The sequence below is a fragment of the Peromyscus eremicus genome, chromosome 19 (genome assembly GCF_949786415.1).
Source record: "Peromyscus eremicus chromosome 19, PerEre_H2_v1, whole genome shotgun sequence".
Taxonomy (NCBI): domain Eukaryota; kingdom Metazoa; phylum Chordata; class Mammalia; order Rodentia; family Cricetidae; genus Peromyscus; species Peromyscus eremicus.
Window position 1 is genome coordinate 10,803,151 of NC_081435.1, and position 71,715 is coordinate 10,874,865.

General features: G+C 42.7%; 2 protein-coding genes across 8 annotated transcripts in view; both read left to right on the forward strand.

Annotated features, from left to right (window-relative positions):
* Positions 1 to 5,543, forward strand: part of Rnf125 (ring finger protein 125) — a 77,624-nt gene extending 72,081 nt beyond the window's left edge. For all 3 annotated transcript variants that reach the window (XM_059245958.1, XM_059245959.1, XM_059245957.1), the window contains 3 exons: positions 1,306 to 1,396; positions 3,074 to 3,181; positions 4,778 to 5,543. In XM_059245958.1, coding sequence (XP_059101941.1) covers positions 1,306 to 1,396; positions 3,074 to 3,181; positions 4,778 to 4,864 — 286 coding nt within the window. In that variant the 3' untranslated portion in view covers positions 4,865 to 5,543. The remainder of the gene's footprint in view (positions 1 to 1,305; positions 1,397 to 3,073; positions 3,182 to 4,777) is intronic.
* A 13,877-nt stretch (positions 5,544 to 19,420) lies between these two features.
* Rnf138 (ring finger protein 138) lies at positions 19,421 to 44,620 on the forward strand. Of its 5 annotated transcripts, XM_059245861.1 has the most exons (8): positions 19,421 to 19,646; positions 20,091 to 20,285; positions 28,839 to 29,004; positions 30,402 to 30,517; positions 38,172 to 38,228; positions 40,150 to 40,261; positions 42,755 to 42,862; positions 44,433 to 44,620. In XM_059245861.1, exons 2-8 carry the CDS (start codon positions 20,176 to 20,178, stop codon positions 44,499 to 44,501), a joined length of 738 nt encoding a protein of 245 aa, XP_059101844.1. In that variant the 5' UTR covers positions 19,421 to 19,646; positions 20,091 to 20,175; the 3' UTR covers positions 44,502 to 44,620. The 5 variants fall into 5 exon arrangements, with proteins under 5 accessions (XP_059101844.1, XP_059101842.1, XP_059101843.1 ...); XM_059245859.1 differs by lacking the exon at positions 19,421 to 19,646 and having other exon boundaries at positions 20,028 to 20,285; positions 38,178 to 38,228; XM_059245858.1 differs by lacking the exon at positions 19,421 to 19,646 and having other exon boundaries at positions 20,034 to 20,285.
* The last annotated feature ends 27,095 nt before the right edge of the window (positions 44,621 to 71,715 follow it).

Sequence of the window (71,715 nt, forward strand, 5' to 3'; positions counted from 1 at the left end):
AATACAGTGTAATGTCATGCTAAATTCAGTATGTCTATGAAGAATTGAAGCTTAGCACTCGGGAAGCTGAGGCAGGAGGATACTTATAAGTCCAAGGCCATCCTAGGCTACACATGAAAGTACACTCAAAATTGAATTTGAACATCTCTTTTTGAAAAAGACTTTTAATTTTTATTTTACGTGTCTTGCATTGTCTGTGCACCGTGTGTATGCAGTGCCCACAGAGGTCAGAAAGTGTCAGATAACCACCGTGTGGGTATTAGAATTCGAACGCAGGTCCTCTGTAAGAACAACCAGTGCTCTTAAGTGCTGAGCTATCTCTCCAACCCCAAACATCTCTTTTTTTTTAATGGTGAGTGTATGTATGTGTGCCCAAGTGTATGTCTGCACCAAGTGGATGTAGGAGCCTGTGGAGGTGGGAAATTGTCCGTGTTGGTGTTGAGAACTAGACCTGAGTCCTCTGCAAGAGCAGCAAGTACTTTTAACCACCAAGCCATCTCTCCAGCCTAAAAGTCTAAGGCTCAGTCTGTTCTTTTTATTTTACTTGAAATTGCCTTGCTAATGTACCTGTTATTGCAGGATTTGTTTTATAAATGATGCCATAAATTTTAAATGAATATTTTTGCTACAAGTAAGCAGAGTGCAGATTCTGCTAGATTGACCAATAGGGAGGAAGGAAGACTAAAAAATAGAGGGAGAAAATATGGCTTTGACTGAAAGTTGATGGAGTTTATGAAATATTTAAAATATATAGAAACTAACTTAACCTCTAATTTCTTTTGCTGGTTAAAATTATAGTGAAGACTCTTGCAGCTAAGCTTGGTGGCACAGACCTTGGTCTCCAGTACTCAGAAGACCAAGGCAGAAGGATCACCAATGCAGAGCTAGCCTATGCTACCTAGTAACTTTGAGGACAGCTTGAACATGCCATGAGAGTAAAACAAACAAACACCCAGTCCTGTTTGTTGACAAATGCCTATACTCACAGCATTCGAGGAAGCTGAGGCAGGTGGATTGCTGTGAGCTTGCCGAAAGCCTGAGCTACATAGCAAGACTCTTGTCTCTAAACAAACCAACCAGAAAAGCAAGCCAGGTGTGGTGGTGCATACCTGTAACCCCAGAACTTAGGGGCTAGAAGTAGGAGGACCAAGGTAAGCCTGAGTTACCTAGTGAGACCCTATCCCCCTCACAAAAGAGACACTAACCTAGCTATATCTGTACAATCTATTTTTTTAAGTTTCTAATTAGGTGGCTACTTTCTAGCTGACCACTATTTTAGTGATTGTAATTCTGTGCTATTTCCAGATGTGTATGTCCATTTTGTCAGAGGGAACTGGATGAAGACTGCTTGCTGGATCATTGTATTACCCACCACAGATCAGAAAGGAGGCCTGTGGTAATTATTCTAACCTACTAGCTGTCTGTCAGTCTTTCTGTCTGTATATAGTGTCTGAATTTAAGGTCTATTAGACTCTGGGCCTAGTGGCTTGTGCCTGTAATCTCAGCACTTGGGAGGTAAGGAAGGACAGATGCTGCAGGTTTGAGGCTAACCTGGGCTACACAGGGAGTTCCATGCCAGCACTTACTTATTTTCTGACTTCAAAGTTACTACAGTTATTTATCTATGTGTTCACACAAAGTTCACATGTAGAGATGGGAGAACTTTAGGGAGTCTTTTGGGAGAGAACTTTCAGCACACTGAGCATTTCACCAACCCCCAAGAAACTCTACTTAATGTTGTGTTTCTGGGCATGATGATACATACCTTTGGTGGGCAGAAACAGGTGGATCTTTGTGAGTTCAAGACAAGCCTGGTCTACGTAGTGAGTTCTAGGCTAGGCAGGTTTACAAGAGTGAAATCCTGTAAAAAAAAATTTTTACTTATTTATTTAGTGTGCATTGGTGTTTTGCCCATATGTGTATCTATGTGAGGATGTCAGATCTTGGAGTTGTAGACAGTTATGAGCTGCCATGAGGGTGCTGGGAATTGAACCCGGGTCCTTCGGAAGAACAGCCAGTGCTCTTAACCACTGAGCCATCTTTCTAGCCCCCCTCTTTTTACGTCTCAAGAAAAAGATATTCAGCTGAAAAGATAAACACACAGGATCTCACCATGCAGCCCTAGCTGACCTGGAACTTTCTGTGTTGACCTGACTGGCCTTGAACTCACAGAGATCTTCCTAGCTATAAGTATAATTTTTACTATTGAGATATATGAAGCCAAGTGTAGTAGTAGACAGGTGTTTAAGGCCAGCCTTGGCCACAGTGGGTTTGAAGCTAGCCTGAGCTACATGAGAAACAAAACAAAACAGCGCTAGGGAGATGGCTTCATCAATGAAGTGCCTACACACAAGCAGGAGGACCTGAGTTCTGATCCCCAGCGCTCCCCTAAGACCTGAGTGGGACGGTGCAGTGCCCATCTGGAAGCCCAGGACTAGGAGTACAGAGGTGAATCCTGGAGCTTGCTGGCCAGCCAGCTCGCCTAGCCTAATCACTTAGCTCCAGATTCAATGAGAAGCTGTCTCAAAAAATAAAGTAGGAGGGGGCTGAAGAGATTGCTCAGTGTTTAAGATTGCTGCTCTTGCAGAGGACCCGGGTTCAGGTCTCAGCAATCTATAACTTCAGTTGCAGGATATCTGATGCTCTCTTCTGGGTTCTATGGGCACCAGGCATGGATGTGGTACATATATCATATGCAGGCAAACACTCACACATGTAAAATTTAATAAATCATTTGTTCAAATCCTTAAAAACTATACAGCAACTTAAATACATAAAGTAGAAATGAAAAATAAAAGTAAATTAAGAACATGAGGTGGAGAACAATTGAGGAAAACACCTGACATGGACCTCTGACCTTCACATAAACATGCACAGACATGACCCTGTACATACACATGCAAACACATACATACATCACACATGAAACTAGACAAACAAAATACAATGTTGAGGTGTAGCCAATGGATTCATAGTTAAAATTCACATTCAATGGTGACTTCTTTTTAAAAATTCTGGGATTAATAGTTATTTAAAATTCCTTTTTTAACTATTTTTTGGTCTTTCTTTCTAGTTCTGCCCACTTTGCCATTTACTACCTAATGAGAGCCCAAGCACCTTCAATGGCAGTCTAATTAGACACTTGCAAGTCAGCCACACTTTGTTCTATGATGATTTCTTAGTAAGTATATTTCTAACTTTTACATTGTGTGTTTGTGCTATCTGTGTTAAGCGTCCTTTTAAAAATCCCTGTGAATAAAATTAAAAATAAAATAAAATTATGGAGCATGTGGGTAAAGTGTTCAGTGTTAGCATTAGCATTAAGGAGAACGTCAAGACAGTCGAGTGCTTTATAGCATTCACTACTAATACTGAAGTGGTCTTCTTTAACCAGCTGTGGTGGTGCATACCTTTGTTCCCAGCACTGGGAAGGCAGAGGTGGGCAGAACTCTGTGAGTTCAAGACCAGCCTGGTCTACATAGTAAGTTCCAGGCCAGCCATAGTAAGACACTGTCTCAACGAACAAACTAAAATGATAGAATGGACTTCCAATAGCGATTTCACCTTTTGTTTTAGAAGCAAGAGGGACTAGAGAGGGATAGAGTTCTTACTGCCTCTTGTTTTTACTTATAGAAGTGCTGATAAGAAGCTTAAATTTTACTTTGACACATAAAGAAGCAAGAAGAGCATTTTGTTTGCATTTTCCTGTTCATAAATCAATAATTAATAGAACTGTTAGCATTCTGAGGCCTAGGAGTGGCCTGATTTTTTTCCCCAGTGCTAGAGATCGACCCTGGAGTCTTGCCCACTCTAGGAAAATGCTGTCATTCAACTCTGACCCTTCCCCAAACTAGCAGGAATGTGTAAACATTATTCCAGTTGTGAAATAGAGAGACCATCCTGACCCGACAAGGCTTTCTTTTACTTTTCTAAACCTTCAGATTTTAATTTGCTTTTTACTTATATGTCTAGGTGTATGTTGGGCGGGGGGATGTTTGTCCAATGAAGTCAGAAAACGACATCAGAGTCTTTAGTGGTTATGAGCCACCTGATGTGGTGGTGTAGCGTTTGAGACTACCGAGAAAAGACCCCAGAGTCAATTCAGAGTATAATTAAATAAATTTATCAAGGCTACTAGCAGGGACACAGTCTTAACCCGAATCAGAGATGTGCCTCGCAGAAGCCGGTGAAGGAGGGGCTTTTAAAGCCTTTCATCCACAAGAACTATTCTGCTGTGCGGGGATTAGACAGTGGAGGTGACCTCAAAATAGTCCTTGAATGTCTGTACAAGTTAAGTCACAGAAGCCAAAATCGGCAGTTAGTCATCATAACAAGCAGATGGTCACAGCTGTGCATTTCTGGGTGGGGGTCAAGGAGTCAGGGTTGCCGGGAACTAATCTTCCAGTAACTTGAGTCAGAGACAAACGGCCATTAGGTACCAAGGTGGATGCCTAATACAAAATGGAGTTTCTTTAGCCAGGTCCTCTGGAAGAGCAGTTTGTGTTCTTAACACTGAGCCATTTTTCCAACCCAGATGTCTACTATTCTCTTTAAACTATTAATTAAGACTTGATGGCAATTCCTGAAAGGCCAGTGTAGTCAAACAGGAAACGGTAACCTCCAATAAGTTCTAGGTCTGACAGGCTTCCTGCAATGATGGACAGGCCATGGAACTCAGGGAGCTTGTTTCCTGAAAAGGGAGCATTGCGTTGAGCCTGGTGCCACCCCCTCCCATTTCTGAACCACTACTATTTCTAATCATTCTTTTCTGTTGTAGGACTTTGATATAATCGAGGAAGCCCTTATCCGAAGAGTGTTAGACCGCTCACTTCTTGAATATGTGAACCACTCAAACACCACATAATTTTATAAATAGCAAGGGACCATTCACTTATACCATTTAAGATGCTGCTTGAAGGACTGGAGGGAAATTGTCGATGTTTGATGGAGAAAACTGTACTACAGTGTTACACACTTGTCTTTGCTATGTTGCATTCAAAAACTGCTTTCATTCCAGTTTAGAACTGCCTTTACATTCTTGAGTTTCGTAGACATTTAACCACAGGCAATAGTCTCCATAAGCTATTAACAGATGGAAGAGACAGAGGCTGAGTATGTGGTGAAGGAGCTCCATGTGCACATTGGTGATGCTGTGCATAATGCTACATGTTCATGACTATCATCATGGTTAGGCAAGATAACCAATCTCTGTTCTGCACAAAAAGATGGAGAAAGGAACAAAATATGGACATTAAAGGAAATCTGAAATTTATTCAAATCTTCATGCTCTAATCTCCAATAAAGGAATGTAAATAACCTCATGTGAAAGGAGGAAAGGAAAGAACTTGAAATCAACAAAATCCATTTTAACCAAATTACAGTACCTAATACGCTAATGGATTTTGTGTTTGGAATGTATGCTTAGTTGGGCATGGTGGTGAATGCCTGTAACCCAAGTATTTGGGAGGTGGAAGGATCAGAAATGTAAGGCCAGCCTTGGCTAATGAGACCATAAAAAACATTAAAAAACTGAAAAAAGATTATGTGGACTTAACTATTGGCATACTATATATGCACATATAAAAATTTGATGGAATATTTTTCAAATATTTGTAGCTTATTATTTAGAGGTGTTTTATAATATAAGTGATTTCTTAAGACCAATCTGTGGTCAACATTTTCACATTAGTAATTTTGAGTGGAACTCCTAAGCTTTGTTTTTAATTTTAACATCTTAAAAAGTATAAAATAAAGCACACATACTAAAAACCAGATCCAAAATGTACAGCTTAATGTGTTATTATAAGAAACATTAGTACTCATGGATGGTGACATGCGTATGCCTGGGAGGCAGAGCAGGATTGCTTCAAGTCCAAAGCCAACCTGGGCTACAAGTTGCAAGCCTGCTTGGGCTATAGTGCAAGACCTTGTCTCAAAACCAAAGAAACAAAAGCATTATGAACTCATGTATTTAGACATCTATGAATGGACTTCCATCCATTACAAATGTCACTTTATTGAGGTCCGACTCCTTTTTTCTTTGGCCATTCCTTGAAGGTTGGCTGAGTCCTTTGAACACTTTATTACTTTCCTTGCTGTTTCCTATGGCAAGATCCTCCATGCGGAATTTGTGTTTGCTATTATGTACCTAAAATCACCAACTCCTCAGAAGCCTGATTTCTTTCTGTGCAGAATGACATTTCAAACCACAGTCAGAAGCTGGGGATGGTAGCACATGCCTGGTAAGAGGATCTGTTGTTCAAGATCTTCCTCAGTTACATAGCAAGGCAAGTACAGCCTAGGCTACAAGAGACCCTGTCTCAATCCACCCCCCTCCCATTTTTATTCCAGAAAAAGTCTCTTCGGATAATTGCTGTTATTAAGGTGGCCATTGTTTCAGGGGAAGAGCTAGGGAACAGCTGTTTGTTTGTTTAAAGATAGAATACTTTATGACCAGGCATGGTGGTCATGGTAGTCAGGGTAGTTCAGGATGGTTGCTAACTCGAGACCCTCTTGCTTCAGCCTCCTGTGTGTGAGGATACAGGTCTATGTTACCATGCCTGGCAGTTATTCCCCATTTTCAAAAATAGTTTTTTTGTGCCAATATTTTTTGTTATGCTCTACTCTCTCCCTTTTTATCCCCCAGTTCTTCAGGTGTATTTATTATTACTGGAGTTTTTCACATTTGATTCTTTAATGACACATTCAGGACACTGATTAGAATTTCCATCTTGAAATGAAAAGTAACAGAGACTATGGCCATCAACTCCTGGGGGTGAAATGCTATTTGACTTAAAATTAACTTCTTTAAATGGCTGGTGAGAGGGCTCAATAGGTAAAGGCACTTGCTGCCAAGCCTAACAATCTGAGTTTGATCCCTGGGACCCACGTTTGTGAAGGAGAACTGACTCCCACAAGTGCCGATGTAATGGGTACCCCCACACACACCCCACACCCACAAATGAACATAAAACAACTTAAACTGTAATCACTTATAAGCATCATTTGTTACACTTCAACATTGCCATAATCATGGTGCCATGATTTCTTCCCCCTTTTTTGAGACAGGTTCTCTATATGTATACCTGGCTGATCTGGAACTCACTGTGTAGAGCACACTGGCCTCAAACTTTGGGTGATCTTCCTGCTTCTAGCTCCTAGTGCTGGGATTTAGATGTGGCCACTGCTTTCTAAAATTTCTCTAATGAATTTTCCATGACTACTTTGATATTGCTACTGTTTTCTCACCAGGACAAGGTCACTTGGGAGATATAAAGCAGGGGAAGAAAAAGACTTCAGGACATCCCTTTCTTTCCTTCATTTCTCTTTTGGTGTTAGATTAAAATCAGGAACTGATGTGCATCAGGCCAGTGCGTCAGTCAGTCTGTGTTAATTTAGAGCCATAAAATCATTACATGTGTAAGTAAGTTTAAAACTCCATTCTGGAGGCTGGAGGGATGGCTCAGTGGTTAAGAGCACTGGCTGCTCTTCCAGCAGATCCCAGTTCAATTCCAGAACCCGCATGGCAGCTCACAACTGTCTGTAATTCCAGCTCCAGGGCATCCGACACACTCACACAAACATATATTTAGGCAAAATGCCAATGCACATAAAATAAAAATAAACATTGAAAAATTTAAAAGAAAAATAAAAACCTATTCTGGATAACCATGATGGCTCAGCAGGTAGACTGCTCTCTGTGCAAGTCTGCCACCCAAGTTTGTCTGATCCCCAGCAGCTCATGGCGGGAGGAAAACTGACTCCGGAAAGTTGTCTTTTCACCTCTGCACGTGCTCCATGGCATGCTCATGTCAGAACTCACATCAGCACACATAAAAATAAATAAATAAACGGGGGTGGGGCTGAGGAGATGATGACTCAGCAGCTAGGGTACTTGCCGCCCCATCGTGAGGTCCAAGGTCCCAGCACCCATGTGGGATAGCTCACTCTAGCAGCTCTTCTGGCTTCCACTGGTACTTGAGAACACAGGTGCCTGAGCATACACACTCACACAAAATACTTAAAAATAACAAAAAATTAAGAAACTCAACAACCGAATTCTAAATTGAGCATGGTGACTAAAGTCTGTAATCCAGCACTTGGGAGGTAGAAGCAAAAAGATCAGAAGCTTGAGGCCAGCCTCAGCTACCTAGCAAGTTTAGGCTAGCCTGGGGTTACACGTGACTCTGCCTCAAAACCAAAGCCCTGTGTTCTAAGTCCTAAGTTGAAGTCATGCTTTGCTAACAGTGCAGGGACACACTCAGAAGTCTACCTGAGGTTGGTGTGTTTGTCTTTAATTTTGTCACCTACAGGATAAATTAGGTGCTGGCCGCCTGAGGTATTTTGTGTTCTGAATTGCTGCAGTTTGAAAATGATATGCAGATATCCTTCCACTGTGCTTTGACCTTTTTATAAAAAGGAGTTTGTAATTCATTGCTTTAAAAAGTAAAAACCAGTATTCAAAGTTGTTGATTACCAATAAAAATCTTTCATGTGCTTTTTTGTAAATACTGCCTCATGCTACAACTTTATCAAGGGGGAAAAAAATTCCAATGATATTTTAAACGAGGTTCTGCTAAACTTTGGTTGGAAAATGAACTGATTGTGGACGCTCCTAAGAACCCCTGAGGATGGTAATGTTGCTTCCCTACTGTTACTGAGCATTCTGTGTGCTTCATTTTAAAGTGAGCTTACTCCAGTTTTTGAATGGTTATCAGATGATAATTTGTATGCTCACACATCGAAAGTATTTTTTAAGTACTAAGAGATTCATTCTTTTATTGTTCAAATGTAAAAAGAACTTCTGATCAGAATTTAAAATGTGTAATTCTTTTTCTTTTGAAAACTATTATTATGAGAAATAAAGAATGGCAGGACCATTGCTTTCATTAAAATATCCACTGTGTCTACTTGGTTTTCTTATTTTTATGGTACTGGGTATTGAACCTAGGATCTCAAGCATGCTGGTCAAGCATTATAGTGCCAACCTACATCTCTAGTCCTCTTCCTTTTTAAGACAGAATCTAAATTAGTTGCCTAGGCTGCCCTTGAACTTGTAATCTTCTGTCTTAGCCTCTTAAGTAGCTGGGATTACAAGCATGTGTCACCATACACAGTTTTTGTTGTTTTGAGACAAGGTTTCACCATGTAGCCCTGCTGGCCTGGAATTTGCTTACATAGCCCAAGCTGGTCTTGAACTTGTGATCATTCTGTCTCTATACACCCCCCTCCCCAAGTGCTGGGATTGTAGCTATGCACTGCTATTTCTGGCCAAGTAGGTTAGGAAAGCCTTTGCCCCTCTTCTTTTCAGTACTAGGGCAGAAACCCAGGACACGGGCACAGTTCCAGCTAACAGTGGCGCTAACAGCCAACAGTAACACCGCGGTGCTCAGAATACCAGGTTTTCTAAACTGCTGTTACGGGTATTTGGAGTGTTAGTGATGAGGGGCTAACTTTTGCACTTTAGAATATTGAATATCCTTAGTCTCTGCCTAGATCACAAGCCAACAGCATACTGTTCCCAGTTAGGACAACCAGACATGTCTCTAGACAATGATAACGGCTATTGAGAATAGAATCTTTAGTTGAGAACCACTGAACTAAATGAAAATTACTTTTGTGGTTGATGTTACTTAGCAACCGTTAAAAACAAAGAAGTGGGGGTGTACCTCAATAAGAAAGCTTGCTTAGCATTGTTGACGGCCACCTTCAGTTAAGAAGGAGCTGTGGTCAAGCCTGAGATACATGGGACTCTGTCTCAAAAAAAAAAAAAAAAAAGTGCTTCTACATTGCCTTTGGGCTGGGGATGTGTCTTAGAGTACTTGTCTCTCACACACATCTATAGGTTCAATCCTTAGCACCAAATAAAATAGGTGTGGTTACACTTGCCTGTAATATCAGCCCTGAGGAGGTATAGGCAGGAAGAACAGGTGTTCAGAGTTATCCTTGGCTTTATATTGAGTTTGAGGTCAGCTTGGCCCACAAAATATACAGTCTTATATTTCAGGAAATACACATTTAAAAAAGTTTTAATATAAATAAATATATATGTGTGTGTGTGTGTGTGTGTGTGTGTGTGTGTGTGTGTCTGAGTGTATACACCACGTGCATGCAGGAATCCTTAGGTTAGAAGCATCAGATCCCCTGAAACTGGAGTTACAGTTGTGAGCTGCCATGTGGGTGCTGAGAATGGAACCCATGTTCTCTGCAAGAGAACTGATTTTAACCACTGAGCCATCTCTCCAGCCAGAAAAGAACACATCCTAGTTTTTGGTTTTGTTTTTTGAGACAGGATCTTAATATATAGCTTGGGCTGAGCCTAGAAGTCAGAAATCTGCCTGCCTCTACCTCCTGAGAACAGAGATTAAAGATGTGTTCCACCTTTCCTGAATCAAAACAAAACAAAACAAAAACCGAACACATCTTTCATTTGTTAATGATTCCCAAGTTTGAATAAAATTAACTAAAAGTTACCATGGCAAAAATATATATGAGAGCCAGGTGTGGGGGCACATACCTATAACCTTGGCGTTTAGAGGCTGAAGCAGGAAGACAGTTTAGTTCTAACCTGAGCTGCATAAGGAGTTCAAGACTAGACTTCAAAACTTAGTGAAAATTTGTTTTGTTCTGTTGTTGTTGTTGTTTTGAAACAGGATCTCATGTAGCCCAGACTGACTTCAAATTCAACATATAGCGGAAAATCAACCTTGAACTCTGTTACTCGAATGTTAGGATTACCAGTACCTACCATCTCATCTTCTTTTGTTTTGTTTTTGAGACAGGATCTCACTATGTAGCCCTGGCTCTCTTGGAACTCACTATGTAGACTAGGATGGCTTCAAACTCACAGACATTCACGTCTTTTTTTTTTTTTTAACAGAGGGCCTAAAATGCAACATTATACTATCCTTTTATAAGATTTCAAGTTTGTGTTCTGCAGAAATTTGGGCCTTGGGGCCTGCTGATTTGAAACCCTTTACAGGGGTGTTGTAGAATATTATTCTAACTAAGCAAAGATGTGTTATATTTGTTCATGCTGCAGAATGTTGCTTGAATTGTGTAAAGGTGTGTTTCTTTTGTTTATGCTGCATTTGTTTAATTATGAAAAAGATTGTTGCATTTGTTTCACCTTGCCTGCCTAAGGCACCTGATTGGTCTAATAAAGAACTGAATGCCCAATAGCTAGGCAGAGAAAGGATAGGCTGGCAGGAAGAGAGAATAAATAGGAAGAGAAATCTAGGCTCGAAAGGAGAGAGAGGAAGAACGAGAGAAGATGGAGGAGAGAATGAAGGACATGTCTGGGGCGAGAAGCCAGGCAGCCGCCAGACAGACAGACAGACAGAAGCAGTGAGAGTAAGACGTACAGAAGTGAGAAAGGTAACAAGCCCCGAGACAAAAGGTAGATAAAGAGAAGCAGGTTAATTTAAGTCAAAAGAGCAAGCCAGAAACGTGCCTAAGCTAGGCCGAGCGATTCAAAACTAGTAAGTCTCTGTGTCGTGATTTGGGAGCTGGTTGGTAGCCAAAAGAAAAAGGCTGGTACAGAGAGAGAATAGCTTTTCCCCCCAGTATTGGGCATTGAACCTAGGGCCTTGCACGTGCTACTCAGGTTCTCTACCACTTAACACCCCAACCTTCCCAGTTAAAAACAGGAAGTAAAATAATACAATTCATAGAAACAGGAAGCGGAATGGTTTCCAGGGGTTGGAAGAAGAAATGGGGGGTTACTGTTTAATGGGTATAGACTTTCAGTTCAGCAATAGGCAAAAGTGCTCAAACCTGTTGTACAAACCAGGTGTATAGCTGATACTATGATACTGTGCATTTGAAAGTGATCAAAATGGGTAAGGGCTCAGTGGTTAAGAGCACTGGCTACTCTAGGTCCAATTCCCAACACTCACAGGACAGCCCTCTTCTGGCTTTTGCCAGAATTGCATGCACACGGTGCATAGACATGCAGACTGGCAAAACACTTAAACACAGAGAAAGGAAGAAATCTTAAAAATATTTATATCAGCCAGGCAGTGGTAGTGCACACCTTTAATCCCAGCACTCAGAAGGCAGAGCCAGGCAGATCTCTGTGAGTTCGAGGCCAGCCTGGTCTACAGAGTGAGATCCAGGGCAGGGACCAAAACTACACAGAGAAACCCTGTCTCAAAAGACCAAATATACATATATTTGTATTAGGGGCTGGAGAGATGGCTCAGAGGTTAAGAGCACTGGATGCTCTTCCAGAGGTCCTGGGTTCAATTCCCATCGCTCATATGGCAGCTCACAACTGTCTGTAAATCCAGTTCCAGTGCACATAAATGCACATAAAATAAAAATAAATCTTAAAATATTTGTATTAGATTTACTTTTTTTATAAGTATTTTGCCTGAATGTGTGTATTGCACCATGTCCATGATTGTTGCCCATGGAGGTCAGAAGGGGGCGTCAGATACCCAGGAACTGGAGTTACAACTCCTCTCTATATGTGCTGAGCCATCTCTCTGCTACCACCCCCAAACAGATCTTTAAAAAATTGTGTAGATGGGTTTTCTTTTGTGTGTGTGCTTTTGTGCGTGTGAAGATTGCATGGAGGCTACAGATTGGTGTCATCAATCACTCTCCACCTTGTTTTTTTTTATTTTTTTTTATTTTTGAGGCACAGGTCTCATTATGCAGCTCTGGCCAGCCTGGAACTTGCTATGTAGACCAGGCTGGTCTCAAACTCACCTGCCTCTGCATCAAAAGATATATACCACTATACCCAGCAGCTTATTTTTGGAGACAAGGTCCTCACTAAACTTGGATTTTGCTGATTTGGCTAGAGTGGCTGGCCAGTCAGTCCCGAGAATCCTTCTATTGCTGCCTTGCCTGCATGGGGATTACAGGTGTGAACTTCCATACCTGGCTTTTTAAAAACGAACATATACCATGGATTCTGGGGAATCAAGGTTAGGTCTTCTTGCCTGTCCAGCGAGCACTTACTAAGCTGTCTCTCCAGCTCCTACGAGTCTACATTAGCATTGTTTTTCTCACCCCAATTCTCTCTCTCTCTCTCTCTCTCCTCTTTCACACACATAGACACACACACACACACACACACACACACACACACACACACACACGAGCATTTTCTTTTTAAATCAGTTTAGTAAATTATAGTTGTCAGTGAAATTTGGAATAAAAGAAATGTCATCTCACTGGCAATGCTCCTGAACTTTCAAAAATAAAGCATTTAAATATAGAGACTGAGAAACTCCTTGTCGCTGGTTTTCACCCACGGGTTCCTGATCAGAGTTCTGATAAAGCTCTAAGCACACAGCCTTGTTTGAACTTTTCACCTTTCATGTGCTGCTGTGGGTCTCCTCTGGCTGATTGCTAGTCAGGGTGTATCACCCCTATTTTATGTTCATTTGTGTTTTGTTTTGAGACAGGGTCTCATTATGTAGACCAGCCTGGCCTGGAATTCACAAAGAACCTCTTACCTCTGTCTGGTACTTAAGTTGTGTACCACCATGATTACCCCTCTACCCCATTTTAACATTTTGTTTTGCAATGATGGGATGGAGCCCAGGACCATGCACTTCTAGGCAAGCATTCTAGCACTCAGCTACATCTCTAGCCTCCCCACTCCATTTCAGCTTAATTACCTCTTTCAAGTATTCTACCACTGAGTTACACACATAGGAATGGACTGATTTTTTTTTTTGCGGGGGGGGGGGGGGGGAGTGCCTTGTTATGTTACCCAGGTTGGTCTTGAACTCCTAGGACCTAGTGATTCTTCTGCCTCAGTCTCTCAAATAGCCTGGACTATAGTGTATGACATTGGACATGGCTAAACTTCTCTCATACACATTTTTTCCCAGATGGATTGTCATGTAATCCAGAAATGCTGATGTCCAGGTTGCAATATAGTGGAGGAAGGTTATATAACCCTGTGAAGGGACCTGGTCTTAGAGTTTCTATTGTTGTGAAGAGACACCATGACCATGGCAGCTCTGAAAGAGAAAACATTTGATTGGGGTGGCTCACTTATAGTTTCAGAGGTTCAGTTCATTATCATCATGGCAGGGAGCATGGCAGTATGCAAGCAGACTTGGTGCTGGAGTAGTAGCAAAGAGTCCTATATCTTGCAGGCAACAGGAAGTCAACTGAGACACTGGGTGGTATCCTGAGCATAGGAAACCTCAAAGCCTGCCTCACCATGATGCACATCCTCTAACAAGGCCATACCCACTCCAACAAAGCCACGCCCTCTAATAGTGCCATTCCCTATGAGATTATGGGGCCAATTACATTCAAACTACCACAGATCCCAAGACCAAGTTCTCAGAACAAAGGAGATTTATTTGCCCCAGAGGGACAAAAGCCAGGGAATAAGAGACAAAGACAGAAGACAGAGGATGGGAGAGAAGGAGAAGGGAACAAGGGAGAAGGGGAAGGGATATTTATCCTGAAGGGACAAAGGACTGTCTCTGGATAGAGAGGAGACAGACATGGCCCATAGACAAATGGCGGTTTATAAAGAGGAAAGGGGACACCTCCTGTTAGGATGAGATATTTAATTTTGATTGGACAGGTTAATTAAGGCAGCCAAAAGGGGACTTCTGTTTGCTGGACTTCAATATTTTGATAGCTGGACCTTGGTAGTCAGCCTCGGGAGGAGGAAGTGGCCAAATAAGGGGACGGACCTTGGGGGACAGCTATAGGAATGGAATCTAATGGTTTTAGCAAGGCAGAGGGAATAGAGGAAGGGCAAGGCCAGCCAGAGCCATGTTCGCCATGCTGGGGTCTGCCAGAGCCATGTTCGCCATGCTCAGGCCGGCTAGAGCCCCTCCCCCTGGACTTTAGATCCCCCTGCTTTCACCTCCCCAATACAGAGTGCAAGGGTATATCTCTACACCTAGTCTGAACTCCAGGCCTCACCACAATACCAACTGAACCAAATCCCCATCCCCTTTATTTTGCGTTTTTTTCTTGACAAGATCTCACTTATGCAGCACTAGTGGCCCCCAAGGGGTTCGCCCTGCCCCAGCCCCCTAAGTGGCTAGGAATACAGAAGCACACCACCATGCTCCGTTTCCCCCTCCCTTATGTACTTTTGGAACTAAGAATTGAACTTGAACCGATACAGTTAGGGCGTCTTTATTGGGTTCATTTTCTCTGCCAATTAAGGAATTAAATGGCAGGAAGAGAACTCTCAAACACCTCAAACGGGAGCAGACAGACAGAGCAGCAGTTGAAGAAAGGTGTTTTTGGAGGTGAGGAAACATGTACATGCAGCAGACATACAGGGAAAAAGACCCTCTGCAAAGCTCGGGAAGGTGAGAGATCCAGTATTTTCTGGAAGGCTTGAAGTATGAAAGTCTCTGGAGAGTTTCTCTTCACTAACTTAGGGTTGGTCAGTTTGAAGAAGGACAGATGGCCCATTGGCCCACAGCTGTAAAGAAGCCCTGATCCAGCCATGAACTTGTTGAACCAGTCCTTCCACTGACGGGAGGCAGGGGCCAGAAAAGCCCTTGTTTTAAGCTGCTAGGCTCTTGTCTCAGATCAAAAGGGTGAGGAAGAAGCCAGCCATCTTGAAAGGTTCATCACCTTTATTACCTAGCCATGGTCCACCTCCCTGTCTGCCTGCCTGCCCGGGAGTCGAAGGCCTAGTTTCTCAGGAACGTACCGTAGCCATGCCGGCCAAGTGCTCTACCACCAAGCCACCTTCCCAGCCCCAGCTCCTCAATTCAGCAGTCTTGCTGGCCTGACAGAGGTTTTGATGTTTGCATTTTGGAAGTTCCCCTGACACAAACTGACAGTGATTCATTTCAGGGTGAGTGCAAAGGGAAATAAGCACAGCCACGACCCAGACAGTGAGGCAGTTAATGAGAGAGTTGACTCAGGGTAAGCTGTGTTAGCTTTAGGAGGCCAGTTAGAGACTTGAAAGCAACAAATTAAGTTAAAACGTGACATAACAGGATGGTGAAATGTCTTACCTGCTGTAGGATGGTTGAGCTTAGCGCCGCAGTGTGTGTGTGTGTGTGTGTGTGTGTGTGTGTGTGTGTGTGTGTGTGTGACTGATGTCTTTCCTACAGCAGGATGGTTAAGCCTGGACAATGTGTTTGTATGTGATTTCCACACCAGTTCCCTTCTTGAACTAAGGAATCATGGGGACTTTCTTCAGGGCCTCTATATAGTCACGTCCATTCCTAAACATGCTCAACTAAGGAGTCATTCCTGAGCAAGTTCAAGTTAAGATCATAATCTAAGAAGACAGTAGACACATTTTAGGCATTCGGAGCTTAAAGTCATGGAACAAACAAAAGGTGAGACCTGAGTCTTTTTCTCATTCTGTCAGTTTCCCAGTTGCTTCTTCTAAGGCAATCATTTAACCAACAAAAGGGGCTTCTGAAGTTTTACAATGGGATGAAGCCAGGCTCTGTCAAGAAAGAAAATTACTTTCTTGTTTAATTTTTGAGACAAGGTCTCATGAGAAGCCCATTTTGTGGCTGAGGCTAGCTTTGAACTTCCTCTTTCTACCCATATAGAGTGTTAATTACAGGTTTGTTCCGCCATGCCTAGTTCTTACAACCAATTTGTTGATGGATTTGCACATGCTACCAACTATATGCTTACAGCTACACCAAATGATTTAGAACATAGGAGCGAGTAGTAGAAATATATTGGTAATAGACATGTGGAAAGTTAGCGTTGCAGAGGATGAAACAAAATTAAAGTCATAAAATTAACTTCATTGTTAGGTATTCTTAAGAATGACATTGAAGAATATCATATTGTGTGCGTGTTTCTTGTACTTTTTTCACTCTATTTATTTACTTATAAAATAACTTTGCTATTTTATTTATGTGTCTCGCCTGCATGTGTATCTGTGTACCACCAGTATGCTGGTGGTCTCAGAAGCCAGATGTCATTGGATCCCCTGGAATTGTGGATACTGGGAATTAAAGCTGAGTCCTCTGTAAGAGCAGCAGGAGTTCTCAACAACTGAGCCATCTCTCCAGCCCCTTACTAACCTTTATTCTTTTTTCTTTCCTGTTTGTTTTGTAAAGAAAGAAAAAGAGGCACAGAGTTGGATAGGTGGGAAGGATCTGGGAGGTGACAGGGGAGGGGGAAACCATGATTAGAATATGTTGTATAAACTTTAAATAAAAACAGAATATCACATAGATAATATATTTCCTAAGGTGGTCGGAATGAGTGGAATGAGTTAAAATACACTACCAAACAGTGACACTGGGCATCTGAAAACCATTGATGGGACTTTGAGAAGCTAGCACGTGGCTCATATCATGTTCTTTCCCCTCCCAGGAAATCTCAAAAGCTAATATTAGCTTTCCTGCTCTGCTTCCACTTCCACTGTTATAGAAGCAAAAAGAACAAGAATGCAAGCACTTACAGCCTGGTAGAAGGAATTAGCTATTCTAGAACCCCACCCTCCCACCTCTACGGGGTTTCTTTTTTTTCCTGAGACAGGGTCTTGTTATGTAGGCCAGGTTGACCTTGAACTCTCCATCCTCCTCCTTCAGCCTCTCACATGCTCATTAGGACCTCCTCCTCCTTGCTTTCTCATGCACATTGAGACTCCTGCAGGTTTTCCCAGAATCCGTAGATTTTAATCCTTCCATTTCCTACCTCCATAATCACTAGTAATGTAAAATGTAATACTTCATCAAAGCATGCTTTGTTCCTCCAATTACTCTTTGAATCATCATTTTGTTAACTATCAGAGTGAAATTAGTTGACAATAAGAGCCGTGACATCTGCAGAAATACCTAACAGTGCTACTAGAATAATTATAAATTTTGAAACCTCAGTTGGATTGTATTTGCAGTTTGTGAAGTCCACAACACCCCATTCCATAAAGTAGAGCAGTGTTGTTGTGAGGAGCCTGGCTGCATAGACAGAAGCAGGTTGAGGAGAGCAGGATTAGAACAAGCAGGATTCCAGTCTGTTGGGGTAGTTTCCCTGTGAAGGTCACAACGCGGGAGACTTCCCTAGATCGGCTAAAACTCGGTTATATGAGAATTTGACTATTTCTTACTTTCTATCCTGATTTTTACCAAGGACAGATAACTTAGTTTCAAGTTTGATGGCACAGGACTTTGGCTGACTCCAATGTTTCTTCTTTACAGTGACAAGGACCATGAAAGTCATGAACTTCAGGAGAGACCCAACTAGTGTCTTTTTCGTTTGTTTTGTTTTGTTTCTTCGAGACAGGTTTCTCCTGGTAGCCCTAGCTGTCCAGGAACTCACTCTGTAGACTAGGCTGGCCTCTCTAACTCAGAGATCTGCCTGCCTCTGCCTCCCAAGAGCTGGGATTAAAGGCATGCTCCACCTCTGCCTGGCTAGAGTCTTTTTTAAAAAATATTTTTTCTTTGCAATTTTATTTTTCTTTTCTGAATGTTTTGTCTGCATGGATACCCATGCACCTCCATGTTCAGTGTGCAAGGAGGCCACAAGAGGAATTCAGATTTTTAGAACTGGAGTTGATAGCTGTGAGCTGCCATGTGGGTGCTGAGAACTGAATCTGTGTCCTCTGGAAGAGCAGCTAGTGTTCAATAACCATTGAGCCATCTCCCTGGCCCCCTAACTAGTGTCTTAAATGACATCTATATAATTAACTTAGACTGTGTTTAAGGGTTTTAACAAAGGATGGCATTGGAATTTTTCTCTAAAGTTTACTGAAGATTCTTTCATATACTCTGGATTTTCCTTACCTTCTCTTTCCCACATAGTTGGGTTCCTATTTCATGTGGCTTTATCTAGGAATTAAGGGCCCATTCAGGAAAACACACTTATTTCCCAAGTGAGACAAAATAATGAATTAGTGACTTAGATGGAATGTGTAGGTACATGCTTCTAGCTCATTCTTCTTCAAATCTATCATTCTCACCTTCCTTAATCGGAAAGGTATTATGGTGGAAGACTGCATCTGTCAATGCCTGAAATGTACAAATCTGTCATTTTGCTTAAATTCAAAGTTCCAACTCCACAGCAGCCTTTGAATCTGAGATCCTCCTACCCCAGTCTCCCCAGTTACTGACGTCTAACCAGATTGTAGTTACTTGTTCCATAGCACACTTCTTGCCCAAATCCAAATCTGGCCGGGATTAATAATGAAAATCAGATCCTTTGTATTAGGAATATTTGGAAACCCTGTCTTAAGAAACCAAAAAAGAGAGAAAAGAAAAGGAAAAAAGTAAAGAGAAAGGAAGGAAGGAAGGAAGAAAAGAAGGAAAGAGAGAAAAAAAAAAAAGGAAGAAAACTCCCAGGGAAGGCAGTAGGAGGGCCAAGCAACGGAATCCACACTGCGGGGCGGCTGAGACTACCGGGTGAAGAGGGCCGCCCATTGCTTTCGTCACAATCCGCCGCCGCGCCGCGCCGCCCCCGGTTGCCATGGGGGCCGGGGAGGAGACCACGCCCCCGCCCCGCGGTGGGCGGTGACCCGCGGGCTGGGCTGCGAGCCCCGCAATGCCCAGGGAGAGCGGCTCCGGGGGTGGGGGGTTGACAGTGCTCCACGAGCCTCACTGGGGCCCAGTCCCATGAGGCCTGCGCGCCGCGGGACTGAAGCCAGAGGACGGCGGAGGGCCACCGCTCGGCCGGCCCGCGACGGGGAAGGCGCATGAGGCCCAGCGCGGCTCCGGGGATCTGAGGTGAGGCCGGGCGAGCCGGGCGGAGTTGGCAGAGGGGCCGGGCCGGGGAGGGCGTGGGAATGGCGGGAGTGGAGGCGGGGGGAGGGGGGCCTGGGGCGAGCGGCGGCCGCGCGCGGAACTGCGGGGCCGCGGCGCCTGGTCGTCCCCCCCCCCCCCCGACCCCCGGGGGCGGGGCCGTGGCGCTATGGCGGCCGGGAGGGGCGGGGCGGGGCCGCGGGCGCGCGCCGGGAGATAGAAGCCGCGGCGCAACCAATGACAGCGCCCTCTCCCGGCGCCTGCCGCTAAGCCCCGCCTCCGCGCTGTGGGCCGGCGGAGAATGGGCGGGGCCTGCTCGTGCTGCTGCCTTGTCTCGGTGTTCCGCCCCGCCCCCGAGCCCCGCCCCCTTCCTGGCGCCGGCCGCTTCCTGAGAGAGCCGCTTCCTGACACGGTTCCCTCCCCCCTCAGGGCTCTCTCGGGGCGTCGGGCTCCGGGCCGCCACCGCCACCTGGGCCCCTGCCGGCGCCGGCGCCGTTCCCGCCCACCCCTCGCCATGTCCGAGGAGCTCTCGGCGGCCACGTCCTACACGGAAGATGATTTCTACTGCCCCGTCTGTCAGGAGGTGCTCAAGACGCCGGTGCGGACCGCGGCCTGTCAGCACGTGTGAGTAGACGCCCCTTCCCTCGCTCGCGCCCGGCCCCGGCCCCGCCGCAGCCCGGCCGGCGTCCCCACCGCCCGGCCTCGGCCCCGTCGTCGCCTGCTTTCTGCGGCCCCCCCCCCCCGTCTCCCACCCCCGGGGATCGGTCGGTGCTCGGGCCCTCTGGGGGCGTCCCTGGCCCTCCTTGCCAGGCCGGAGCGGAGCGGGGCGGGAGGGGGGGGTCGCAGAGAACGTGGAGCCTTTTTGTTTCCTAGCAACCCTTGTGGAGGCCCGGGCGTTGAGTGCTCGGGCCCCGCCGAGGGGTCGTGTGGGCCCGCCGGGGTGGTTACGGGGCTTCTCTTGGGGTGTTAGACCCTGGGCTGTGCGAGGGCACCCCCTCACACACCCCCACACCCCCACACAGCCCGTGACCCCTCCTTCACACCCGTCCTTGAGCGGATTTAAAAAGTCGGGGCTCAGACGGTGTCAGAGGAGGAGCCAGCTGGCGCCCTTCTCCCACGCGAGGTCCGAAGTGGCGGCGGCGGCAGGGTTTCCTGGGCTGGAGCGGGTGGCTCCCTTTGTGCTTTCGTTCCGTGCACTGTCGCCGGCTGAGGTGCTTACCCCAGGGATGAGGTAGAACACAAAGGCACCGGGCCAGGGTGGCCTTGAGGTAGGTTGCTTGCCATGGTTACAGGAAGCAACTTGAATCCCTTTCCAGACAACCAGTGGCTGGTAGGGGTTGGAGGCAGACCTTAATAAAGTCTATAAAGCACGTGACAGACCTGGGCGATTGATGATCAGAGTCCACGAGGAACATTATTTATTTACTTAGCTTACTTGCTTATTTATATATTTATTTTGAGACACGGGCTCCTGTTGCTCCGGCTAGTCTGGAACTCACAGCGATCTCCCTGCCTCAGGGATTAAAGGCTTGCGCCAACACGCCAGGCTCCCCTGAGGAACTTTTTAAAGTAAAGATAACCAGTTTCTAGGCTCCGTTCCAAACGTAGACATGGGTTTCTGGCAGGTGGGGCGTGAAAAAGTTCGGTGCTTCCAAGCAGCTGCAAAGAATTGAACAAGTCTCTAGATTTAAGTTTTTCCTTCCACTCTTGTTTTTAATGATGGTCCTTAGAATTTTCAAGGCATAGGTGAGGTGATGCTTGAGGCTCAGACAGAACGATTTTGAGTTTGAGACCAGCCTGGCCATGTAGTGACTTCCAGGCCACCCTAGACTACACACCAAGCAAGACTTGTCTCAAAACACAACCACCCAACAGTAACAACAATCTAGCAATCCCCTCTAAGAAAAGGAATAATGGTGGTGGATAGAACTTTGGTTTCTTGATCACAAGTCTAGCTACAGATGACTTTTTTAACTTTTTTTGACATTGATAATCCTTTTTTATTAAAAAATATTTCACGCTGGGCAGTGGTGGCACATGTCTTTAACCCTAGCACTTGGAAGGCAGAGCCAGGAGGATCTCTGTGAGTTCGAGGCCAGCCTGGTCTACAGAGTGAGATCCAGGACAGGCACCACAACTAGACAGAGAAATCCTGTCTTAAAAAAAAAAAAAAAGTCACACAATATAGTCTGATCATGATTTCCACTCTCCCAACTCCTCTCATATCCTCTCCATCTACTGTCCTTTCTTTATCTTAGTCTTTAGCAAACAAAGAAAATGCCCAAACAAACCAGACTAAAAAAATGAAAAACACATAACAAAAAGGAGAAAAGTGCCCAAACAAAGCAATATGATTCAAAAAGTACAGAAATAACATTGAGTTGGAGAGGATGCGGAACAAAGGGAACACTCCTCCACTCTTGGTGGGAATGCAAACTTGTACAACCACTGTGGAAATCAGTATGGCTGTTTCTCAGGAAATTGGAAATCGAACTACCTCAAGACCCAGCCATACCACTCTTGGGCATATACCCAAGGAATGCTCAATCATACCACAAAGATACATGCTCTACTATGTTCATAGCAGCACTATTTGTAATAGTCAGAACCTGGAAACAACCTAGATGCCCATCAACTGAAGAACGGATTAAGAAAATGTGGTACATATACACAATGGAGTACTACTCAGCAGAGAAAAACAATGACAACATGAAATTTGCAGGCAAATGGAAGGAACTAGAAAATATCATCCTGAGTGAGGTAACCCAAACCCAGAAGGACAAACATGGTATGTACTCACTCACAAGTGGATTCTAGATATAAAGCAAAGAACAATCAGACTGCAACCCACAGAACCGTGGAGGCTATATGTATAGCAGGGGGGACCCTAGGATGACTGTGGCTTATAATAAGTTTTGGTATTACTCAATTACTGAGCAAGCCTCAGTGAAACATTTCACTATTAAGAATTTATACTGTATCAAGCTGATAATAGAAAAATAAATTAAAAAAAAAAAAGCAGGCTGAGCAAGCCATGAGGAGGCAGCCAGTAATTAGCACCCCTCCATTGCCTCTGCATCAGCTCCTGCCTTCAGTTCCTGCCCTGCTTGAGTTCCTGTCTGACTTCCTTCAGTGATAGAAGTGTAAGCCAAATAAACCCTTTCCTCCCCTCCCCCCCAAAAAAGAAATAACATTGAACTCCTTTTGTGTTGGCCATCTCTTGTTGGGCATGAGCCAACTCTTCACTGTTCTTCATCTTCACTAATCCTATTCTGTGGTAGTCATGTGAGTTCGAGTTTAGTGATGAACTATGTAAGTTATTTTTGCTCATCAAGAAAGGTTAATGAGCTGAGTGGTAGTGGCTAATGCCTTTAATCCCAGTACTCAGGGAGGAGGATCTCAGTGAGTTGAGGACAACCAGGGCTACACAGAGAAACTCTGTCTCGAAAAACCAGAAAAAGAAACAAAAAAAAGGGGGGGGGGGAATAAAAGAAAGATTAATGAGGACTGGAGAGATGGCGCTGAGGTTAAGAACAATTACTGTTCTACCACAGGACCTGAGTTCAGTTCCTACTACCATCCACATCAGGTAGACAACTATTAACTCTAGTTGCAAGGGATCCAACATCTCTGACCTCTGCAAGGCACTTGCACTCATATGCACATATCCTCATGCAGATACACACACACACACACACACACACACATACACACACACAAAACCCCACATAATTTAAAACAATAAAATTAAGTTCTTTATAAAGCAAGATTAATGACAGCCTGATACTTTTTTTTTTTTTGGTGCACATGAGGTGAGAGGACGCTATGTTAGCTGTTCTGTGTGTACTTCATAGATCTTTTATGTACAGAATCATTTCAGATACTCTGAGGTCACTGACCTCAGACCCCATTGTAAATTTCAGCCCCTCAAAATTCTGTGCACAAAATTCCACTGTATTTCACATGTGGTATATTTAAAATGAAGGACTGTAATTTAGCTTGACCTCAAGTGATTTTTTTTTTTTTTTTTTTTTTTTTAGTTCTACTTAGTTCTGACTTTCTTCAGATTAACTTACTGGACAAGAACAATAGCTCTCTGCCAGCACTTTATAGTTGCTTTGTATTTTTTGCTGAACAGTGTATTTAAAGAAGGAAGAGGGAGGAAGTTTTTTATGTAGATGAGAAGGTAGGTAATGATGGAGCAGGTTCTAGATTGACAGGACTGAATGGGGTAAAGGAATTTTTTTTCCTTTTTTTTTAAAAAAATTTATTTATTATGTATACAGCATATATGATTGCAGGCCAGAAGAGGGCACCAGATCACCAGATCTATTACAGATGGTTGTGAGCCACCATGTGGTTGCTGGGAATTGAATTCAGGACCTCTGGAAAGGCAGTCAGTACTCTTAACTGCTAGGCCATCTCTCCAGCCCAGAATTTTTTTTTTAATAACTAGAATTATTTTAAAGTATTTACTACATCATTATCTCTCTTTTTCTTTCTTTTTTTTTTTTTTTTTTTTTTTTCCGAGACAGGGTTTCTCTGAGTAGCTTTGCGCCTTTCCTGGAACTCACTCTGTAGACCAGGCTGGCCTCGAACTCACAGAGATCTGCCTGTCTCTGCCTCCCTAGTGCTGGAATTAAAGGCATGCGCCACTACCGCCCGGCACATCATTATCTCTTTTTCACAAAAGACAGAATTGTGCCTATTAAACAAGTTTATATTTTGCTGTAAAATCAGGTTGTATTTTTGAGGTGAGGCTTAGGATTGAGCTCAATGCCTTAATGGATGGATACAGTCTAGTCTATCAAACTAACAGAAGGAAAAGAGTACCAAACTACTTTATGATTCATGGAGAGGGATGAGGTTAATGATTTGGATCACTGGGGATCTTGTAGATATTAAAAATATGTTTTCATGGCCATTCCAGTGACAGAAAAGGAGCAACATCATTACAAATGTTCCTTTAATCTCTATTTATTTCTCCAAATAGGAATTGTTTAGTGCCTTCTTTTTGGCATAAGGAGTACTCAGTGTACTTTCTCTGGTAACTGTTAATAATCTAATAGAGAAAACCTATAAATGTTACTGATATTTATAAGATTTTAGGTAGAAAATTTTATGTTAGCAACAAGAAGCAAGTATCTAAATCAGTTTGGGAATATAAATATAAGTGACTGATTTTCTTGATGAAGTTACCAGTGATAGTTTGTATTTGGGGCATGGTGGGTATACCGTGTATAGGTTTACTAGAAGATGGCTATCCTCATACAGAGTTTGGAGCCAAAGAATATGTGTAATAGCTGTAGTTTACATATATTGGCAGGAATTTACTGGGTGAGCCATATATGAATGTTTTCCTAGAAACTAGAGACCTATTTTGGCAGGGGAACAGCATGGTGTGGTTTCACTTTTAGAAAGTTTATATAAGTGTCAGATTTCAGGTTGGCAGTTGACACTATTAATGTTGGTGACACATTGATATGTCAGGAAAGAGAATGATGAGAAAGAACCTTGAACTAAGGTGGTAGTGGTAATGCAGAGAAGAGTCCCCTGACATTTTAAGGATATTGTGTAAGATTTAATGACAGCATGTCCAGTAGTTAAATGTATATACTGTACGTAGATCTGGAATAAATGGAGCTAAAGCTGCCTTTATGGGTATGTTCACCGAGGAACATATGTAACAAAGCAAGAAGAGAAGAGGTCCTAGATAGACCCAAGTTTTGAAGAATACTTACGTAACTTCAGTAGAGAGAGCTGTATCCTAAGGAGTAGTAGACAGGATAGGAAGAAATCCAGGCAAGACATAAACTGAAAGAATTAAAAACAAAAAGCAAAGCAGTAACAAAAAAAAAAACCAAACCACAGCACTGTTAGATACCTTAGAATAGTCCTATATAATGTTTAAAAAAAAATAAGTAAAAACAAAGTAAGGGCTGAAGGTATTAGTGTTAAAATGCTTGCCTAGCCTGCACAAGGGTCTGGGTTTAATCCCCAGCACTGAAAAACAAAACAGTTGGCTTGGGTGGTACAGGCCTACAAAAGCATCTGGGAAGACTAAGAAAGGATAATTGCAGTTTCAAGGCTAGGCTATGCAACTAAGTGAGACTGTCTCAAAACACCAAAACGAACTGGGGGACCTGGGGCCTAGCCCATTGTTAGCACATTTATCTAGCCTATGTGAGGTCCAGGGCTCCCCTGCCCCCCAGCTGAACCAGTCATAGTGGCACATCTACAAAATCAGCACTTGGGAGGTGAGATAAGGTAGGAGAATTGCCAGGAATTTAAAACCAGCATGGGCTACATAGCAATTCTGTTCCTCAAAAGGCCAAAAAAAGTGTGTGTGAGGCAAGTGTCCAAAAAAACATTTCAGGAGAAAATAGAGTGGCTATTGATAAACTTATTTCTTCTAGTTTACTGTTTTATCTTAAAAATCTCTTAGTTTTTGTTCATTTTAATTTTTGTTACTGGGATAAAACACTTTGACAAAAAACTTAGGGAAGAAAGGGTTTGTTTGATTTACAGTTCCAGTCTGTCCCTTTGGAGACACGAAGGCAGGAGTTTAAATTAAGCACCACATCCCATCAAGAACAGGGATACAATAAAACCTTGCTTGCTACTTAGACAGCCTTCTCTTACACAGTTCAGGGCTGAAAACCAGGTAAGGCTGCTGTCTGAAATGGTCTGGGTCTTCCTATACATCAGTAACTATCAAAACAGTCCTAAAATACACCCACAGATCCAGCCAACCTAATCTAGACAATACCTCAATTGACTTCTCTTCCCAGGTGATTCGGGGTTGTGTCAACTGGACACTTAAAGCCAATCATCCTAGTTTCTGTCTCTTTTTTAAAAATGTCGAGGAATATTTCTACAGTGTTAGAAGTAAGCTCTAATCCAAGTGAAAATTTACATATAACAACGTATCTGGGAAACATTAGTTTTCTTCCTTTGAGACCTATCTTATATAGATAGCCCAGGCTGGCCTTGAACTCCTTTATAGTTAAGACTGGCTTTGAACTCTGATTTTCCTGTTTCTACTTTTCAAGTCCTGTGATGATAGGCATGTGCCAAGATATCAGGCTTCTTTTTGGCTTTTGAGATGAAGTTTCATGATATAGCTCTAACTAATTGGGAACTCACTATGAATTTTTTTTTAATTATGTGTTGACAGTCTCATACATATAATGTATTTTGTTCATTTTTGTCTTCAATTACCCTCTCATTTCCTTCTAACTTCTCTGAACCTCTTCCCAACAAATCCCCCTTCTATATTTTCATGTCTTTTTTTTTTTTTTTTGGGCTTTTCGAGACAGGGTTTCTCTGTAGCTTTGGAGTCTGTCCTGGAACTCACTTTGTAGACCAGGCTGGCCTCGAACTCACAGAGATCCGCCTGCCTCTGCCTCCTAAATGCTGGGATTAAAGACGTGCGCCACCACTACCTGGCTTATTTTCATGTCTTAAGATCCCCCCCCCCCCCCCCAAACAGAATTTCTCTGTGTGGCTGTCTTGGAACTTGGCCTGGAACTCCGAGATCCACCTGCCTCTGCCTCCTTCCTGAGTGCTGGGATTAAAAGAATGCACCACCACCTTCCAGCTTCTTAAGATTTTTAAACTATCCAAATCCTTTGTCATTATTTATAAAGTGGCATAATTTAAAAAACTGTACTGTTTACTTAACAGATCAATTTAATTTTTTTTTTTTTTTGAGACAGGGTTTCTCTGTGTAGTTTTGGTCTGATCAATTCAATTTTAAGACCTGAAGATTAATTGATTACTCATTTCCACTTCTCAGTTATTTTGGGGAGCTGTGTATTTTGGCACTTGCTTGTAGTCCCAGCATTGAGACTGAAGCAGGAGAGTTGCTGTGAGTTTGAGCCCTACCTTGTCTCAAGGGAGAAAACAAAGGCCAGGCATGTTGTATACATGCCTATGATCCTTGTACTTGGAGGCAGGAGGATCAGGAGTTCAAGGCCAATGTAATGTGAAGAATTTGAGGTCACTCTAGCTACATGAGACTTTTGTTTATCAGTGTTTTGCTTATATGTCTGTGCACCATTTGCATGCAGTACCTGTGAAGGCCAGAGTAGGGCATCAGATTCCCTGGGACTGGAGTTACAGGCAGTTGTGAGCGCTGGGAATTGAACCCAGGTCCTCTGGAAGAACAACCGGTGCTCCTAACTGCTGAGCCATCTCTCCAGCCCCAAGATTCATTCTTAAAAATAAGTTATTTGGGGGAATTATTTTGATTGTATAAATTTGCTTGCCAGGTATTTAACTTAAACTAAAAGCACAGTGGGTAAAAATGTGTTTTTTTTCTCTCCCAGTCTGTTGATTGTTGGCATCTGGGAGTAGCAAAGAGAGGAATTTGTGGTAATAGGGTAATGTACTATTCTGAAGTTACAGGCTCCTTTGATATGTGAAAAAGAACGTATGACAGGAAGAGAAGGAAGGTGCACACCAAAAATTACTAAACTTTTTTTTTTTAAATCAGTTTCTGTGTAGCAAATTTATCTAGTTTAATATAAAGGGGGATAATAAACAAGTTTATATCTGAAGAGGCATGTTTGTGGTACAGAAGGAAAAACAGAAAAATTGGAAATAAAAGATATTTATTTACCGGAATATAGAGTTTTGTTCTTTTTGTTGTTGTTGTTGTTTGTTTGAATTGGTCTTTTTATGTTCTGGATGTCCTGGAACTTGAGATATGGAGACCCGGTTGTCCTTGAGCTCAAAGAGATCCTTCTGCTTCATCTTCCTGACTGGCTGGGATTAAACGCCTGTGCTGCCACACCTGTCTTTGTTTTATAGTTTTCAAACACAAATGTAGCTGGGTGTGGTGGCACATACCTATAATTCCCATCATTCAGGAAGTTAAAGTAGGATTGCTTCCTTAGAGTCTATAAACTTCAGCTTCAGAGTGAGACCCTTTCTCAAAAAAAAAAAAAGGTTGTAAAATGGACTTGAATGTAGTTTTATTTTGTTACCATCTAATCCAGTTATTAGTCTTAATGTCTGAGAAATACAGACATAACTTTCAAAACTGGGCTGTGCATACATTTGAATAGCCTGACTACGTAGTATATGTACATATCCATAATCACTTGTTTATAGTTAAAGAAATAAAGTAATTTTTTCTGTAATTAACTAACATGTAACAAATGTTTGGTTTAGTTTCTGTAGAAAATGTTTCCTGACTGCAATGAGAGAAAGTGGAATACATTGTCCCCTATGTCGTGGAAGTGTGACTAGAAGAGAAAGAGCATGTCCAGAACGGGCCTTAGATCTTGAAAATGTCATGAGGAAGTTTTCTGGTAGCTGCAGATGCTGTTCAAAAAAGGTAGAGTTCTATTATGACAGTGTTTTAATTTTCCTGGTGAACATGATTATGAAAAGAAAGACATTGGTGTGCACCTATAATCCTTGCTCTCAGGGGGCTGAACTAGGAGGGCTGCAAGTTCACAGCCAGCTTGGGCTACAAATTGAGATAGTCTCAAAAACAAAATAAACAATATGTTACTTAGATTGAGTTATGTAGAAGCTTTGTGTATCAGAAACCTTAGAGACTTTTCATCTTTAAGATTAGAAGTTTAGGGGCTGGAGAGATGGCTCAGCAGTTAAGAGCACTGGCTGTTCTTCCAGAGGTCCTGAGTTCAATTCCCAGCAACCACATGGTGGCTCACAACCATCCGTAATGAGATCTTGTGCCCTCTTCTGGCCTGCAAGCATGCATGTTGACAGAACACTGTATACATAATAAATAAATAAATCTTAAAAAAAAATAAGATTAAAAGTTTATTTTCTCAATAAGCTCACAGTCTCTCAAATGTTAATAATTTAGCCAAATAGATTTATATATTAAAGAAACCTGTAGCTGCCCACTTAGGTATTTAAGAAATCATGAAATATCACAGAAGACTGGTTTAAGCTTTAACTTTAAGCACATGGGATAATCATGATAAACAAATAACATTCTCTAATTGTTCTATGTGAAGAAGGCTAAATTGGTGAGAAGTGGTTAGGCTTTGAGTATAGCCTTGTGTCTGTAGCGCGTTTACTCAAGTCAGGTCTGCTTTCCATCGCTGAAGAAGATGTTGAACTGAAAATACACTTGGGAGATTCTAGCCTTGCTTCTCAGTGAGAAACCAAAAAAATGTTCCCAATATGAACATGGGAACATCATTTTTTACCTGCTTTTTTTCTCTTATTGGGTTGTAATAGTCAAACGCCCAGCAGCATGAGGCAGCCTCTTAGAATTCTTTCTTTTGTATTTGGTTTTCTGGGCTAGGGTGTCAGGTAGCCCAAGTGGGCCTTGAACTCATATATTATAACTGAAGATGACCTTGAACAACTGATTCTTTGTTTCCTCTTCCCAAATGCTGAGATATAAGCATGCACCTCTGTGCCTGGCTTTTTCTATTGGTGTTACTATATTTATTTGTTTGTTTGTGTATTTATTTATTTGAGGCATGGTCTCCCTATGTAGCCCTAGCTGACCTGAAACTCACTGTGTAGACCAGATTGGCCTTAGCCTCTAAATAAGAGATCTGTTTCTCAAGTACTGGGGTTAAAGGTGTGTGCCACCCTGCCTGACACTAACTTACTTTTATAAAGAAACTTTTGCTTAAATGAAATATTTAGTTATCTATTTTTATCTTTTTTCCTCTTATTGACAGTATCTCAAATTTTGTGTATCGTGTTTTAAATTAAAAATCATATTTAACCAATAATTTACAGATTAAATTCTATCGCATGAGACATCATTACAAATCTTGTAAGAAGTATCAGGATGAATATGGTGTGTCTTCTGTCATTCCAAACTTTAAGATTTCTCAAGATTCAGTAAGGAGCAGGTAAGCAACATTTATTCTAAAAGCAAAATTTTAATAATTGAAATGGAAATTGCTTGGGAAATTTTGATGTATATATGTTTAACAAATTACACTAAGTATCTTAACTAGAATTTGCCTTCAAAATTTTTTTGATATTTGTATCTAGGAGACCAACTCCATCATATGCCTAAGCTTATGTTACTTAAAATCATTCTGGGAAAATCTTTCTTTGAATAAAAATTATACCTGGGAGTTAAAGACTCAATTAATTTTCAGATGAAATAATTTGAAAATTTGGCAGAATCATTTTCAATAATGTATTTCAATACTGGAGTTTTTTGAAGTTTTCTGATAATGCTTAGATATACTATTACTACTATTACTACTACTACTTTTCTGTTTTACTATTATTTTGAGACTGGGTATAGTGTATCTGAAGCTGGTTTTGAACTTTTTATATGGCCCATGATGGCTTTGGACTCCTCCTGAGTCTCTTGGGCACTGGGCTTACAAATGTGTAGTCCCAAACCTCATACCACATATATAGCTTCAAAAAAATAGTGATTTTTTTTTTATTATTGTTTTGTTGCATCATTTAAAAACATTTATTACATTTCTTTGTGTGTGTGTGTTTGGAGGTCAGGACAGCTTGGAGGAGTCAGTTTTCTTTTTCCATATGGATCCTGGTGATTGAATTCAGGTCATCAGGCATTTATTTTTTTATTTTTAAATAGTTTTTCTCTCTTTCTCGAGAATCTCTGCTTCTGCTGGGATTAAAAGCATGCACTACCACTTCTGGTGGCCATCAGCCTTAGTAACAAGTGCTTGTACCTGCTAATCCATTTATCTCCTCAGCCCTTCTGTGAGCTCCTTTAACTAATTTGAAATAGAGGTACTTTGGTAATTCGTTTTGTTATTCTCCATCCACTCAGGTACAATAGTGAGTAAGTAATGGAAGCTCAGTAAATACTGTTCAAGAAAATAATAGTGATAAGATGTATACTCGGTTAGCCGCTAACCCAGGTCAAGAAATAGAGCAGTTACCAGAACAGTTTTCCTGTGAGCTGTGTCCGTTTGAACTCCAAATACCTATCTATAACCACTGTTCTTTCAGTTGTTCTTTATTTTTTATCATCCTCACATGTATCCCTAAATGTTTTGTTTCATTTAGAAAATTGACAAGCTTGTGTTCAATAGTGTAAAAAAATGCAATTTCTTCAGTCTTACAATAGCTTGTAGAAATCAATATGCTAAGTCAAATAAAATTTTAATTTCAGTGCTTGATACATGTTGTTAATATTCATACTTTAACCACCTTTAAGCACTCTGGTTGTCCATATAGTTGTACTATTTCTTTTGGCTGTTTTACTGACTACTTAGTTGAAACTTCTGCTAAGTTCTTTAGTAATGTTTTCATTGCTCTGCAGAACTCAACCCAGGTTCTCAATTTACTGTCAGTAGATGAAATTGTCATTTTCATTTAGTGATTTTTTTTTAAATAAATCCATGTGGATTCTTTCCTCCCTCTGCTTTGCTTACTGTACTTCTGCTGTATTATAAGTACACATCTGTTTATTGCCCAATTAATTTTTTGTTTTGTTTTGTTTTTCGAGACAAAGTTTCTCTGTGTAGCCCTTGGCTGTCCTGGAACTCACTCTGTAGACCAGGCTGGTCTTGCACATAGAGATCCACCTACCTCTGCTTCCTGAGTGCTTGGATTAAAGGTGTGCACTACCACCTCCTGGCCAGTTAATTTTTCTTAATATGGAGTAATGTTTTGTTACCTTTTTTCAACACTGTATCCCAAGTACTCAGCAAAGTTCTTAGAGTGTATTACATATACTGTCACTGTTTATTGGGCTGCTTTGATTTTGTTTTGTTTTGGCTTTTTGAGATTTGGTTTCACTTTGTAGCCCTGGCTGGCATGGACCTTGATATGTAGACTATCCTGACCTCAAACTTTGTGATGCCTCTGCTGCCTGAGTATTGGAATTACAGGTATACACCACCATACTCTGTGCTGCTTGTTAAATGACAACTCCCTACTCTATCCCTAGGACACAGACCTTGCTCATTTGGTTCCTTAGATTCATTTGGTCAGACAGTGTTAAGTCCTAATAACAATTTTCCTTATTTATGTTCTTTCTTTGCTGTTGTTACTTCTCTAACTCAGTCCCTCTCATTTTTCTGAATGGTATTAGTGTTCAGTTGGTAGTTCCCTAATCTGCCTGATGGCATTGCAGTCTGTTCAGTTATGTGTAGACCTGTGTGTCTCTGTACATGTGAGTGCAGGTGCCTGCAGAGGCCGGAAGAGGGTGTCATATCCCCCTGGAATTGGAGTTACAGGTGGTTATGAGCCAGTTGATGTAGTTGCTGTAAGCCAAACTCAGGTCCTCTGCAAGTACTTTTTTTTTGTTTTTAATTGACAATTAACTACTGCACCATCTCTCCAGCCCTGCCAGTATATTTTCTTTAGTGTTTAAGAAAAATGGATGTCATCTACAAACTCTAATGACTGCCTGATAGCACAAAGTCCTATTCCAACACCCCACCCCCACCCCCAGACAGAGTTTCTCTGTGTAGTTTTGCAGTTTTGGTGCCTCTCCTGGATCTCGCTCTGTAGACCAGGCTAGTCTCAAACTCACAGAGATCTACCTGGCTCTGCTTCTCAAGTGCTGGGATTAAAGGCATGTGCCACCACCGCCTGGCTCAGACTCCTTTCTTATTTGATCATTTTCTTTTTAGCATTTGTCTTTGCTGTGTAATTCTACATATCATTGTATTATATACATTAAACAGCCATGTTGAATTTTAACATATCTTTGCTACCGTGTGTGTGTGTGTGTGTGTGTGTGTGTGTGTGTGTGTCTATGCTGTACATGTTAATGTATAGCATATGTGTTCCTGTTGAGCAGGGGAGGTAAAGGCCAGTATCAGATATCTGCAGTTGCTCTCCACCTTAGTTTTGAAGATAGTCTTTCACTGAACCTGGCGCTCACTGATTCTCGAGGGGCTAGGGATCATTTGTCTCTGCTGTCCGTCCCAACACCAGCTTACAGGAGTGCCTTATTGTGTGGTTGATATATTGTGCACCCCAATAAACTTATCTGGGGGTCAGAGAACAGAACAGCCATAATGTTTAAACGTAGAGGTTAGGCAGTGGTAGCACATGCCTTTAATCCTAGCATTCCAGAGGCAGAGATCCGTGTGGATCTCTGTGAGTTCAAAGCCACCCTGGAAACAGCCAGGCATGGTGACTCATGCCTTTAATCCCAGGAAGTGATGGCAGAGAGCAGAAAGGTATATAAGGCATGAAAACCAGGAACTAGAGCCTGGTTAAGCTTTTAGGCTTTACAGCAGCAGTTCATTTGGATATGAGGACACAGAGGCTTCCAGTCTGAGGAAACAGGATCAGCTGAGGAATTGGCAAGGTGAGGTGGCTGTGGTTTGTTCTGCTTCTCTGATTTTCCAGCGTTGACCCCAGTACCTGGCTCCAGGTTTGTTTTTGTGAATAAGACCTTTTAAGATTCATGCTACATTATTGTGCCTGTCTTTTTATGTGAGTGCTGTCCTCCTGTCATCAAATGGGCGCTGGAGAGGTAAACTCATATGCTATGCTTTTGCAGTAAGCACTTTAACCACTGCGGTATCTTCCCAGATCCAACCTTGCTATTTTGGAAGATATTTAATTTACTTAACAGGGAAGGCTTAGCTGGGTATGATGGCACTCACCTGTGATCCAGTATTCAGAAGACTAAAACAAGAAAATTTCCATGATTTCAAAGCTTGTCAAAGCTACATGATAAGTTCAAGGCCAACCTGGAGTATGTCATAAAATCTTGCTTTTTACTAAAAATAAATGGATGAGTACAATAAAATAAAAACTATAGAGATAGGCCTGGTGGCACAGGGCTGTAATCCCAGCTACTTAGGAGACTGAGGAGGTGAATCACAAATTCAAGGCCTGCTAAGTGGGGTTGAAAGTTAATGTGTTAGTGTAGTTGAGATTAAGTTGAATAATGTCTTGTGTGGTGTTAGTTCATACCTTCACCTCCATCCTTTACAAGTGGTACTGCTTTTTCCCTAGCACTCTAACCTACACCTTGCCAGCTCAGATGGTAGACTATTTATTCATGTATGTATGTATGTATGTATGTATGTATATATTAGGTTTTTTGAGACAGGGTTACAGGGTTTCTTTGTGTAGCCCTGGCTGTCCTGGAACTTGCTTTGTAGACCAGGCTTGCCTTGAACTCAGAACAGAGATCCACCTGCCTCTGATTCCTGAAGTGCTGAGACTAAAGGCATGCATCACCACAACTGGTAAAATTTTAATGATTTACTCTTATTTTATGTGATTGGTGTTTTGCCTGTGTGTATGTCTGTGTGAGGTGTCAGATTCCCTGGAACTGGAGTTACAGGCAGGTGTGAGCTGCCATGTGGGTGCTATTACTCTTTTGTTCTCTCTCTCTCTCTCTCTCTCTCTCTCTCTCTCTCTCTCTCTCTCTCTCTCTGTGTGTGTGTGTGTGTGTGTGTGTGTGTGTGTGTGTGTGTGTGTGTTGGAGATAAGAGGACAGCTCTCAGAAAATGGTTCTCTGTTGCCATCTTGTGGGACCTGAGGATCAAACTCAGGTTTCAGACCTGTGTGGAAAGCTGCTCTGACCCCTAAGTCATTTTACTGGCTTTTCCTTTTTTTATTTAAACTGTTAGCTATCCTGTTGAATCTTTCCTAACCTTTAGAATTTCTTCCTGTTAGTAGAACTTTAGTTTATACTCCAATTAGACCCTTTAAACGTTATTGTATTTATTTACTGCTAAATCTTCTATAGAATCTAGTATTATTTATATATCTTATGCAATGTTGTAATTACCATAGAAGGCATCATGAATTTTCAATATGGACATGGGCAGAATTACGTTTTTTTTGTTATTGGGCTTGTGTGTTTTGTGGTGCTTTGGGATCAGACTCAGGGACCCAGGGCTTTACATATTATAGATAAGCACTAAACCATGAGCTGCATTCTTAGACCTTAGTTGGTTTGGGGTTTTTTTGGGGGGAGGTGGGGTTTGAGACAGGATCTTGCCATGTGACTACTAGGTAGTTTTGAGTAGACTTTGAACTGATGAGCTGGCTTCTGAATACTAACTAGGGTTATAGGTGTTGTGATGCCTGGCAAGAGAAATGTTTTCCTTGGGGGGTAGGGGGCACTTCTTGCACTTTGGGATGTATTTTGATTCCTAGCACCCACATCAGGCAGGTCACAACCATCTGTAACTCCAGCTCCAGGTGGAACTGATGCCTCTGGCCTCTGAGGTCACCTGCATTCTCATACACAGACACACTCATATAATGAAAAATAATACAAGTCTCTAAAAGAAAAAAAGTGTTTCTCCACGGTAGAAGTAGGCTAGTGAGCTGGAAAAGAAGCCCCAAAGCCTGCAAGTACTTGGGGTTTGTTGTTGTTGTTGTTTTGGTTTTTCGAGACAGGGTTTCTCTGTGTAGCTTTGTGCCTTTCCTGGAACTCACTCTGTAGCCCAGGCTGGGCTTGAACTCAGAGAGATCCGCCTGGCTCTGCCTCCCGAGTGCTGGGATTAAAGGCGTGCGCCACCACCGCCTGGCGTACTTGTTTTTATAACATTGACAACATGGATGAAATTCACAGTTCCTGTGTGGAGTGCTCCTTCTTCTAATATTCCATATAACACTGACTTTTCTGGTATAGGGTACAGCTAAATATGTCAGGATAGTCTATGTATTAGAGAAGTGTACTAATGAAGCCTAGTTTCTTTTGGGGGAATAAATTATAATCATTAAAAAAGTTCAAATGCCGAGTGGTGGTGGCGCACGCCTTTAATCCCAGCACTCGGGAGGCATAGCCAGGTGGATCTCTGTGAGTTCGAGGCCAGCCTGGACTACCAAGTGAGTTCCAGGAAAGGTGCAAAACTACACAGAGAAACCCTGTCTCGAAACCCCCCCCCCAAAAAAAAAAAAAAAACACAAATATTTTGCCAGGCAGTGGTGGCACACACCTTTAATCCCAACACTTGGGAAGTAGAGGCAGGCGGATCTCTCTGAGTTCGAGGCCAGCCTGAGCTAAAGAGCGAGATCCAGAACAGGCACCAAAACTACACAGAGAAACCCTGTCTTGGAAAAAAAAAAAAAAAAGTTCAAGTATTTTGTGAAACCTCTTCCACTTTGGAAGCTACAGTCTTCTACCATGTCCTAGCTACCTGACAAAGGTTCACAAATCTTTTAGTTCACCCGAGGGTTTAAAAATTTAACAAGGGCCGGGCAGTGGTGGCGCATGCCTTTAATCCCAGCACTCGGGAGGCAGAGCCAGGCGGATCTCTGTGAGTTCGAGGCCAGCCTGGACTACCAAGTGAGTTCCAGGAAAGGCACAAAACTACACAGAGAAACCCTGTCTCAAAAAACCAAAAAAAATAAATAAAAATAAAAAATAAAAATTTAACAAGGAACACTGGAGAGATGGCTTAGTAGTTAGTAGAGCATTGACTGCGCTTCCATAGGACCTGAGTTCGAATCTCAGCCTCTGCTTGGAGGCTCACCACCCTCTGTAACTTCAGATACAGGGGATCTTACACCTTTTCCTGGCCTCTGCAAGCACTTCATGCGTGTACTGCATAGACTTACATGCAGGCAGAATGTCCTGCATGTTAAAAAATGAGCAAGGGCCTAGTGTGATAGCACATGCCTATAATGCCAGAGGATGAAGCAGGAGAATGGGAAGCCAGCTTGGGCTAATTTCTAGACTCTGTCCTCACCGTCACTTCACCATCATCCCCAAAAGAACATCACTCGTTGAGGAAAAAGATTTTATGTAATTAAAATTTTGTGTTCTTTACACTTGTACCTGAATATTGTAAAAAGTTTTATTTTTGTTTTGAGATATTATCTTACTCCGCAGTAGTGGTTGGCCTAGAATTTTCTTTGTAGCCTGGGATGCCTAAAACTCACAGAAATGCACCTGTTTCTGTCTCTGCCTTTCAAATACTGGGATTAAAGATACGTGTCACCATGCCTGGCTGGTTTTTTTGTTTGTTTTTTTTTTTTAGATAAGAGTTAAGTAGTTCAGGCTGGCCTCGGACCTATTATTCCTCCTGCCTCAGCCTTCTAAGTGATGACATTGTAAGTGTATGCCACTATGCCCTGCTGTAATCATCTATTTTAAAAGACATAAATACATGAGTGAGTAAGATCTTAAACAGTCTTTCTTAATTTTTGAAAGCAATGTCATGAATATCATGAATATTTTGTATTAAAGACTACTTGAGCCGAGTGGTGGTGGCGTGTGCACCTTTAATCCCAGCACTTGGGAGGCAGAGGCAGGTGGATCTCTGTGAATTGGAGGCCAACTTGGTCTTCAGGGTGCGTTCTAGGACAGCCAGAGCTACACAGAGAAACCCTGTCTCAGAAAAAAACAAAAAACTACTTGAAGTTCACACTTTTTTTTTAAATGTGGATTGAGTGTTTTTCCTGCATGTGTACCAGATGTGTGCCTGGTGCCTATGAAGACCGAAAGTATTAACTGCTGAGCCATCTCTCCAGCCCCTAAAGTTCAGTCTGGTCATCTTCATTAAACAGTTCACATTAATGAAGCTCTGATGTGTTTTATTATTTGGGACATTAACTCTTTTCCCCCCTGTGCTTCTTAAGTAACAGGAGTGAAACATCTACATCTGATAATACAGAAACTTACCGAGAGAATACAAGGTAAATTTTTAAAAATTCTACTTTAGTAAATAATATTGTTGAATAATATAGAAGGTCTTTATTATTTGTAGTGGTAAGAATTTAACTCAGGGATTGAGCATACTAGGCATTCACTATACCATTGAGCTATAATCCTGAATCCTCATAATAGATTTTTCTTTTCTCTGAGACAGAGTTTTGTTGTAAAGCTTAGGCTGGCCCTAAATTCATGATCCTCTTGCCTAAGCCTTCAGAGTGCTTGGAGTTTAACAGGCATGTAGATAATAACGTTAAATAGGTTAGTTAGTAGGTTTTTAGTATTTTTTTTGTGTGTGTGTGTGTGTGTTGTGTGTGTGCTCATGTGCATGCCACATTACACATATAGTGGTCTAGAGGATAGCTTGCAGGAGTTGGTTCTTTTCACCATAAGAGTCCTGAGGACTTAACTCAGGTTTCAGGTTGGGTGGCAAGTCCCCCTTAGCTGCTGAGCCATCTTTCCAGCCCAGTTACTGTATTTTTTTTTTTTTTTTTTTTTTTTTTTTTGTTTTGTTTTGTTTTTTCGAGACGGTTTCTCTGTGTAGCTTTGGAGCCTTTCCTGGAACTCACTTGGTAGCCCATGCTGGCCTCGAACTCACAGACATCCGCCTGGCTCTGCCTCCTGAGTGCTGGGATTAAAGGCGTGCGCCACCACTGCCCGGCAGTTACTATATTTTTAAAGTAAGCATTTATTCAGTTAAATCACTAACTATAGTCATGGGAGTTAATGCTTCAGAAATAAACAGTGCTTAAGTAGTTGTTGCTTTCAGGATCATGTAAGAGTTATCTATTTTCCTGGTCAGATATCTTCCATGCATGATTCAGGCAAAGATGTCAATATTGAAGTTGGTGACATTGAGAAGTGTTAGAGCCCAGTGATGTTTGATTCTTAGATTGCTTTGAACTACTTTATCTTAGGGCTTCTATGCTGTGGTAAAACACCATGACCAATGCAACTTACAGAAGATAGAGTTTATTTGGGGTTTACATTTCTAGATTAGAGTCCATAATGGTGGTATGAGGCCTGGTGATTGGCAGCTGGAGCAGATACATCTTGATACACAAGGAGGAAGCAGAAAGCACACTGGAAATGGTGTCAGTTTTTTGAAACCTCAAAGTCTGCCCAATGACACACTTCCATCAAGGCCATACTTGCTAATCCTTCCCAAACAGTTCTAACAAATGGGAATGAAGTATTCAAACACACAAACCTTTGGAGTCATTGTTATTCAAACCACTACACATTTCAGTCTTTGCTTTTTTGCTTTTTCTGTGAATTTTGTGGTAGATTCTTAATCTGGGGTAGATTAAAGTTAGAATTTGGTGGAAATCCTTTTTTAACTCACTGTATTATTTTATTTTGGGTGCCTTGGAAGGGTAGTGAAGCACATGCTGCAGTACAGTCAGACCACTACTTGTGCCTTCACTTGTTGAACCATTTCACTGGTCCATAGAATCTGTGTCTTTCTAAAACGTGGTAAACCGTAGGACAGTTAGAAACTTGAAGGGATACAAGTGACTTCTGGTACCACATGAATGGTTACAATTACATTTGGACTTAACTTTTTAACCATGGTCCTATATTTTGTTTGTAATTGTTTGTTTGGAGATGGGTTTCATTAGGTAGATGAGGCTGATCTTGAACTCATGATCTTGCTGCTTTAGCCTTCTGAGTACTATCATACTTAGCTTTTCCCCCCGGAGAACAAATGGACTGAAAGGATAAACACTAGTACTATATAAAATGAGACTGTAAGAGAAATTCTATTCCGAATCAATTGTTGAATAATCTCATAACTATGACTTAAAACATAATAATTAATTCACAACAGTGCATCAAAAAATATCTCATTTTTTATGTTGATGGTTTTGAATTTCAATATGTCTCATTTGAATTGCTTTGTAGTTCTTCTGGGCATCCCACCTTTAAGTGTCCCTTATGTCAAGAGTCAAATTTCACCAGACAGCGTTTGTTGGATCACTGTAATAGTAACCATCTATTTCAGATAGTTCCTGTGGTGAGTACATATATTCAAAAGAATCTTTTGTTTAAAGCATATGGTTCCATGAATCTTTCTTTATGTATAGAAAGGGGAAGCTTCTTTATTTAAATTTGGATTTAAAAGTTTTAATAAATGATTGATTGTGATGCAAAAAATGAGATATTTAAAATGATATTGCCTCATGTAATGAAAGATAGTTACTGTGAAGTAATGTAGACTACTCTAGTAAAGAATAAAATGTGAACTAGGGAGTCATTTTTGTGTAGTAGCAGAGCTTAATTCTGTTGAGTCCTTTCAGTTTATTCTGCTGGATGCAGAGGACTGGATCCAGTCACATGAATCTGTTGTAGAAGACAATACCTATAAGAATAAAACTGAGCTAGGCATGGTGGTGAATGCTTTGACTCCTAGCTCTGGAGAACCGTTCTAGACTGGCCAGAGCCATACAGTGAGACCTTGTCTCAAAAGCCAAAGAGTAAAACCAGTAGATACTTTTAATTCTATCTTTGAAGAATTTATGTGAATGTGTAAAAGCAAGAAGGAAAAAAGTCATGGGGTTGGGGATTTAGCTCAGTGGTAGAGCACTTGCCTAGCAAGCGCAAGGCCCTGGGTTCGGTCCTCAGCTCTGGAAAAAAAAAAAAGTCATGCTATATTTATCTTTATTTTGATGCATACTTGTCTTTTTTTATGTTGTTTTTAGGGGAAATTTATGTAGATTACAGGATCCCAACATTATGTTAATGGTCCCAAAAGAACTCATTTTGAGCATACATTTCATAGATAAGTGAATTAAGCTGGAAGATATCTTTCATCCCCCTGCCCTGTACTGGGGCTTCAACTGGAGCTCGACACTTACTCCACAAGAATCCTACCTTTAAAATATATCTCCAGCCTTTTAAATTTTTTCTAATAAAATTTTATGATGGAGGTCTCACTTAGTTGCCCAGGCAGACCTTGCATTTGTGTTCTTTCTGCCTCAGCTTCAGGAAGAGCTTGTTCTATATATTTCTCTACATAAATAGGAGAAGGTTGTTGATTGATTTTTATTACCTTATATAAAGGAAGATGATATCATGAGATGATGTGGACAATTTATAATAGGATTAGGGACTACAGGGTTGAGCTACTACAACCAGCTTCTTCAAAAAGAAGGAGTAAAATTTATTATAACATTTACAGCCAGTCTTAAGATATTTTTAGTGAATATAGTTGAAAAATGTTTTTAAAAAAATGCCTGAGTAACTATTGAGGATTCCTTTCAATTCCTGCAACCATTCATTAGAAGGGAAGGGGATAAATAAGCAAATACAGTACCAAAGAGGTGTGTGGGTTGAATTATTTGATTTGTATTCTTTTCTGCATAATACTCTATGCACTGTCAGCTTTCGTTAGAATCCAGTTACTTCGTTTTGTGTCATTTTAAAAAACATACTTCATTAAAACTTTGAGGATACAGTTTAAACTTTATGATTCACTCCATTTTCATTTTACATGTAAGTGAAATCAAGCTAATATTTCTATAATGGTTATTAATTAGATCAAGTGAGACTATGTGTTACACATGTTGTAGGTAGTTAATGGAAACTGTTATTACATTGATATTAGTATAGGCTGCATGTGCTGTTTCTGTTTAAATAGTTCTATAACTAGAGATTTAATTAATAGAATATCCATGGTCTCTCTTACTATAGTAGTGTCATTTATCTAAGGTAATCTGCTTGGGAAATGATCTAGTCATGGAATTTGACTCTTAGAAATGGATTTCAAGAGCTGCACATGGTGGCACATGTCTGTAGTCCCAGGACTTGGGAGCCTTAGACAGAAGTATCACAAGTTCAAGGCAGCCTGGGCTACATAGTGAGACCCTGTCTCAATCTCTTTATACTGTCCAGTGCTTTTTGTGTTCAGGCAAACCTTAGAGAGACTATAGGTGTGAGTAAGTACAGATCACAGCATTAAAGCAAATATTGATGTGAGGGCTGGATGTGCCGGTGCATGCCTTTATTCACAGCACTTGGGAGACAGAGGCAGGAGGATCTCAGTGAGTTCGAGGCCAGCTCCAGAATAGCCAGGACTACATTAGAGAGACCCTGTCTCAAAAAAACAAAAAATAAAATAAAAAATGGATGTGAATTGAGCTACACCTTTTTTTATTTTTCAGTGCATATAAAAGTTACACTTAACTATACTGTTTTCTGTTAAGTATACAATAGTATTATGTCTAAAGTATATACATTATCTGAGTTACATGCTTCATTGCTAAAAGTGTTATTGATCATTTGAGCTGTTGGAACAATGGTGCCAAATAGACTTGCTTGACACTAGGTTGGCACAGACTTTCAACTTTTAAAGAAAAATGTAGTATCTGCAAAATGCAGCAAAGTGACGCACAATGAAGTATACCTGGTATTTTCAGTAACATGAGCTTGTATTTTAATGCTCTCAATAATTATATGATGTTTCATTATTTTTGTTATTTTTTTATTTAAAACAATCTGTTTCTCATAGACATGTCCTATTTGTGTGTCTCTTCCTTGGGGAGATCCTAGCCAGATTACTAGAAATTTCGTTAGTCATCTAAATCAAAGACATCAGTTTGATTATGGAGAATTTGTGGTAAGTGAGTTCTTCAAGATTAAGAAAGTTAAATTAACTTTTTCAATCTAAATTTGAGTTTTCAGGCAAGTTGTGGAATCAGACTACTTGAATAAAGGGCAAGTTGCTGTATTTTTAGTAGTAAAATTGTTAAGCTTCATGAAATTCTGAGAATTGAATTTATTTTTATACTAGAGAGATAATTACTAGAAAAATAAGCCCCTTAATAGCAAAATGAAAGTTTAAGTAAAAATTGCCTAGAATTAAGAGAAAATTATACCTGCTTGAAAAGTAAAATTGGTACAACTCACGTGGGAGGATGGATGGGTTTCAAGCAGAGAGTACGTTGTTAGCATATGAGGCACATTGAGAACACAAACCAAAGAGACCCTTCAAAAACCAGGTTGTCCACTTAGGAAAGGCAACAGAAGCCCTCAGACCAAAATGGCTCCATTTCTATTTTTCATACTCAGGATAATTTTTAAAAAATGATGTGATGGTTTCACTTTATTAATTATAAAATTTCACTTTATTCAGCTTGTGTGTAGTTAAGATCTTATTTAATACACAATTAATCCCAATAAAGAAAAGCTGTTGTTCATTTTCCTGTTCAGGTAAAAACAGGCATGCATAATTTTCATTTTTATGGAATTTGCAATTTTAGTCTTATTTCAGAATAATTTAAATGTATGTAAAATTCACATGTGCTGCTTTAGTGATTTTAGGAAGTAATTGTATATTTTTAAATTTCTATTTTAAGAGCAGATACTGTGTCTGGAGGGCTATATTTGGAAGAACAAAATAGGTTTTGTAAACTATTTTTAATCTAATTCTTTGTTTTACCTTGCCATAGAAAACTGTATTTCAGTTGTCAGGTAGAAGACTTGATATCTTTTAAAGCTAATCCATGGGGCATAAATTGACAGCAAATAGCGTTGTTAAAGAGAGAATAGGGTTTCTGTTGTTGGTGTTGTTTGCACTGGGTCAAGCCTCAGTGCATTCTAAACAGTTGTTCTATACCAGGGTACTAAGCCCTAGTCATAGAGTGAGTTATAATTTAAAAATGACTGAGCTACAGTTACTTAGTTTCACGCTGTGGTTAAGAACTGTTAATTCGGCTGTTAATTCAGTAAATGCTTATCTTTCTTAAAATTAGTTTCTCTTCAAAACTTAGAAATCTTTTTTAGAAATGCTACAAATTTATCATATTACTAGTTTTAATTAACTATAATTTTGGTCAGTGTAAATTTTATCTTCTGCTGAGCAGAGCAGTTATTACTTATTACTAAATAATGATAGCCAAATTTAATTTTAAAAGTTCATGTATTGAAACCTTGTATTTTGCTAATTTTTGAGATGGGGTCCCATTATGTCCATGCTGGTTTCAAACCCCTGGGCTCTAGGTATCCTCCTGCCTCATGGTCCTGAGTGGCTGAGAATATGGCACACACACCATGGTGCTTGGCTTAATCTTGCATTTTAAAGCATACTGTACATAAACTCCCTTGTATGCAAATAAATGTGAAGATGTGTAATGCATTAGATAAAATTGAATAGTTGACTATTATCCTGTTGACTTTTTTTTTCTTAGAATCTTCAGCTAGATGAGGAAACCCAGTATCAAACTGCTGTAGAAGAATCTTTTCAAGCAAACATCTGATTTGAGTACACATTTCTGCATCCTTGTACCTACAAGTGCCATCTTTAAGGGGAAGACAACATGAAGTCACCGTTTGAATAATTTGCTGTGCATATTAATAAAAATAATAATTCAGTCTACTGTATTAGGTTTTTAATTGAAATTAAAGGTGGGCCACCCTAATTCCATTTTCTAGACAGTTACTTTAACAGCATAGAAATGGTTGTATTTTACTTGTGTGGTGAAAAGGGAATTCCTGTTGTCTTTTTCTTCCTTGTGTTACATATTCTGAATGTTTCATTAAGTTGTTTTTGATATTTGATGCATTTCCTTCTATTTACTTTAGAGGTAACAGTACTTTATTACAAAGGTAACAGTAGCACATTCTAAAAGATGTGATTCCTATAAAAATAATAAGCCTGAGCCATTTGTCAGAACTGTAGAATGGAAACTTGAAGTGCTAAGTGGGATAATCCAAAGGGATTTTTTAAAGAATAGCTTCTAGCTGAGGAATTCAACAATAAGAAAATTGTATTTATGTACTGTTTTGTATTTTTTGAAGACTAGTGAAATTTCTATAATAATTTTGACTTTGAAAGCATATTGTACAAATGTTTCTTCTTTTGCTATTAGATGAACATATCAAAAGAAGAGAAAAAAGTTTTCTTTGGTGGTTAGTTTGTTATTTCACTCTAGCTTGAGTAATTTGTAAGCCTAAAATGAGTTGTATGACAGTTCTTTGTAGTCAGTATTTCTCACTAGCTGATGAAACTTTCAGTTTGTGATGATATATTACACTTAAATTAGTTTTTTAAAAATCCAAAGTTGAAGATGTATATGGATATATGTACATACACTTTTGCATGTATCTATGCACATATATCTTTACCTAGAGTTTGTCAGGTTATGTATAGAATTTCTATTAAGAGTTTTAATAATGGGCAAGCAATATAGGATTGAAGTATTTATCTCATTTGATTAAAATTTTGTATGTTACCAGATTTTTTAAACAGTAAGCCAAATACTAAATGGTATAGTTGGCTGTTATTACATCTGAAAAATTTGTTATATGGTGCTCATTAGTTATTTTTTAAAATAATGCATAGGTGATGTAGTGAGAGAAGTTTTACCAGCTACTGTTTAACTACATTTTAGTCAAAACCAAGTTCGTTCTTAGTCGTGGTGTAAAGTATAGTAGAAGAAAGAGGCCAAGTCACAGAGTGTAGGGTGAAGAGTGAATTCCTGACATTCCATGCTAACATTTACACTGTTACGCTTTCTTTAAAATAACTAAACTCAAAAGAAAAATCTCTGAAGTAGTTTGCTGCTAATATATACATATATTATAAAAAATGGTATATTTTGATTTTCTTAATACCCTTGTTGACTTTTCTACAGTGAACTTTTTTTAACTTGATTTAATAAAAATGTTAATTTTGAACATGCATTTTGTAAAAACCTTTTTCAGTTAAACAGTAATGACTTTATTTATGTTTAGTAATATAATCAAACACACAAAAAGCCATACATCTTAATGCCTCTTTTCTGTTCTTTCTTGAATGTGATGTTTGCTGTGTTTTCTAGCACTTTCAGTTGACATACAGGAATTTTAGGAACATCTGTATAATGAACTCTTTAAAAGGAGACTTCTGTCCACAGTTCTTCTAGCTAAAGCAATAACTTTGATACTTTTAAAGTTTAATTGAGCCAGTGTGCCCGTACACCATCCAGGGAAACTTGTACTAGAGGCCGTTTTGAAATCCTGTTTTGAAGTCTTGTGGATGAGTTAAATATTAACAGTTTTTTATAAGAATTACCCCCCCCCCCCGGGAACTCCTGACTGTGGAAAAAACTTTTTAAATTCCTCTTTTTGTCAGTGGAATAAGAACAGGGATAGATAGGTTTATAATTTAATTGCTAGGGGGAAAAGCTCCTACTTTATTTTGTCTTTGTAGCTGTCAGTATAAAGGGGAGAAGCTGTAGCAATATGCTGATGCATTGGTTTCACAGTACCAGTTAGGAAAGCTATTTCTCCTTACAATTTAGTGTATGTTGTTAAATATGTGTTATTTGAGATGTATTGCTTTATTTTTTTTCAATTAAAAATGGTTTTCTCCTATTTGTGTGTCTTAATTAAAATTTGTCCTTAGAGAAACATTTCTAGGTCTCATAAGACCCTGCAAAACACGCAGATTTTCCATTATTTTGCACTTGAAAAAGTTGACAGGCTGTTTGTTAGTGCTGATACTAGTGTATGTTGGGTTGAACTGTATAAAATTTTGTTTTTATGTATTTCCAGTGCTAAAGATCTGCATAAAACCATTTCATAAATGTCCATACAGCAAGATATTTCTCTTTTTATTATTATATTTTTTTCTTCCCCGAGACAGGGTTTCTCTGTGTAGATTTGCACCTTTCCTGGAACTCCCTCTGCAGTCCAGGCTGGCCTCAAACTCACAGAGATCCACCTGCCTCTGCCTCCGGAGTGGGATTAAAGGCGTGCGCCACCATGGCCTGGCCAAGATATTTCAAGTCCTGTTAGCAGTCAATCAGAAAGTCAGCTAGTTGACACCTTTAATGTGGAGAAATTGGCAGTAGGCAAGATAGGGCTCTCAGAATATTTTGCACATGTAGTGTCATCTTTGTGTTGGGTTGCTTGGTAAAGATTGCGGTCTTCAGTGAACCATGCCTTCTATAGGAATTGTGGGTATTTTATTCAAATAGACTCCCATCAAAGGAATGCTGTTGTTTATGTAGAAAAGATGTGTCTTGGGACACACCCTAATACAGCCATGTGCAGTTTGTAGTGGAGGTGTATATATTGTATGATGCCACCTATTGTGTAGTTTCGGTTCTGCAGTACAGGGTTGGGGAAAGGAGAATGGGACCAAGCATAAGAGGTCAAATAAGCTGTAGAGATGGCTCATCAGTTAACCACTTGCTCTTGTAGGGGGACCTGGGTGCAGTTCACAACCATCCATAACTCCAGTTCTAGGGTATCAGCACATGTTACACGTATTTCAGGCAGAACACACACACACACACACATCTTTTTAAAAAGAGGTACTAGATTAGAGAGTAAAAGGCCTAGAGGGTCAGTGAGATGGGCAGTGGGTAATTACAAAACACTTTCTGACAAAGTTTGGCAACTCGAGTTTGATCTTTGGAACCATGTGACGGAGAGAACAGACTTCCACAGAGTTGTTCCCTGACCTCCACAGTAGTGTGACATGTAAGCTTGCGCTCTCTCTCTCTCTATCTCTATCTCTCTATCTCTATATGTATATATATAAAATATATATAGATATATATTATTTATTATGTATACAGTGTTCTGCTTGCGTATATCCCTTCAGGCCAGAAGAGGGAGCCAGATCTCATTGTAGATGGTTGTGAGCCACCATGTGGTTGCTGGGAATTGAACTCAGGACCTCTGGAAGAACAGCCAGTGCTCTTAACCTCTGAGCCATCTCTTCAGCCCTCTCTCTATATTTTTTTAATGGCAGATACAAGGGCTTTGTGAAAAGGGGAGTTAACGGCCCTCCACACCAACTGCACTTGACTGTCAAGGCTTGAGAGAGGCCAACCATCACACATCCTCACTAGTAAAAGATGTGTGTGCCTTTCATTCCTGCTAAGGTACCAAACTGCAATACAAGGTTGCAGTATGTTTCTGAGTGTTTTGTTTTGATTTGATTGAATGAAGTATGTACTCTACTGCTAGTGTACACTTCCAGCCCCTGTATGAGGGATTTTTAAGAGTATGATAAATTCTGGGGAAGCTGAGGCAAAGGGATTGCTGTGAGGTCAAGAACAGCCTGAGCTATGTAATTGGATCCTGTCTCAATACTCCTTTCTAAATGTTTCAGATTTTTCTGGGCATAGAGGTGCATGTCTAATCCCAGCACTGGGGAGGTGGAGACCAACTTGTTCTCAAGATCTTATCTTTAAAAAGGTGTCAGCACTTGGAAGGCAGAGGCAGGAGGAGGATTAGGAGTTTGAGGCCAGTCAGGTTTTAAAGAACTGCTTGTGTGTGCATGTGTGCGTGTCTAGACATGGTTTAGGGTGTGTGTGTGTGTCTAGACATGGTTCAGGAGGTTAAAGCACTGGTTGCTTTTGCAGAGGTTCAGGGTTCAATTTCCAGCACCCATATGGCAGCTAACAATTACCTGTAACTCCAGTTCCAGGGGATCTGATGCCTCTGGTCTCAGCAAGTATCAGATGCCTGGTTGCACAGTCTACATGCATATGAAGTGAAAAACCTTAAAAATAATGGAGGCAGGAGGACCAGGTCCTTCATCTACATGAGACAAAGAAGAGACTATTTGTGTAGTTGTGGATGAGCAAGGTGCAAGAGAGTGAGTGTGCATACAGAACACATGATTAGATGAATTAATAGCCTATTCAGTGGAGGACATGCAGCAGAGACACAGGAGATGTAAGGGAGGAAATTCCAGGTCTGTCCGTGGCAGTGATGGATAAGACGCTGAGCATGCACTGGTGCTCACATCAAGCACATTTCTTCCATGGATCTCCCTGCAATAATTGATCTTCTGCTCAGATTAGAAATGTGGAGTCGGCTGGGAGGTGGTGGCAAATGTGTTTGATCCCAGAGGCAGAGGCAGGCAGATCTCTGTGAATTCAAGACCAGCGTGGTCTACAGAGTGATTTCCAGGATAGGCTCCAATGCTACACAGAGAAACCCTGTCTTGAAAAACAAACAAGTCGCATAAATACCAGGCAAGCACTCTACTGTGAAGCCATACCTCCAGCCATAAGCTGGTTTTGGTTTTATCATTTTGTGTGTGAATGTGCCCGTGAGTCCCATGGCATGTATATGCAGGTAAAAGGCAACCTCAGGTGTTGGTCCTTCTCTTTGTTCACCCCTGTGTGACAATTTTTTTCCTGAGAAGACACAACACAAATGTCCATCCTAATCCACAACAGATACCACCAAAGTCCAATTTGGTGAACCAATAGTTTTATTGGGGTTACTTACAGGAATATGGGTAAGGGATTACTTACAGGAGCACAAATTACTCAAGGACAGCTGCACCACTGAGGCTGACACCATCATGGGCCACAGCTCACAAAGCTGGGAACCTGGGAACACACTGCACAGCCTGCAGCTCAACAGGTTGGAGAATGCCCTTTCCAAGTGGTCTAACCTCTTCCAGGCAGCTTGTCTGGTCCTGCTTCTTCCAGGCAGCTGGTCTGGGCTCAGAGTCTTCTTTGCAGTTTTTCTTCTGAGAGTCTTTGTAGCTCAGTTCTTCAAGTGTCAGAGGGACTGATCTCAGCTTTTATGACTTACTCTGCCTGAGAGGGGCCTAGTGAATCTGGTCAGTTTCAGGGACTTCCTGGAGCTATTTTGATTTGTTTACCTTCCTGCTTAAGGAGCTTCCCTGAAGGATGAGTGTTTCAATTTCAGATGGGATGTCATTTGTTAATTACTATGGAGATAATGCCTGTCACAGTGTTGCCAACATGATATTCTCTAGGGCTTCTGAAGTTCTCCAGGAATGACCCTTCTCAGCTCCATTGTGAACATGTAATCAGTATGGGAGAAACAGGACTGTTATGTCCAGATCTCGGGGACCCCCAAAAGACCACCACAGAGACCAAATCCCATATGTAAAAACAATGAACCTTTATTTTCAAGCTCCGAGCTTGGTCTCTCTTGTCTGTCCAATGCAGCAGTGAGAGCAGAGAGCCCTGAGCTAAGGCAGGGTTTTTATCATAGCAGAGGTTGGGGTGAGGGAATTTCAAGGGTTCAGGACCCTGATTGGCTGACATGCACCTCAGTTGATAGACTGCTTGTCTAGCATGCCAGAGGCCCTGGGTTGATTTACTCCAGCCGGAATAAAGCTGAGAGAGGAGGCATTTGAGGATCAGGGAGGGATTCAAGGTGATCCCTGGCTACAGAAAGTTTGAGACTGGCCTGGGCTACATTCCTTTTTCAAAAACAACAAAAATTTTAAAGTGAAAATAATTAGTAATTCTGAAATGGAAGAACTGTATTAAAGAGAGCTAATGCTGGGTAATTCTGCCATTGGCCAAGCTTTAGCTCAAAAATCTTTTATGGGTCAATGTAAGATTTTTTTTTTTTAAGTTTTGTTTTTATAGCCAGGTGGTGGTGACACATGCCTTTAATCTCAGCACACGGGAGGCAAAGGCAGGCATATCTCAGTTCCAGGATAGCTGTGTAGAGAAACTCTGTCTTAGAAAAAAAAATTGTTTTTATTGTTTTTAGTTTTGTATGGTTTTGTGTATTTGCATGTAGGTGTGAACACTTGAGTACAGATGCTGGAGGAGGCCAAAGGCATTTAGATTGTATGTATTGTGAAGGGCCCTAAAACAGCTTGACCACACAGCAGCCATGACAAGCTTAGGGGCCTAAACTACAGCTTCTGTGACAGGCTTACTGGCAGGTAACACCCAAATCCAGAAAAAGCCTTAAGCTGATACCACCCAGAGATCCACCCAGGGGTGAGGAAGTACCTGACATCCCAAACATTCCAACCGTTAGATAAGGTGGCCAGATGTCCTTGAGTCTAGCACACACCTATTTTTTGTTTTACAAATACCCCTAGACAATTGTCAGCCAATCAGGGTCCTGGACCCTGGAAATGCCTTCACCCCAACCTCTGCTATGATAAAAACTCTGCCCCACCTGAGTTCAAGGCTCTGCTCTCACTGCTGTGTCGGACAGACAGAGGGACCAAGCTCTGGAGCTTGAAATAAAGGCTCTTTGCTTTTACATGCGGGATTCGGTCTCCATGGTGGTCTTTTGGGGGTCCCCGTGATCTGGGCATAACATGTATATGGGAAGGGTGGTGTCCACATGAGTACAGGTGCCTGAGGAAGCCAGAAGAAGGCATTAGATGTCACTAGAGCTGGAGTTACAGGTGGTTGCAAGCCACGTGATGTGCCAGGAACCAAATTTGGATCCTCTGTAAGAGCAGCAATTGCTCTTAACCAGTGAACCATCTCCCCAGTCCCAGTACAAGATTTTGTTTGGAAGAAAATAAAAAAGGAGGTGGTTCCCCTAAGAACATTCAAATGCATTCTTAAAAGCATGACTGTTTGGATCTGTGAAACTTGGGACAGAGTTCCAGAAGTGTACGTGTGCATGTATGCTTTCTCATAAAAATAGCCCGGCTTTCTCCTTTCCCTGAAGATCTGCCCTACTCCCATCATTGTGACTTTCTTGTTTAAGTCTCAGCCTGGATGTTTCTAAAAGATACCACTCACCCTTTCAGAGAGACATGAGCATTTTGTCCTAGGTCTTCTTTGTGATTATAATTGTCACATGGTCTCACATGAGATTGACTTACAGCTGCCCAGTAAGTGCACATGAAAAGAATCTGGAATTTCTTGTGGAATAATGAGTCTTTAAAATGCAAATTTCAAGGTGAATGGGAAGTTGTAAGTACTGTGCACTCTTGCTGTTTTGGAGGTCTTGGGGCACTTGTTTTCTTGAAAAATATGGAGTATTGTAACCCATTGTCGCGATTCTTACAGGAAATCTGGTGATGCTGCAGAAGGAAGCATGTATCTCAGCTCTTCTCCTGACATATGTGAGATGCATTATTCCCAGATTTCAGGGAGTGGGGAAGGAACAGAGTGTAGGAGGCAAAAAAGGAAGGAATGTGGTGTCAGACTGAAGCCAAACTCCCCACCACCACTAGATGGCAGCTTAGAACTATGAGGTGACAGGGCGTTCAAAGACCCGGTAGTTTTGGAATCTGGCTAGAGTCAATGGGAAAAGGAGGAAAGATTGCAGTTTATGTACTTGTATCCATCTCTCATTTTGTTTTCATTGTAGAACAATATGATGTCACACACACACACACCACACACACACACACACACACACACGTACCCGAAACCTCACTTGCCGCGCACCTACCTGATATGCTTTCACAGGCTAGTTAACCTTTCCAGTTCCCACCTAAGATAGGTGCTGTCAAACTTCAGAGCTGTTTATAAAAGTGTGTAGTTTTAGAGATTGATCTGTAGTGTATATCTATATCTATATCTGTATCTATACATATATCCTCCACTGATAAGTCAGGAAACCAGTATTTTCCATCATGACTCACACATAGTAGGTGCTCAATAGATGCTGGCTGACTGAATTGAAAGGAAATAGAGAAAGGTATCCGGAAATGGGAGATGAGGAACTGGTATCGGAGTGAAAATTCAACACAGTGTGGAGGGTTACAGAGAGAGGCAAGGGAAGGGAAAAGAACATATCATAGCAGAGGTTGGGGTGAGGGGATTTCCAGGGTCCAGGACCCTGATTGGCTGACAATTGTCTAGGGGTATTTGTAAAACAAAAAATAGGTGTGTGCTAGACTCAAGGACATCTGGCCACCTTATCTAATGGTTGGAATGTTTGGGATGTCAGGTGCTTCCTCACCCCTGGGTAGATCCCTGGGTGGTATCAGCTTAAGGCTTTTCCTGGATCTGGGTGTTACCTGCCAGTAAGCCTGTCACAGAAGCTGTGTCTAGGCCCCTAAGCTTGTCATGGCTGTGTGTGGTCGAGCTGTTTTGGGGCCCTCCACACCTATACCCTGTCTGTTCTCAGAGCAAACCTGCTACATCCATGAAATGCAGGGTCCTTTTGCCAGCTTTTTAATTAATATTCATTTATCTGTGTGAGACACATCCTCATAAAGGCTGGCCACAAATTCTGTATGTAGTCAAGAATGACCTAGAGCTCTTGATCAGACCCTCCTGCCTCTACTTCCTCAGTGCTGGGATTACAGGCATATACTTCCAGGCTTTTATGTTACTGAGTAGATAGACAAGTCTCCAACTACACATCCGACTTGAATGGCAAAATCAAAGGCTATAGAATCTCAGAGGGAGGAAGTCTTCATAGAAGGGGTTGGCACTGGCCTGGGCCCACAGGAGAAGCTTACAAAGATGATAGCAGGAGGAAGAAGTATCCTGGTATCTGGGGCCTTGAGACAGATTTGGGAAGAGGGTAAGCAGGGTCAATATTCACCAGGGGTGTGGAGGTGTAGGTACATGACAGCCAGCCCTGATCTGATGGCACTGTGTTATTGTCTGCCCAGAAAAGAACTGCTCTATCCCAGTCATTAGCATGCTCAGACTTGAGTAACAATTTACACAGGTCCCCTGTGTTGGCTAAAGAAACAATATTACTATATATCAAGAAAGAATGAAAAAAACCGAGGAAGTAAAACAACTCTCCTGCCCACCTGTGTGTGGGCTCCATGGGTAGTTGTAATACACACCTTGCTGATGTCCTCTTTAAAACCCCACCCTACCCCTCTTCCACACAGCATGCTGTTTGGCTCTGAGGCTGTCAGTCATCCTCTGTTAGCAGTAAGAATAAATTCATTTAATCTAAATTTGAATTGAGTCTAAGTCTGTGGTCTTCCCAGCGGATTTGAATACCACAACAGAGGGCAACAGGAGATGCACATGGTGCCTAGGAGGCAAGCCTAAAGGGTGTGTGTCCTTTACCTTAGCAGAAAAGAAGGTTGTGGATGAATTGCTAAACGGCCTTATTAAATAAAAAACCTGGAGCCAGATATCGGGATTAAAACCTGAGAGAGCAGAGGAATAGGAAAGCCACAAGTCAACCTTACTAAACCTCAGTTTCCAAAGAGAGCGACTTCCTGTCTACCCATGCCTATATGCCTTTCTGTTCTATCTCATTTGCTCTCTCTGTCCAGCTACATCATTTCCTCTTCCTGCCCAGCTCTGTCACTTCCTATCTGTCTGTACAGACCTCCAAACTTTCATGGTTAATTAGTATTGGAATTTAAGGCGTGTGCCACCATGCCTGGCTCTGTTCCCAGTGGGGCCTTGAACTCACAGAGATCCAGGCAGACCCCTAGCTCCCGAATGATAGAATTAAAGGCGTGTGCTACCAATGCCTGACTTCTATGTTTACTATAGTGGCTGGCTTTTTCCTCTGATCCTCAGATAAACTTTATTGAGTTGCGCAAATAAAATATCACCACAGAAGGTCTTTGACTGACTGAGGCAGTAACCTGGGTAGTATAAACTTGGAAATATGCAAGGTATATTGGGCTGCATAAGAATAGAAACAATATTTTGTTTTAACAAGTCATCTGGGGTGTCTTAGTCTCTTTTTCTGTTGCTGTGCTAAGACACCCTGACAAAAGCAACTTAAGGGAGAACAGATTTATTCTGGCTCATAGTTCAAGGGTACAGTCCATTTTGGTAGGGGAGGCAACGCAGCCAGAGAATGAAGTGGCTGGTCACATCACATCACATCCAGAGTCAGGAAACAGAAAGATAAAGGCATACTGTCACTCAGTTCTCTTTCTCTTTATGTAGTTCAGGATCCTATACAGGGAATGATGCAACCCATAGTGGGCAGGTCCTCCCACCTCAATTAATGTAATCGAGATAATCCCCTAAAGGCATGACTACTGGCTCCTCTCTCAAATGATTCAATATTCTGTCAAGTTGATGATGAACACTAGCCGGGATATAACTAAGTTAGTGGTTTGCCTATTATGTGCAAAGCCCTAGATTTGATCCCAAGGGTCGCTACAACTGAGGATAGTGGTACAAGCCTGTAGTAGAGGAAGTAGAGGCACTCAGGAAGTAGAGGCAGGAGGACCAGAAATTCAAGGTAATCCTCAGCTACAGAGTTTGAGGCCAGCTTCAGGTCACATGAGATGAAGAGAAGGAGGAACATGGAAGAAGAGGAGGAGGAAGAGGAGGAGGAAAGAGAGAGAGAGAGAGAGAGAGAGAGAGAGAGAGAGAGAGAGAGAAAGGAAGGAAGGAAGGTCAGTAAATAGCCTGACGACCTGAGTTCAGCCCTCTGGACCCACATGGTAGAAGGAGCAAACTGACACCCAGAAGCTTTCCTCTGACTCCCACATTCATGCTGTGGCATCAGTGTGCCTCTGCTCTCCACATATACATTCTAAGTAAATAAATATATAAAAATTATCTTACAAATCATCTAAACACCATAAAATATTATGTGCAGTTACCATGTGTATATAAATGTTCAAATACAGACAGTAAACTGATCACATAAGATTGAATGGCTAAATAAATGTGAAAATGAAATCATATTTCAGGTGCACAATTAAAAAAAATGAAGTTGTAGTTATGGAGTAGATGAGAGAAGTTGAAAATGATGATGATGTCATGTAGAAGTCAGATTCCGAACCCCTTCTTAGGTACTACCTAAGTGCCATTGTAGAGTGCTGTTTTGTGTGTGTCGGGGGTGGTAAGTTCTCCCCTTCCACCATGTTGGGGCTCAGGGATCAAACTCAGGCTGTAAAGCTTGGTGGCCCTGGGATGACTGGCCCTGCCCCTCGCTGGATAGCAGCAGAAGAGCTGGCCCTACCTTTCAGGGGAGAACTCACCCCAACACTTGGGCCACAGGCAGTACCTCGCCTGGGCAGCACATTAGAGCTGACCCTGTGGTTGGGGACTCAGGTGAGTTGACCCTGAGGGCATGAGAGCAGGAGAGCTGACACCTCCCAGTCTGCCATGTGGTGGCCTGGGTGAGAGAAAGATACTCTACCCTGCTGTGGGATGTTCTGTATGGCAAATGTGTTGCTAATTAGTCAATAAATAAAACACTGATTGGCCATTGGCTAGGCAGGAAGTGTAGGCAGGACAAGGAGGAGAATAAAGCTGGGAAGTGGAAGGCTGAGTCAGAGAGTCACTGCCAGCCTCCACGATGACAAACAGCTTGTGAAGATGCCGGTAAGCCACGAGCCATGTGGCAAGGTATAGATTAATGGAAATGGATTAATTTAAGCTGTAAGAACAGTTAGCAAGAAGCCTGCCATGGCCATACAGTTTGTAACCAATATAAGTCTCTGTGTTTACTTGGTCGGGTCTGAGCAGCTGTGGGACTGGCGGGTGACAGAGATTTGTCCTGACTGTGGGCCAGGCAGGAAAACTCTAGCTACACTACCCCATCACCCATCACCACCGAGGCAGGTGAGAGAGCTGGCCCTGGGTCAGAAGAGTGGGAGAGCTAACCGTGACCCTCACCAGCTGCAGTGCATAGAGCAGGCTCTGCTTCCTGTCTGGGCAGCACCCTAGAACTGACCCTGCTGTCAGGGACACAGGGGAGCCATCCCTGAGGGCCTGAGAGCAGGAGAGCTGACCCCGCCCCCACTCCTCTGCCATGCAGTGGCACGGGTGAGGGAAAGATGCCCTTTCCCCTCTGCCGATTGCTACCAGTGGCAGGCGACAGAGCTGGCCCCAGGATAGTGAGAGTGAGAGGGCTAGCCCTGCCCCTCACTAGCTGTAGCACACAGGAGAGGAGGCCCTGCATCCTGCCTGAGCAGCACACTAGAGCCGACCCTCTGGGGGCGCAAGGGAGCCAGCCCTGAGGGCATGAGAGCAGGACCTTGCCTACCCCCCACCCCCACCCCTCTTTCTTCCTATAGCAATCAGGAGAGAGGGTCCTGCACCTTGCCTGGGCAAAACAGTAGAGCTGGCCTTGGTGATGTGAGTGCGGGGGATCAGGATCTGAGAACCTGAGAACAGAACTGGCCCGGCTCCTTGTTGCAGACTGCGTTGAGTGAGCTAGCCTGGGCAGTGCTGGAGAGCTTGTCCTGGTAGTGACGATGAGGCAAAGCTGGCAGGCTGACCAACCCAGCTACCACCCACACCCAGAACTAGGGCTATGGGTTGGCTCACCCCAAATCCACCGAATCTATGAACTGTTGGAGCATGTAAAGGGGACGAACCTACAGATTCAAAGCAGCAGGATCCCCATGACACAGGACAACAGGATATCCAAGAGGAGCCCCAGGGAGAGCCCATGATTGGTGGTGTAGCAGAAGCCAGAGGCCGTGAGCCACACCAGTGATTTGTGGCAACGAACACTTGGCAAGTGAAGATGAATGGACTAAAGGTATATTGTGTGACTCAATGGGCCATACTACAGTTTCCACGACAAGATTCTTCCTTTTTGTTTTTGTTTGTTTCTTTGTTTGGTTTGGTTTTTGGTTTTTCTTTTAAATTTGGTTTTGATTTGAGGGAAATGTTGTAGGAGCAGAGGGTAGATTCAAGGAGAAGGAAAGATAAGTAGGATTGGAATACATGATGTGAAATCCACAAAGAATTGATGAAAGTGGAAAAAAAAAAGATTGAGCGATGGTTTTGGCAGGAAGGCCTTAAGTGCTGCAAGACATGGTCTTAACCTGGAAGCTTCTAGGCTTCTCTGCCAGCTACTTTTCTCATTACTGTGACAACCTCTGACTAAATCAACTTAAGGAAGGTAGGTTTTGGCTGTAGTTTGAGGGGATACCGTCAATCATGGCAAAAACAAAAGAAAACAGTGTGGCAGTGTAAGTGTGTGGCTGCTGGTCACATTGTATCTACAGCCATGAAACAAACAAAAGAAAACAGTGTGGCCGTGTAAGTATGTGGCTGTTGGTCACACTGTATCTACAATCATGAAACAGAACTGAATGCTCAGCTTGCTTTCTACTTTATTTCCATTTTTATTCTGTCTGGAATCCCAACCAGTGAGATACTGCCCACCTTCAGGGTGAGTCTCCCACACTCAGTCCTCTATGGAAACAATCTCACAGGCATGCTTAAAGGTGTCTCCTAGGTGATTTCAAATCAAATTCACAGTGAAGATGGGCCATCACAGCATCTACGTGGTAACCTAGCCTTACTCTGTCTAAATTGAACCCCCTATTTCCTCCCACCCCATCCAAACCATGTTTCCTTCAGTTTTTCAGATTTTAGCCAATAACATTTCAATGCTCGAAAATCAGTCCTCACCCTGATTTCTCATCCCCCCGCCCCATATCTCATGTCCAAGCACCATTGACTCCATTTATAAAATATTTCCAGGATCCTCTTTGCACCACCCCCTGCAGATTTATACAACAACTGTGCTATCCCCATTTGTAAATCCTTCAATGTAGTTTCCAATACGGCATCTGGAACAATCCTGATGAAACTTGTTTGTTGCTCTCTGCTCAAGATCACCCAGTGGATCTTTGTCCCACTGGGTGGAAGGCACGACAATGTCCTCTCCTCGCCACTACTTGGCGCTCCTGCTGGTGTCTTGTGCTTCACACAGTTACTCATCATCTTTGCTATTCTTTGAGTTGTGCTCCACAGGGCTACCATGGACTCCTTCCTCCATTCAGAACTCTCTTCCTATAGTGTTCCCTTGTTTGCACCTCAACTCCCCTCTCAGTGTCCAAACATCATCTTCGTTGTTGATGTTTACAAGGACAGAACTGAATAAAAATAATTTTCCAACTGAACAGTTAACAAAAGAAGCAGTGGTCATCCCTGGGCCTGGGGAAGCCGAGAGGAGAGGCTAGGATTCTTAAAACTTAGGCAACATTTAAAGGGATTCTGGTTGATGCTGTTGTCTCTGAAGGGGCATTGGCAAACCCCAGAGAAACTGCAAACTGGATTCAGCCACCACTGAGGTAAATTGGGGTTGCTTGGGTGGCACAGGCAGGGATAGCCACCCTCCAATTATGACAGACCTACATTTCATGCAGCCCAGCCTGGCTTTGAGCTCACTGTGTAGTCAAGGATGACCTTGAACTTTTGATTATCCTGCTGCTTCTTCCCCAGGTCTGGGGTTCCAGGTGCCGGCTACCATGCCTGGCTAAAATGTCATACTAATAGTCAATGTTTTCTTGACCATCTCGTTGAAAATTAATTGTACTCCCCAGACACTCCTTATTCCCTTCCTTCACCACAGTGGAGATATACTATGTCAGCTGGGCTCTGCTAGAGTTACATTTGCCAGATTCTCTACCCAGAGTTCCAAGGTCGCACGGGCACAGAACATACTGCTCAGCCAGGGAAGGCAGAAGTGAGGGAGGCATTATTGTTTTTCACACAGAAGACTCAAACAGGGCAGAACACGGTGGCGTGCCTACGAGTGTACTTATTTACTCATGGGCTCACTTCTTACTTCTTGGGTTACCTGGTCAGTGTCTGGCAGTGACTGGACCAGCAACCCCTCCCTGTAGATGACCCCTGCTGTGGGGTAATGCTGTTGTACACTGGTTTAATAAAACAGATTGGCCAGGAGCCAGGCAGGAAGTATAGGTGGGGTGAGCAGACTAAAGGAATGCTGGGAAGAGGAAGAGCAGAGTCAGGAGTCGCCAGCCAGACACAGAGGAAGCAAGATGTGAAGGCAGAACTGAGAAAAGGTACCAAGCCACATGGCTAAACATAAATAAGAATTATGGGTTAATTTAAGTGTAAGAGCTAGTCAGGGGTAGGCCTGAGCTAATGGCTGAGCAGTTATTAATTAATATAAGCCTCTGTGCGTTTACTTGGGGGATGAGAGTGGGAGAGATTTGTCCTGACTGCCATCGGGGACACAGGAAAACTTCTAGCTGCAGTTGGGGGCAGGACACACCCATGTAAATTGTCTACAGAGTTGAGTGACTGTTAAGAACTTCCATGACAGCGGGGCGGTGGTGTCTCACGCCTTTAGTCCAGCACTCGGGAGGCAGAGCCAGATGGATCTCTGTGAGTTCGAGGCCAGCTTGGTCTGCAGAGCGAGATCCAGGACAGGCACCAAAATTATACAGAGAAACCCTGTCTCGAAAAACAAAACAAACCAAAAACCAAAACTTTCGTGATTGTGGAGCCAGAGCACTGGAGATCAAGAGCTGAATTATCTTGAGCTATGGTCAACCTGTAAATAGCCACTGGTTGTCTTCTTCCGCTTTTGCGCTAACACCTACCTGACTTTTAGGTAAATCATTTTAGAAAGTGAAAACAACAACAAAAACAAAAAACCCAGCCCCACCACCTGCTTTGCTGTACCCCACCTGCCCGGTGTTCCTGTGAAGGCAACACAGACCCCATCTTAGGGAAGGGCCACCATCTCAGACCACTTGCTGTCCTCAGTTCCAGGAAGGACCTCAGGAATGTGCCATGACATCTAGAACAGATACAGGGCCGTATGCTCCTGCAAACATCCTGTCTGAAGTCTCTGGCCCTTGAAGACATCTAGATAATCCTGCTGAGCAAGTTGTGGTTCCCCGCCAAAAGTCTAACCCTATGGTTTCAAATATGGTTTTGAGCTGAAAGCCTAGACCAATAGTTTCAAAAAATCACCTTGTCCCATATCCCTTCTACCCAATCCCAAGTTGCCAATCCCTGCTTGTGGTTTTCCCTATATAAACTCTACACCTGGACTCGTGGCCGCTGCCACATTTCCTTCCATTGGCCGTGTGGTGGCCCAGGTTGAACCTGACAATAAAAGGACCCTTATGTGCTTGTATCGGAAACCAGCTCCTTGGTGGTCTGTGGGGGTTTCGAGAAACAGGTACAACATTCCCACCAACACATTTTCAAAGTACCTTGATTTATGACTGTCTTTGTTCTGTTACTTTAAGAACTTCATGACACTGTTACCATGATGGAACCTGTGTTCCTGGCCCAGGGTCATTCCTGTTTGGTTCTAGGATAAATTCTCTCTTCTCCTTCCAGAGGTGACAGCTACATTGTCTGAACCCAGCTCCCCCTTAGTCTCTCCCTGATTATTTGCTTTGCTTACTTCAGGCATCAGCAACACACACCAAAGAAGCAGCCTCATGCACCCTGAGTATCTAGTCTCTAGAATCACATAAATTCCTGGATGGGAGGGGGGCACATGATGGACAGGGGACAGGGACGGGGGAGGATATACAAGTGTAAGATGCAACTTCTGGATGGGGAGGAGCCTTGATTGATAATCTTTGCTAGTTTTCTGGTACAGCTGTTCCCACCACATTTTAAGCCATCACTGAGGAGGGAGAGGAGAGAAATGTTAAAGGAGCCTCAGCCGCTGTAAGCTGGTTTCAGCACAGCACTGTGCACACTACCCAGGAGCTTGGTTTTGTTTTTTGTTTTCTTTGTTGGTTTTGTTTTTTGAGATTTGGTTCCTTTGTGTGGCTCTGGCTGTCCTGGAACTCTCTCTGTTCATCATGCTGGCCTCAAACTCAGAGATTTGCCTGCTTCTGCCTCCCAATGCTGGAATTAAAGGCCTTGCCAGCATGCCTGGCTTTCTTTCTTTCTTTCTTACTTTCTTTCTTTCTTACTTACTTTTTTTTTTTTTTTTAGATTTAATTATTATGTATACAGGGTTCTATCTACATGTTTGCCTCATGCCAGAAGAGGGAACCAGATCTCATCATAGATGGTCGTGAGCTGCGATGTAGTTGCTGGGAATTGAACTCAGGACCTCCAGAAGAGCAGTCAATGCTCTTAACCTCTGAAGCATCTCTCTAGACCCCCACTGGGCTTGTTTTAAATACACTTTAGTTACCCATTTCCTGCCCTTAGATGTCAACCTTTCGTGACAAGGTTGCTTGCCTGTTATAATCCTGGCACTTGAGAGCTGACTCACAGAATTAATGAATCAGTGTAAGCAAGCAGAGAACCTGCGGCTGGCCAGTCCCCTGGTTGTGTTGAACAAGTCTTGTAGAGTACCTATCACAGGCTAGATACTTTGTTAGCTGCTAAGGTACATGAAAAGAACAAGGCTTGCTTGTTAATCTGGCAGGATGCAGCAAGATAGGAGGAAAATCAGTTTCAGGAAAACCAAGGGTAGCAAAGATTTTCAAGACCGGGGAATGAAAGGGTATATGGCGCTGGTTTGGTTGGCAATGGAAGAGTGTGGAAGAATCGCGAGCCATGGTTACCAGAGTCAGAATGGGCTTTATTAGAGAGAAGAGGGGATAGGACAGAGAGAGAGACACAGAGAAAGAGAGAGACCGAGCACCGACAGAGAGAGCGTGGAGGTGCACGTCCAGCTTTTAGGCTGGGACGCAGTCTCCCACTGATGACATAATAAGGCACCAGATGAGACCCCTGAGCTGGGCATATACAGAATCCTTACAGGGAAACATCCCACAGCTTGCTCCAAAGTCGGATAGACAATGCGTGTGCATTGGGTGGCCCTCTTTACGGGACAGTTCAATTATAGGAGATTTTTCCCCCTGGTAACTTGGTTGGCTGCTACACTGCCAGAGCATGTTGGCCATTGGACATGTTCTTTTGGCGCCATGCAATGTAACCCATTTTCTGTGGGGCATACATGGGCTACAAAGAGGGTGCAGAGAGAAAGTTAGACAAATAGAGCTTAAGCTTTAAGCTGTTTTTGCCTGAGAGTAGATACAAATGGTGCTAGAGGAAGTTAGCTTAAGCTGTTTAAGCAGAGAATAGATACAAAGGATGGCTAAGAGGAAGTTAGCTTGGGTTGTTTGTATGGAGATTAGAGACAAATGGTGAGGAAGGAAGTTAGCTCAAGTTATTTATGCTAAGATAAGATACTAAAAACAGGAGATGATGTCAGTGCATAAACAATTTGTAAATAGGGTGACCTTTAAAATGATTGGTTGGTTCCTTCACCCCTTCCTAGGGTTCTGAGGTTTTTGCTATAAAAGAGGCTTACTGCCTAACAATAAACAAGTTCTTGCTTGACTTGACTCCCCGCTGGGTCTGATTGTCTCTGGGTAAGAGGGAGGCTGGAGAAGGTGTGTGTGTGGGGGGGCGCATTTACCTTTCTTTGGTTCCAGGTCACCTCTTCACAGGTGACCTAAGTTCCCAGTGGGGCAGGACCCCACAGTTTTCATTACAGTGACTCCTCTCCTTTTTATGAGACAGGTCTCTCTATGTAGTTCAGGCTGACTTTAATCTCACCATCCTCCTGCCTCAGCCTCCCCTTGCTGGGGTTACAGATGTGTACCCCCCACACTGGCAGTAGCCATTCTTGTGTTGGAAATGGAGAGGACAGGGTTGTTGTTGATACCCTTTGTCCCTGCAGAAAACATTTGCATATCATTTAGATGAAAAGGGTTAATATAAAGATATCTAAGGACCTTGAACAACTCAGTAGCAAGAAGATAGCCTAAGGATGGACAAAGGCTCTGGTAGACATTGTTTAAAAGATGTTATCACTCTCTTCCGGAGCTATAGTCCCTCTTGGTTCAGAGCTGCAGCAGCAGGAGCCTGAGCAGCTGGATGGTCACATTGTAACAATGGAGCACTAGTCAACCTTTAAAAAGAAGGAAATCCAAGCAGGGCAGAGGGGCACATGCCTTTAATTCTGGCATTTGGGAGGCAGAGGCAGGTGGATCTCTGTGAGTTCAAGGCCAGCCAGAGAGACATAGTGAGACTCTGTCTTGAAAAACAAAACAAAGAAACAAAACTCCCAAAGGAAATCCTAGTATTTAAAAAATCATATGTGAACTTACAGGGATTACAAATGCCACCCAATTCCACTTTATGTGTGGAACAAAAAAAGCTGAACGCATAGAAGTGGAGAGTAAAGCACAAGTAAAGACTGCACAGCAAACTTCAGCAGGCCGCTTCCTCCACCCACTCATTCTCCGATCTGGTCCTGTGTTATGGAGTCTCCAATCCTGAGCCTTTGATGGTCCGAATTACCTCTACCCCTCATTTACTTCCTACGAGCACAAAGAAAAGCCACCTAACTACAGATTCCTTCCTTGACCATCCTTGTAAAGCACAAGCTTTAAAATGTGTTTATTGATTGATTGTTATATGGACAACTTGGAAGAGTCAGTTTCCCATGTGGGTCTAGGTACTGAACTCAGCATCAGGCGTGGTGGCTGGTGTCTTTACCATTTAAGCCATCTTGTCCACCCAATCACACCCCCTTGAGTCTCTTGGGCTCCTCACCTAGAGTTTTATTTCCGAATGGGACTTGTCCTGGTATTGTGCCCATGGTTACTTATTACGATCACCTTTCTGCCTGAGGGGCAAGTGTTGGGGTCCAGCCCTGACCTGTTGAAGGGTCCTTGAAGTGGGGAGTGAAGAATTGAGAAATGCTAGATAGGAAAAAATATAGATGTCGATGAAGAAAAAGATAGAGACACAGGATAGCTTTGGGAGGGCCCTGGGTCAATACCCAGTCTCCTTGAGTTTATTCCTAATGGGCTTTTTATACACTAGCAAGGGGAGAGGCAAAAGACCTCCCCCTTTCAAGATCAAAGTACATAGTACAAACAAGTGTAGACCCTTTCTTAATTCTCTAAACACCTGGTAAACACACCTTACAGCAAAGCATCTTGTAATTAGGCCTTGAAGCATAAGACACCTGGCCAAAATATCCTATTATGCAGCCTTGGAGAGCAACATAAACTGACTCTCTGATCTTGAGTCAAAATAGAAACAAACCATAAGTTGGAGTCTTTGTTGGCTCCTAAAGGCAGAGACTCTTATTTGTTCACATCACTGCCCTCTGTCCAGCCCTGAGAACTGTCCCAACATAAAGAAGCTGTAGGAAGTAAGTTGAACAGATGGTTATGAGCCTTTGACTTTATTTATTTTTTGGGGTGTGGGGGGGACAGGGTCTCACTGTGTAGCCCTACCTGACCTAGAACTAGGTTTGTAGACCAGGCTGACCTTGAACTCACAGGGATCTCCTGCCTCTGCCTCCCCAGTACTAGGATTAAATGCCACCAAGGCTGGCTGGCTATGAGTCTTCCAGAGCAATAAGTGGATTAGGGTTTCTCTACATATCCCAGGTTGGCCTTAAATCCACAGATACTGCCTCCTTTTGCCTCTCATGTTGTGATTAAAGGTGGGTGTCACCATGCCCAGTCTCTTTTTAGAAAAAAATTTCCAGAAGTCCAGTGTGGTGGCTCATGCCTGTGTAATTCCTGCATCTGGGAGGCTGAGGCCAGAGGGTCATTGGAAGTTTAGGGCCATCTTAGGCTACATAGTGAGTTCTAGGACAGTTTGAGCTATAGAGTAAGCCTCTGTCTTAATACCCCACTACACCCCTAAAACAAAACAAAACAAAATAGAGAAAAAGTTTGCAGAAAGTGGTAAAGACAAGAACACAAGAGTTGAGGTTGAGTATTGTAAGGCAGGGCTCCACTGTCCTCAGCATTAACAGCTTCCACTTTTCTATACATGGAAAAGGATGTTGGGGCTGAAGAGATGAAGTGGTGTAGCTAGAGTTTTCCTGCCTGGCCCACAGTTAGGACAAATCTGTCACCTGCCAGTCCCATAGCCGCTCAGAAGACCAAGAGACTTAATTGCTTACAAACTGTATGGCCGTGGCAGGCTTCTTGCTAACTGTTCTTATATCTTAAATTAATCCATTTCTATAAATCTATACCTTGCCACATGGCTCGTGGCTTACTGGCATCTTCACATGCTGCTTGTCATCGTGGAGGCTGGCAGTGACTCTCTGACTCAGCCTTCCACTTCCCAGAATTCTCCTCTCCTTGTCCCGCCTACTTCCTGCCTGGCCACTGCCAATCAATGTTTTATTTATTGACCAATCAGAGCAATTTGACATACAGACCATCCCACAGCAAAGTGGTTAAGAGTCCTTGCTACTGTATTATGAGGACTGAAGCTCTGATTCTAGCACCCATGTCAGGCAGATCATAAATGCCTGTAACTCCAGCTCCAAGGGTCTGACACCATGTCCTGGGCACCTTCACACACACACATGCACATATCCACACACAGACACACACATATGTTGGAGTGTCATCTTACCTTTCCCTTCCCCACTTTCCCCTGTTCTTCCCAGACCTTCCTCTCTTCCCCTCCCCCCTATCTTACCAGTTCCAGTGTGCCCAACATTCCTTCAACCAGGCCCCACCTGCTAACAGCCAGTGGAGCTATGAACTCACCAGTGAACTCATTCATCCTTGTAGCCGGCACACTTGTGATCCAGTCGGCTCTCAGTAGTGCCAACAGCTGAGAACCAAGACTTCTACACACATTTGGGACCGTCTTCTATCTCAGTCACAACAGGGGCATTTTATTAATGCTGCACAGAGAGAAACGTGAGAGCATGGAGGGAGCCAGAAGCAAGCAAGTGGAGGAAGTACAGGAATAGCCATTTCTTCCATCACCAGAACCTGTTACAATGGGAGGCAAAGAAGGCAGATTTGTTTGTACAGAAACAAACAAGCAGCATTTCTGACAGAAAGACCCAGAGGGAGGACGCAGAAGAATCCCAACTTGAAGAGGGCAAGGTGTGCTCCATTGAAGGGTCAACGGTCTGGGCATCGAAGTCTTAGCTGACCTGCTATTGTGGGGTATCCACCAGGGAAGACTTCTCAGACACAAGCTTAAGCCAATAGAAAGCCTTTATTAGCTGGCTGATGACTAATTGGGTATTCAGGATCCCAGTATAGCACTGTCTTAGTTGGAGTTTCTATTGCTGTGAAGAGACACCATGGTCTCGGGAACGCTTACAAAGGAAAGCCTTTAATTGGAAGCTTGCTTACAGTTCAGAGGTTTAGTCCATTGTCATAAAGATAGGCAGGAAGCATGGCAGCATGCAGGCAGGTGCTGGAGAGGTAGCTGAGAGTTCTACATCTGTATCTGAGGGCAGCAAGAAGAGATAATGGGCCACCAGGCCTGGCTTGAGCTTCTGAAACCTCAAAGCCCTCCCCTAGTGACACACTTCCTCCAACGAGGCCACACCTACTCCAAGAAGGCCACACCTCCTAGTAATGCCACTCCCCATGAGCCTATGGGGACCATTTTCCTTCAACCACTACAAGCACCAAGCCTTTCTCAGGATGAGCTTTTAAGCACAAAAACCATGTTCTGGGTTGACATACTTCAGTTAACAAGGACGGTTAGCCAGAAGCAGAACTATCTAAGCCGAAAAAGCAAGGATAGTTGTTAGTTTTATGCCGCACTGTGTTATTCATCAAGTAGCGCTGTTTACTCTGTAAGAAAAGCCATGAGGCACAACGAAATCCACTATAAGAGTTTACTAAGGAAAGATGTGCTTAGGCCTATGGAGATTGTGCAGGGAGAGAGAGGAAGAAGAGGAAGAAGAGGGGGAGGAGTCTGTGACCTGCTTTTTATGGATCCCCCCCCCCCGCCCCCTCTCCTGTCCCGCACATGTGCATATGAGCCTACGGAGATATTCCATGCATGACATAGATTGCATGATCATGCTGTGTGAAAATTATGCCACCATGCAATGCATGAATTACATAGGATGTAAGGGATGACTAAGTCTCTTGCTTGGCTACTGGACTGCGCATGTGTGGTCATGTTGCAACATTAATACATTTAGAGACTTTCCCAGAACTATGTATTTTGATGGATTAGGTCTTTGTTTATATTTTGGCAGGTCTATGCCCTGAGTTTATTTATTGGCTTAAATCTGTGTGTGAGCAGTCTTCTCTGGTGGTGTTATGCCCAAATCGCAGGGATCCCCAAAAGACCACCACGGAGAGCGAATCTCGTATGTAAAAGCAAAGAGCCTTTATTTTCAAGCTCAGAGCTTGGGCTCTCTGTCTGTCTGACACAGAGGTGAGAGTAGAGAGCCCAGAGCCTAGGCAGGATGAGGTTTTTTTAATCATAGCAGAGGCTGGGGTGAGGGGATTCCCAGGGTTCAGGACCCTGATTGGTTGACATTTGTCTAGGGGTATAGGGAATATTTGGAATTTCCTCTTAGGTGCAGGCCCCACTGGGTGGGATCAGCTTATGGCTCTTCCTGGGTCCAGGTGTTGCCTGCCAGAAGCTGTGTCTGGGCCTCTAAGCTGGTCATGGCAGCTGTGTGGTCAAGCTGTTCTGGGAAATCCTCCCCCCCCCCCACAGTGGATACCCCACAACAATTCTGGAGGCCTCACCCATATCCTCAGAGACCAGCCTTCAAGATACCACACATCCCAGAGCCCCTCAGAGTGAGGAAGAGTCAAGAAGTTCCTAGGAGGTGCTCAACCTGAGTGGTTCCAGGTCCCCAGGGGTCCCTCTGATCAACTGCTGTCTAATGAGGCTTCAGAGGGGCCTGACACCTCCACCCCCAAAAAGGAAACAAATTAGAAAGCCACCTGGTCTGTCATCTCCTGAGGTAAGTCTGGTTAAGGTGCCTTCTGTTTGGACACATAAGAGAGGCCAGGCATGGCCTTTCATCAAGGGTCTGGGATCAGTGTCAGACGTCACTGGATTCCACCTGTCTGTTTCAGGTGTATGAATGTGTGGTGCCCATCCTTGGTTGCCTTGACTGTGTGTCTTTCCATGAGTTTCTGTCAGCTCCATTTTCCTACACTGAGCAATGGCTTTGTCTGGTGTGAGAACGCCCTGCCTTAAGAACTGTGTCTCTTGTTGGCTGAATCCTCTTGGCATTTCCAGGTCACCCAGAGGAACCTAAAATTCCTCCACCTGTCCCGTTCTGGGACGCATGCTGGTTTCATCACTGGACTCCTGCTCATGGTCCCGGTAGGTCCTGGTCCCTGTGTGGAGGTGGGGAGGGGCCAGACCTCTCATCATCCAGGCTCCCCTGCCTTTATGTACAATACACACAGAGAGGCAAATAGTTCCCCCCAACCTTTTCATCTGTTTGTCCATGAAACAAAAGACATGACAAAAAGAGTTTTAACCCCAACTTTGGGGTCAGGGAAATGGCCTATAACATACCTGTCCAAAGAATTGGACCCAATAGCCACAGCACGGTCTACCGGTCTACCTATGTAAGAGCTGGGGCAGCTAACTGCTAACCTAATGAAAAATAACAACAAAACAAGTTAGTTCTTCGTTAGTTCCTCCTCTGAGGAACACCAGAACTCTGGCTGTCTAATGCCTGTATGACCCAGCACCAGTCCCTACTCCTGGACCACCCTTGAGTCCTGTTTGAGAAACCCACTGCCATCAGTCCGGTTACCTGTTGTTTTTCTGCTGGCACAGAGGCTGCATCTGAGCCTACTGCTGTTTCAGCCAGGTACTGGCCCACTTCTCAGGAAGCGCTCAGTGGGACTTCTACATCCCGCCAGATCGGCCTCGTGCCACTGCCACCAAATGTAGTTTTAAACTAGATCTCTATTATTCTATTTACCAATAGACTCAGGAGTCAGAGGCTGGGGTGAAAACCTGTTAGCTCAGAGAGGTTGAGGAGCAACTAGCTGACCTTCCCTCTTTGTGGGTGTTTCAGAAAGAGTGTCCCTTCAAAAAAGACCACCACACTCAAAGTCCCTCCCTGCTACTTCCTGTGAGTCTCTCTATCTGAACTCCCTCTGACTCTCTATGATTACTTTCTATTAACTAGTTGCTGGCTCTGCCTCTTGACCCAAGGTTGATTTAATTTAATTACTGAAAACGCAAGCTCAGGGTTCACAGTGTGATCATATACCCTGTAACAGTCACCCTCTTGTCTAACGAGGGCCCACAGGTGCTCATCCATGACTACCACAAGATGAAGGAGGAAACCAGATATGTGAGAGCTATGGTAGTTACTTTAACTGAAGCAATTTGGGCCCAAGCAGGTACCCAGGCCAGAGAGCAGAACTGACCAATCTGACCCAGGCTTTCAGACTGGGAAAAGAAAAGTCCAGCGCCATATACATGGACAGTCACTATGCTTTTACCACTGCACATGCCCATGGTATGAACGATAGAGAAAGAGGACTCCTCACCACCGGGGGAATAGACATTAAAAACAAAAAGAAAACCTTCATCCTCCTAGAGGCTATTTGGCTTCCCCTATAAATTGCTGTCTTCTACCGCTCCAGTTGGAGGACATAAAAATGATGATTCCCCTGAGGAAAGAAGTAAGTGGGACACTGACCTGGATGCCTACAAATAGCCCTAAAACCAGTGGGGCCTGTTGATATTCTGAGGACATACCTGACCCAGTATTGCCTGAGACTCCGTGGTACAACCAAGAAGAAACAGGAGTGCAGAAAGGTTGGTGGAGGACACCGGAGGGAAAGATCATTCTCCCAGAAACAGTTGGCAGGACTCTGGTAACTGACCTTCACCTGGATGCTCATTTGCAGTTCACAAATGTTCTGAGTTGCTCAGACCAAGGTATGTTATTCCTAGACTGGACTGCCTGGCAGATGGAGTTGTGAAATTGCGGCTTCCAGGAAAATTCCTTAAGAAATATTCTGGCCTTTGGGAAACAGGGAGAACCTGGAGAATCAGACTCTATGCCACAGGAAGATACCCTAGGGATAGATTCAAACCAGCCCTTGAGGTCCCCAGACCTTTGGATCCTAACAAAGATCTCTTACCCGTGCCAAGGCCCCAACCAACTCTCCCCTCCTAACACCCCCAGGGCCGGAGTCCTGCCTCCCACTGTCTAGGAAGCTAAGGGATGCCCATCTCTGTTTTCTACTCTTGACAAGGTCCACTGCTTAGTTAACCATTCCCAGACAGAAACTGGCCAGGATTGCTGGTATTCTTAGACCTCCAATCCCCGTACTGGGTAGGGGTAGGAGCTAACCAGACTGTCAGTCACTGACTGACAAAACTCACCGTGACTTGTGGGAAGGGCAGTAGAAATGAACGTTAAAGGGCTTCCAAGGTGCTGAAGCTTGTCTAATATTCAGCAACTTTAGCCTAGGCACTTCCCTTATTCTGATGCCTGCTGTTGTGCCTTGTGGGTTAGCTCATCTGTACAACAGCAGCATTACTGGGCCTCTGAGACTGCTTGATGGGCACATGCTAACAGATTAACTAAATGTGTGTCTTTTAATGCTTTCCAAATTGAGAAACTCTTTTTATGCACCTTAGTACACATTCTGTCCCTATATAATGGGAAAGAAGAAAAATAAACATTTTAGTATAGACCCTGGACTATAAAAAAGAGCTGTTCCTGTTCTTTTTTTTTTTTTTTCTATTTTGCAATACAATTCAATTCTACATATCAGCCATAGATTCCCTTGTTCTCCCCCCTCCTGACCTCCCCCCACCTTCCCCCCAGCCCACCCCCCATTCCCACCTCCTCCAGGACAAAGCCTCCCCCAAGGACTGAGATCAACCTGGTAGACTCAGTCCAGGTAGGTCCAGTCCCCTCCTCCCAGGCCGAGCCAAGCGATCCTGCATAGGCCCCAGGTTTCGAACAGCCGACTCATGCAATGAGCACAGGACCTGGTCCCACTGCCTGGGTGCCTCCCAAACAGATCAAGCCAATCAACTGTCTCACCCATTCAGAGGGCCTGATCCAGTTGGGGACCCCTCAGCCATTGGTTCATAGTTCATGTGTTTCCATTCGTTTGGCTATTTGTCCCTGTGCTTTATCCAACCTTGGTCTCAACAATTCTCGCTGTTCCTGTTCTTATCCCATTCCTGGTTGGAGCTGGCAACAGCCACGGACACACTAGCCTTTATCATGGGAGATGCAAACTTTGGAAACTAAGTAGGCAGGTTGATTGGGACATAGAGGTATTTAAAAGTTTCCATTTCTGAATTAAGACAACAGTTAGATTCCCTCACAGAAATGATCCTACAAAATTAGAGAGACTTAGAATTA

Excerpts from the sequence above, each read along its gene's own strand:
- Rnf138 (XM_059245861.1), top strand. The coding sequence starts at position 20,176 with ATGTCCGAGGAGCTCTCGGCGGCCACGTCCTACACGGAAGATGATTTC. Across the intron at positions 29,005-30,401 it reads GCAGATGCTGTTCAAAAAAG|ATTAAATTCTATCGCATGAG; the intron begins GTAGAGTTCTAT and ends AATAATTTACAG. Across the intron at positions 30,518-38,171 it reads CAAGATTCAGTAAGGAGCAG|TAACAGGAGTGAAACATCTA; the intron begins GTAAGCAACATT and ends GTGCTTCTTAAG.